Genomic DNA, 72089 nt, shown 5'->3' on the forward strand with positions numbered 1-72089 from the left:
ACACCCAGTCCTATTGAAAACCCTGGACAGCATAGGAATAAAGGGAGATTTCCATAAAATAAGAAGCAGTATCTACCTAAAACCATTAGCAAGCATTATATGCAATGGGGATAAGCTAGATGCATTTCCAATAAGATCAGGGGTAAAAAAGGATGTCCATTATCACCACTATTATTCAATGTGGTATTAGAAATGTTAGCATTAGCAATAAGGAAAGAAAAAGAAATGGAAGGAATTAGAATAGTAGAAGAAGAAATTAAGTTATTGCTCTTTGCAGATGATATGATAATATACTTAGAGAATTCCAGAGAAAAATAAAAACCTACTTGAAATAATAAACAATTTTGGCAAAGTTCCAGGTTATGAAATCAACCCAAATAAATCATCTGCATTTCTATATCTTACTAACAAAGCCACACAGCAAGAGATAGAAAGATAAATCCCATTTAAAGCTACAGTAGACACTATAAAACATCTGGGAGTCAAGATGCCAAAACAAATCCAGGGACTATATGAACACAATTACAAAACCCTTCTCACACAAGTAAAGTCACATCTAAGTAAGTGGAAAAACATCAGTTGCTCATGGGTAGGCCGAAGCAATATAATAGAAATGACAATTCTGCCTAAATTAATCTACTTATTCAGTGCCAAACCAATCAAACTACTAGATAATTATTTTCTAGATCCTGAAAAAACAATATCAAAATTCATCTGGAAGAATAAAAGATCCAGAATATCAAGTGAATTAACGATAAGAAATGCTAGGGAAGGTGACCTAGCCCTACCAGATCTCAAATTGCATTACAAAGCAGCCATCAACAAAACCACTTGGTATTGGCTAAGAAATAGAGGGGTAGACCACTGGAATAGGTTAGGTACTCAAGACACAGTAGTCAATGAATATAGCAATCTACAGTCTGATAAACTCAAGGACCCTAGCTTCTGGGATAAGAATTCATGGTTTGACAAAAATTGCTAGAAAACTGTAAAACAGAGTGACAGAAACTGAGCATAGATCAACACCTGACACTGTACACAACAAAAACGTCCAAAGGGATACATGTCTAGATATAAAGATTGATGCTATAAAAAAATTGGGGGAGCAAAGAATAGTGTATTTGTCAGATTTGTGGAGAATAAAGAAATTTTTGACCAAACAAGAAATAGAGAACATTAAGAAGTGCAAAATGGATAATTATGATTACATTAAATTGAAGAGTTTTTGCACAAACAAACCCAATATAACCAAGATTAAGATAGAAGCAGAAAACTGGGAAAGAAGTTTTGCTGCTAGTGTCTGTGATAAAGGCCTCATTTCTAAAATACATACAGAAATGAGTCAAATTTATAAGAATACAAGTCATTCCCCAGTTCATAAATGGTCAATGGATATGAACTGGTAGTTTTCAGAGGAAGAAATTAAAGCTTTCTATAGTCATATGAAAAAAAATGATCTAAATCCTTATTGATTAGAGACATGCAAATCAAAACAGCTATGAGGTACCATCTCACACCTTTCAGATTGGCAATCATGACAAAACAGGAAGATGATAAATGTTCGAGAAGATGTGGGAGAATTGAAACACTAATTCATTTTTGGTGGAGCTGTGAGCTGATCTAGCCATTCTGGAGAGCAATTTGGAACTATGCTCAAAGGGCTACAAAAATGTGCATATCCTTTTACCCAGGAATATTGCTTCTTAGACTGTATCCCAAAGAGATCATAAAAATGGGAAAGGGTCCCACATGGTCAAAAAGATTTATAGAAGCTCACTTTGTGGTGGTCAAGAACTGAAAATTGAGGGGATCCACATGAATTAGGGAATGGGTGAACAAATTGTAATATATGAATGTAATGGAATATTATTGTGTGTGTGTGAACAAGAAGACTCCAGAGAGACCTGGAAGGACTTATATGAACCGATGCTGAGTGACAGAAACAGAACCAGGAGAATATCGTATACAGTAACAACCACAGAGTGTGAGGAATTTTTCTGGTAGACTTAGCCCTTCACAGCAATGCAAGGACCTGAAACATTCCCAAAGGACTCTTGAGGCAACATGCCATCCACAGCCAGAGAAAGAACTAGGGAATTGGAATGCAGAATGAAGCAGAATATTTTCTCTTGTGTTATGTTTTGTTTTGGTTTGTTTTTTCTCATACATTTCCCCATTCATTTTAATTCCTCTACACAACATGACTAATGTGAAAATATGCTTAATAAGAATATATGAGTAGGACCCAAACAAGATTGTAATTCATCTCAGGGAGGGAGTGGGAATGGAGGGGGAGAAAATCTAAGACTTGTGGAAGTCATTGTAGAAAACCAAAAACAAATAAATTAATGAAAAAGAAACAAAAAGCAAGTGGCTAGGTTTATGTCATTCATTGTGTACAGGAGACTTTGGTCTTTGGTGCTACCTGAAAATGGGGCTAGACATTTAGTTAACCCCATGACCAAATAAAGGTTTAAACCAGAAAAAAGAATTGGTTTTAACTATAGAAGAGAGCTTTTTAAATATATTGTTGTTGACTTTGAGAGTCAACACCTTTACCAATGAAATCTAAAGGTGAACTTCATTTCATTTTGTTCTGATGGTGCAGGTCCCTCATACTGGGAAAGATGTCTAGAATAAGCACAGTGTTATTAGAAAATATTCCTAAAATCATTAATTGGCACATTTAAAATGACTGATTGCAATTATTATTTGACAACTTTATGTCTTAAGATAAAAGAACTTAATGATCTTTAAAACATTTCCTAATAAGAGTATGTATCACCAGTCTACTAAAAGTCCAAGTAAGTTAGAAGCTGTTGCTAAAGAACTTGAAATTGAAATGATCTGAATTGGTCCAATCCAGGGACAGAGAAGGGCAGCATATGTTCTTTGGAAGTTGTGACTACAGTATATCATACTTATCCTGGATTATAAATGCATTTTGCCCATTCTCCTAATTCTGGTTTGACAGTGATTAGCTAACATGAATTTCTTGAAAGATCTTTTTGTCACTTACAACTACATAGGAATCAAGATCAAATAATATTAATAAAGAACAAAAATTAATAAAATGTATCATAAGTGCTTTGGAAAAATTGTGGATTGGTATTGGAAAGGATGAATCTCACACTGATGATTTGGTTCAATCAGATACATTTAAAGATAGTCCATTTAATTAAAATAATCAATGTAATATTCTTCCTGAGCATATTACCAAATAATAGAATAGAACACAGGAACTTGCAGGTTTATTGGTTATAAACAATAGCGAAAGTATTTTTAATTATTCTGATTTATTAGAATCCTGTATCTGGCCTTATGAAGAACTAACTCAATTCCAGACAGGTGGTGGAAAAAATTGTTTCATTGGACGAGAGGATTCTGGGAAGACTGGGGAGTAGGTCATAAAATTCTAAGCTTTCCAGATTTCAAACAAGATAAAAGAGCACCACAGGGTGAAGATAAAATGGTGAAAATAAATAAGGGTGGAGGCAGAGCAATTGTCCTCCTGGGACTGTAGGAGAAGATCCACAGAAAAGCCCAGGACTGAAGGTTAGTCCCTATGAAGAGTTAACACTTGTAGCCCAGTTCTGCTGAAACAGCAAGCAGCAAACCCTGAGGCTAGCTGGGTTGGGAGGTAACCTTGGCCCAAGCCACAGGAACTTTCACCTTCCAGATAGTGTGGTGTGAGGAGTTGGGCGTCTGATCCAGGGAAGGTTGAGGGAACCTTTGCTGATAAGGAACATCAGACCCAGCCACGCTGTCTAGATATGGCCCTGGATGAGTGGGAATCCCAGCACTCCTGGTGAGTTCAGAAGCAGTGGGGCAGGACTCCTGGGCACTTACAGGAGAATGGAGTTCTTGGTTTCAGTTCCAGGCCAGAGGAGAGAACTGAAGGAGGATCTGAGGCCAGAGGCACCATCCCCGAGCCCCAGACTAAAGGTAATTAAAAAAAAAACAAGCTGCTACATATTTTAAAAACGAGCAGACATAGGAGAAAGAATCCAACTATTGAAAGTTACTGTGGACAAATGGAAAGGTATGTGTTTATGAAAAGGGGTTATTTGCAAGAAAGTGACCTAAAAATGACTTGTCTAGTTTGGGGAATTCTGGAATGATAGGAAGCCTCTCCAGTTAGCCATCATGCAGTTTTGTAGATTAAAAATAAAAAGTACAGTACAAAATTTAAAAATGTAGAAGCCTTCCCAAATTATTAAAATGCTTTACCAAATGTAAATCGTATGTTATAGATTTACTGTAGGTTTCCAGGCTTTTTTTTAGATTTATGCATATGGACATGTTACAACCACCACAAAATGCACCTTTTTTTTGTTTTTGATTTTGTTACACAAATCAGTACACATCACAAGCATTAAGTAGCCTTTCATGGCCCAGTTCCAGGGGGAAAAATTATTTGTGGGAGGAAAGGGGGGAATTATTTTTCATTTACAATTGATTATTTTTCTGCAATATATTTTTCTCAGACATTTTGTGCATGAATAATAAGGATATTTTGTGACATTAATCAGTAACTGTGGTAATAGAATCAGGTAGTTAATCTTTCTTTATAGTTACTTGAATCTTAGGTAACTTCATGGGGCTGAGTTTCACATCATCTATCTATCCCTGTGGAGCTCAAAACGTTTGATCATTGAATTTGGGAATCATTACATTCATGTCCCTGCAGTAATACAGAGTACAAATGTACAGGTACATATTCCTGGCTCTCTGTTTGAGGCTGCTTTGAAATTTGCTTTGATAAATTAATAAGGAAAATATTGTGGTCATATTAGATTCACAAAACTACTAAGAATAGAGAAGATAATGAAGAATTCTACATCATTTCCTTTAGGGAATGAAGTGAGGTTTTGTTAGTGGAAAGAAGATATAATTCTGCTTATCAGTGGTGTGTGTGTGTGTGTGTGTGTGTGTGTGTGTGTGTGTGTGTGTGTGTGTAAAATTCACATTCTGTCTCTTGCCCTTTTAATTTGAAGCTGTTAAGATTAAATGGGGAAAAGATTCCTGTGAATTGCTATCAATATAAATATAGTTCTTGAGACGTTTTAGTAAGTCAAATTCCACTGTGTTTCTCTTTCGTTGCAGAAGAAGATCATGGCATCAGAGAAATAATGACATGACTTGCATTTCACTTTGATTTGAGTGAGGGAGAGCTGTGCAGGTCACCAGCCTCACTTCTCCTCCAGAGTCATCTGAAACCAGTGACCAGATAGTCTTCAGGATGACTGGAGATGACCCAGGATACACTGGGAAACCTTGAGCCCTTTAGGCCAGGATCTTTGCAGGTACTACTTAGGGCGAGGTAATGCCCATTCATTGAATAAGACTGTTTAAGAAGTAACATGTGCCTTGCCCCGTTAATGAGGCCAAGAAAAGAAAGACATCAGGCTGAGGTAATCACTCTAAAGCTAGGAGGGTCCAGAAGAGCCCTTAGTCAAGGGCCCATTGGAGAAGGGGAAGGAAGGGAAGGGAAGGAAACTAGACAGAAAAAAACCAAGTCAACTGAGCATCTTTTAGCCATCTGAATTTACCTTCCTTTGGAGAGAAGGAAGGGAAGGGGTAGGCAGACAGTAGAGGAGGAGCTGAGTTATCTAGCTAACTGGGTCCCCATTCAGCCAGCTGCATCTACTCACAGGGTTGTGTTCATCCTTCATTGCCAAAGAAGAACATACCACCAGAGAGATGACATGACTTGCACTTGACTTTGTTTTGAATGAGGGAGAGCTGTGCAGGTCATCAGCCTCATATCTCCTCCAGAGTCAAATTCCACTATGTCCACCTGCAACCCCCTACCCTACCTTGATTTATGCTAAGTAATTTTAGTGCCATATTTGTTTTCAGGTTGGTAGGGATCCAAAACCTTACTACAATTTGGAAAAATACTCATTCTATATTCTTTGGGTCTCAAATTATAGAGCAGAACACTTTTAAACATAATTTTCCCCTGTGGTTAACCAAAGCAAATCCACAGCACTTACTGCTTCAAGGAAGATTGATGAAGGGATGTTTGCCCCTTCTCCCCACCTCTTTGAAGATGTTTCCATTTTAAAGACTAGACTATGATGGAACTTATTGTAATAGCATACAAGTCTTTCCAGTTACTGTTCATTGTCCTGTATGTGAAAGTGAAGGCATTAAAGATAAAAAGTACACTTTTCAAGTACTGTTCTCTACACAAAGTAATGGGAGACATTTCATCTCTGTTCATATACTTTTTTAAAAACACATTTTATCATTGAGATTGTTTACACTCCCAGCAATCTGGTCAGAAATCATGGTTAATTTTGTTAGAAAAGCTCAATAGCCTGATAGAATAGTATTGTGGGGACAAGTGGTCCAAGAGACTAAAATACTGAATCCTTAAAGATGCTGGGTTATGCACTAAATGTTATGTGTCTTGGTCAAAAGTGAACACAATTTCTGTACGAAAGGGAAAAAGAACTCAATGTTTATTCATGCTACTTTTCATCTACATTTTGTATGATCCCAGATTACTGAATTTGTTCTTTAAAGGAAATGTGATGGAATTAAGATCTACTGTAAACATTTGCCATTATGTCATTGCCAGAGATTTCAGCAATTAAAGTGAGAAATAGAAGCTAAGGTTACTTTCCTTATTGTTAAAAACTAATGTCCTTAAAATCAGAATATTATAGTTTTGTGCTTTTGTAAATTGGATGTCTTCAGCTGAGTACAGTTTAAGGGATCCTTTCTAATTCCAGAAAGGAACTGCTTTCTTAACACTGAGATCACATCTGTGGCAAAGCTCTCCTATACACTCTGTAAATGGTTACCAAGTCAATCACAAACACACTGAATGTATAAATCTTAGTTCTGGTGCTGAAATCTCTTTAGAACAGTCATCATGACTGAAAAGTTTGTTGTTTAAGAAAAATTTTCCCCACATCATGTCAATCAAAACCGAAGATGAAATACTTATGAATGTTGAATTTTCATGTGTTAAGTGTACTTTATTTTAGATTTTACTTTCAGTTTGTTCTCTGTTATTTTTGCCATACTATGTCATTTAAATTGCCTACATGTTAACTTTTCATTTGAGCAATTAAAATAAAATTGTGATAAAAAAGTTACTGGGGGAATATAGAAGACTTGGGGTTCATATTCAGAAAAGGATACTGAAGCAAAAAACCCTTCTGCCCCAAAGAGTAATGTCAAATAGTGACTTGCCCAAAAACAGTTCATAAAGAGCTTGAAAATACTTTAAAAATTAAATGAGAGAGGTTGAGAAAATTAAAAAAAAAATAAAAACAATCTGAGAAAAACAACCAATTAGAAAAGGAGATCCAGAATCTTAAGGAAGAAAACAACTCTGTGAAAGTTAGAATTGGGCAAGGGGAAGCCAGCAAAAACCAGGAAATAATAAAACAAAACAAAAAGAATGAAAAAATAGAAGAAAATGTGAAATATTTCATAAGGAAAACAACTGATCTAGAGAGCAAATGAAGAAGAGAAAATGTAAGAATAATTTGACTGCCTGACAGTTACGATCAGTAAAAGAATCTTGATACGGTAATACAAGAAATAATGAAAGAAAATTGTCCTGAAGCATTAGTGCAAGAGGGGAAAGTGGAAATAGAAAAGAATATACAAATCATCACTTGAAGGAGATCCTATGATGAAAATCTACAGGAATCTCATATCAAGTTCTAAAACCTGATGCTCTAGAATAAAATATTATGAGCAACAAGAAAAAAAAATTAAATGTGATGATACCATAACTAGAGTCACACAAGACCTAGCAGTGGCAACACTAAACGACTGCAGGTCTTGGAACACTATATACTGAAGAGCAAAAGAGCTGGGGTTGTGACCAAAAATATCATACTCAGCAAACTTAAGCATAATCCTGAATATTAAAAAAAAGTGGATATTCTATGAATAGCCAGAATTTCAGGATTTTGTTAAAAAAAGAAAAACAACCCTGAACTTAATAGAAGATTTGACATATAAAATCTAAGAGAAATGTAAGGTACATATCAAAGACTAATTACAAGGGACTCAATTAGAAGAGATATTTTTTATGTATAAATATAAAATCTATATCTAAGATTGTTATTAGTAGTTGGATAGTTCAAAAGAAAGATTGGGGCAGACCTGAGTATGATATGATTCTGAAAAGTAAAACCATTTAGGAAAATGTTAATAGAGCAATTATCTTATGCAAATGATGTGTGACAGGAAGCACTGACACAGAGCTAGATGGGGGAGGAGGACTGGTAGTTCTGCAATGCTACTCTCATCTTGAATGAGTTAAAGAGGGAACAGTACATACATACATACATACATACATACATACATACATACATACATACATATTTATATATGGGTATAAAAGTCTTCCACATTCAGAAAGAAATAAAAGGCTAAGGGTACAGGGAGGGGGAAAGGATAAGGAAGGAGTGTGAGGGAATAGGATAAGTAAGGGAGCATATAGAAGAATGTTTAGATTCATGAGAATCAGAGGATAAGGGAAGAATCCTTGGAGGGTGTTAGGTTAAGTTATAGGGGGGCAAGGTAGCAGGTAAAAGCAGGCAAAGTATTGGAGTCAGGAGAGATAGGAAATAAGAGATACACATAAACCGAAAATAAAGATCAGGAGTAGAATTTATTTGGGTAAAAAAGCAGGAGTAGTAATCATGATCACAAAGTTAAAGCTAAAATAGACTTAATCAGAAGAGAAAAATAAGGAAACTATACTACATGTAAGCTCTATAAATCAATATTGTTTGAGAGTATTAAAAATAACTAGACAGTTCAAGGTTGGAATATTTCTGTGGTGTAGGAAATGATAAGTTGGTGGACTATTAAATGATGAACATGATGCTTTCAGAAAGCTTTATGTGAACTGATGCAAAGTGAACATTGTATACAGTAACAATATTGTAACAATCATTAAATGTGAAAGACTTAGCTTCTCAGATCAATACGATGACCCATACCAATTCCAAAAGACTCATGATGAAAAATTCTTATCCACATCGAGAGAGAAAAACGATAGACTCTGAGAGCAGATTGAAGCTATTTTTTTCACTTTATTTTTCTTAATTTTTTTGGCAGCATCTCATGTGGAAATCTATTCTCCGTAACTTCACATGTATAAATGGTATCATAATGCTTACCTTCTCATTGCCTGGGGGAGAGACCCGCGGGAGGGAGAGAATTTGGAACTGAAAATAAAAAAAATCAATATTAAAAATCAATTAAAATTTTTTATTACTAGGTGCTCTAATTTGATTGTGTTGTGATCTTTTTTACCTAGGTCATTCATCCATTTGGAGTTTATCATTGGATTTAGTGTGAAGCATTGGTCCAGACATGATTTCTGACAAACTAATGTCCATCTTTCCCAAAAGGTTTTATCAAATACTGAGCTCTTTCCACTAGTAACTAAGAATGTAGGTTCGTCAATCACTTTGGTACTGTGATTGCTTTCTGCTGTATATTCTCTATCTGATGTGTTTCACTGACCAACCTCTCCATTGCTTAACCAGTAATAAGCCATTTTAATGATAACTATTTTGTAGTATAGTACTAATAGTCCCCTTCCTTTCCACATTCTTTTCATTATTAGTTTTGAGATTTTTGACCTTTTGTTACTTCATATGAAAATGGCTATTATTTTTCTCACTCTAAACAATATATTTTTTGTACTTTGGCATAGTACTAAATAAAGAAATTAATTTAAGTGGTATTGCATTTTGTTGGATCAACCTACCCATTAGCAATTAATGTTACTGACATTATTCAAAACTTTTTTTTTCTGCAAAGAGGGTTTTATACTTGGATTCGGAGAGTTCCTGGTAGTATCTTGGAAGCTACATTTTGAAATATTTTATACCATCTAGAATTATTTTGAATGTAAATTCTCTTTCTAGTTCTTCCTATTGTGGTTGTTGTTGACATATAAAAGTGCTGATAACTTAGGGGTAGGAAACCTGTGGTCTCAAGGTCACATGTGACCCTCTAGGTCCTAAAGTGCTGCCCTTTGTCTGAATCCAAACTTCATGGAACAGTTCCCCACCCCTAAGGTGGGGAATTTATTTTATATCTCACAACTCTGCTAAATTTTTTTAATTGTTTCAATTAATTTTTGTTTGACTCTTTAGGGTTTTCTAAGTAAATCATCATATTATCTACAGAAAGTGATTTTTTTCTTTTCTCTTTGCCTATACTTATTCTCTTTGGCTTTTCTTTTCTTATTGCCACAGCTAGCTTTCCTATCACTGTTAAATAGGAATGATGATAATGGATATCCTTAGTTTACACATTTTCCTACTATGTATAATATTTACTCTTAGGATTTGATGTTGTTGACTATATGAAAGAAAGGTCTGTTGATTACTATGCCTTCTAGAATAATACAATGAATGTTGAAGTTAATTGGAAGTGTTTTTTTGTCATCAATTAACTGAGTTATATAGCTTTAATTATTTATACAATTAACTTGATTTATTATACTCATAATCTTCCTGATAGGAACTAACCCTACATCCTTGGTAAATGCAAACTCGCCATAATAATCTTTTAAATATATAGTTGGAACGTCCAATATTTTGTTTAAAATTTTGTGCCCGTGTTTATCAGGGATATTGTTCCATTATTTTCTTTTTTCTAGATTGTCTCCTACTGGCTTAGAGATAAATATTTTATGATAAATATTTGTTTCATAGAAAGATTGAAAGATTTTTGGTTTTAATATCATGGCAAATAGCAGGTACCATATCAAAATTCTGTCCTTATCACTTCTGCATTTTTACTTTCCTGGTTTTCTTCAAGCCTCAGATCAAATCTCACCTTCTATAGATCCTTGCTCATTCCATCTAATTGAGCCTTCTCATTTCTTCTATTGCCTATATATCATATCTATAACTATTTAATTACAGACTGTCTCTGCTGTTAGGTTTTAAGCTCCTTGAAAGCAGTGACTGTTTTCATACTTTTGCTTTTGATGGAGATAAATAAAACAAGACAGAGAGATGCAAATACACACACATGGAGAGCATTAATCAAATGTATACAAATAAAGATAATTGAAAAATTACTGTTTGCAATACCTAATTTATCTTTCATTTGTGGACTTGAGAGGGAAGGCTCTCATCAAAGTATAATTATTCTTCCTATGTTCCCTATCCTTACAATATTGCCATGGATATGGGATGCCCAAATAGACACTAACTCAGATTTTTTTTCTTTCACATAATTAATTGTTTTATGGCGACCCACTTCTAATTGGGAATTTCACTGTTAAGTCTCCATTTGGGTCTCTGTCTTTTGTTTGTGGTCCCTGACACAATGATTATTTTTTAATGCATTATGCATTAAAATTGCATTATTATTTAATTGTATTTAAATGCATTAAAATGCATTTATAAAGGATATATTTATTATTTCTGCCTTTCTGCATTTCTTTCCAATATTTCAGCATCCAAATATATGGTCAGTTTTTCTAAATGGACTATGAGGAGCTGAGAAATATGTATAATCTTCATTGTCCCACTTAAAAAGTATCATTAGTCTTTTAGCTCTGAATTATCCCGCAATTTGTTCAGTTCTGTATTGTCCATTTTGTTTATTTTCTGTTAGACTTATCCATAACTGAGAAGGATATTAAAGTCTCCTGTCACTATTTTGTTACCATCTATGTGATCAGTTAACGTTTGCTTTGTGAATTTGTTCTCTAAGGTGGCTGAAATATATAATTTTATTACTGATATTAGTTTACCTATGACTAATTTCAGCATAATAGAGTATTCTTATTTATTCTTTAAAATGTTTTAATCTGTTTTAGCTTTATCAGACATCATGAATGCAGTGTCTGCTTTTTTGGATTCACCTGATGCATATTAACTTTTTTCGATCCCATCAGTTTCATTTTGTGTATGTCTTTGTTTTTTTAAATGTGTTCTCTTCTAAGTCACAGATTGTAGGGTCTTGTTTCTTTCTGCAGTCTGTCCTTTTTTGTTTTACTGGATTTTTTAATCCATTCACATTTAAATTTATGAGAGTTGGGTTTCTATTTTCTTTCCATTTATCTCTGATTTTTTCTCCCAAGTTGATTGTTTTCTCTCCTCTGCTGTAAAGTCTTATGTCTCTTTAGGTATTTTGGCTTAATTTTTTTAAGGTGACTCTGTTCCCAATGGCGATCTTTCTGTCACCCCATTTCCCATTTGTTACCCCTTTTCCTTTTTTAAAAAAATAATAAATTCAAGTTTCTTTCCTGCTTTTATCTAATTATTTAATTCTTATCCTCTTTTCCACCTCTTAGTCAATTACAGTTTCCTCTCTTCCCATTCAAGTATTCCTGCTCATTAGTATTTTCTAATTCATTATTTTGCACCTCTATCCAGAGAGAATTTCTCTCACTTTCTTACCCATTCTCTCTCTCTATTCTAATCCTCAATTCTCTGGTTCATGAACTCTCTAATTCTCAAAGATCTCTCTATTTTCTATATTCCTCCTGGAATGAAAATTTCTGATCTATTCAATCTGGGCTCTCGCCTCAAGGTAGTTTTTGCCACTGCCTTGTTGAACTTGCCTAGGAATCGTCCTTTCCTAATTTACCTTACTCACAGAACAATGCCAATTCCTGCAGGTGACAGAGAAGACAGTGCCCTATTAAAAGAAAAAAAATTGTTTGGGCTTTCAGCCTAATTAATGATTTTTTAGCATTTTTTTCTTATGCCTTAATGCCAAATTACAAATGTATGTTTGCATCAAGTTCTGATTTAATCACAACAATCTTGATAGAAGAAAACATTTCACTGTAAATGAGACAACATAATGATTTCATTTCAGGACCTAATTAAATCTGGATTTATATTCACTAAAGGCAATGCGTAAATGTCAATTTATCAAAGGGCTATTTACTGCTAGGACTTCAAATTATAGGGCCAGCTACTTTCAGTTGGTCAACTGCCAAAGATTTATAGCAACAGCCTTCCAGTTTCACCCTTCTTTTAGGATCCATGACAATTTTTTGAAACACAGAAATTGCAAATATAACCTCTGTTATGCACTAATGAAATTATCAATACATATTCTTCACATAAGGACTAAAATAGACCCTGCTAATGCTATACTATCCCCAAGTAATTCAATGCTGCAAATATATTTTCCATATTATGAAGAATTATCAAATAAACTTTTTTCATATTCCCCTTATCTGAATGATACCAAACCCTTACTTCTCTTTCCAAATTTTCATCCATCTTTTTTTCAAGTCCTCTATTCATACTATCAGTGCAAAAGAGACTATAATTTTTCTTAACTTCCTACCCATTTCCTTTTATCCCTAATTTGGTTAAACTTTATCTCTTCCTTTCTTTCAAACTGAGATTAAAGCCTCTCACAATTGCACCTGTCTTGTTTTTTACATATTCTGACCAGACATTTCCCTTGACAATCCAATCCCAGACTATTTGTAGAAATAATCTTCACTTTTCTGATTTTTTTTCTTTCTCTTTCTCTTGTATGCCCCTCCTACCTGGCTATAGTCAGAAAGTGAGAGATTGTCATTTTTATGTTCATATTTAAGAGCTTTGGAAGTCCTACTTTACCAAAAGATATTCCCAGTACCTAATCACCTCCCCCGATTGCTGTTTCAAAACCTCTCTCAATAGCACTGAAAATCCTTGGTTTGCCCAGCATAGAGATCTTCAAATCATCTAACTGAGTATAATACCTAAGGTCTCATCCTTCATCTGGCCAAAATAATTGTTTTTTCTTTTTTCTCATAATTCCCCCAGTCCCTACCTATCCTTATTGCTCAGTTGTGGGCATATCTTCTAGGATGCTTGCCAAGAAGCATATCATTTTACACGTTTTTCATTATTTCTTTGTCTTTTTTTAAGGATATGATAAATATAAAAATATGGTTTCCATGACTGCACATATATAACCTATGTCAAATTGTATTCTGCCTAAAGAAGGGTAGAGGAGAAAGTGCAAAAGAAACTTGAGAAGTCAAAATTTAAAAAAAAATGCATATTAACAATTATTTTTACTTGCAATTGAGAAAAAAGGAGATATTATTTTAAAAAGGAGAAATAATGAGCAGAATGATTCCGGAAAAACTTGGAAAGACTTATATGAACTGATACAAAATGAAGTGAGTAGAACCAAGGGAATATTATCCTCACTAACAGCAATACTCTATGATGACTGACAGTGAATGAGTTAGTTATTCTGTTCAGTACAATGATTTGAGAAAATTCCAAAAGGCCGATGAGAAAAAATGCTATCTACCTCCAGAGAAAGAACTGATAGACTCTAAATTCAGACTCAGCCATAATATTTTGGTATTCTTGCATTATTTTCACAACAAAACTAATATAGAAATATGTTTTGTATGATTTCATGTGTAATTGGTATCACGTTTCTTGTGATCACAGTGAATGGGGGAACAGTGGAAAAAAGAAAATTCAGAAATAAAACTTTTTAAAAAATGTCTAAATGAAATAAATAATAACTAAATAAAAGAAAGAAAAAAGAATAAAATGAACTACAGGAGAAAAAGTGATGGTTAACAGCAAAAAGTCCTAGAGACTTGGACATAGAAATAGGAAAGTCCAATCAGAAATCCCACTTAAGCCACTTATGAGATCTGTCATCCTGGCAAAGTCACATTTCATGTTTCAGCATCTCTTAATCTTCTGCCAACTGGAGTACGAAGAGCATCAAAATCAGAAGTCTACTGCTAGGTCAGAGGACATAGCATACATACACTGTACTCCAGAAATGGTATCTGTTGTACTTGTTTCTGATTTTGTAGTTGAAAATATTATTGTGGCTTTCATGTTGTTATTCTTGTGATTAATCCTGAAAAGAAAGGTATAGTCCTACCATGCCAGGAGCACAAGAATAGAATCTGTCCATTATATTAAGGCAAATCATTTAGGCAAAGCCAAACACCACCCTCAATGGTGATTATCAGCAATTTCTCCCCAAAGCAAAAAGGATTGAAAAGGAAGAGGGATGATTACATGAGGAAATTTGTAAACAGGAGGGTGACTCCTCAGATCTTCCAGGACATTACAATCTTGGGAATAAGAAGTGCAGAAGGATGTGATGCTATGGGGGTTAGAGGAAAAGATATGGCAAGACTGACTGGGACTAGGAGGAAAAGAGTTGGAAAGACTGACTGTGTGAGTGACCCTGCACCATCTCTCTGTTCTCTGGTATCCTAACTAGTTACAATCTATGCTCCTATACATTCCATTGGATGGAGTCAGGAGAACAGAAATTACAAGGAAGAAGAAAATGTGACCAATGTGGAATAATGGCTTTGTCTTGTGCCTCCCATCTGGGATCTCCGAAGCAGAGGGTCTAATGCACATATCACTCATAGTCATTGAATTAGGCTTTGGTAAAGTCAGAGAGTCTGACTCTCCTCACTTGTCTGTTAAGGGTTTGCAAGTAAAGGATCCCTAAAAAATTCTGTAGTTCTAGCTATGTGGACACTGAAATTTCAGATTGGTATAGGATGGCAAGAATGAATACATATGTAGTAGGATGGGGAATGAATGGCTGACAAACAGAGGCCTAAATCACAAAGAAGTCCCATCCTGACCTGCATGGTCAGGAAGCCTGGACTTCACATCGCAACTTATCCACTTACCAGACATTTCTAAAGGGCCACGTAACATGACCTCACTCCTCCTTAGCTTTCTGACCTGCAAAATCAGACTAAGAAAATAACCAGTCTCAGAGTTTGCTCTGAGACTCAAAAATAATACAAAATGTAGATCTTGCTGCATACATGAGAGTGGATCTTTTACTAATTACTGATGTTCATGAGCACTTCTGAGAAAGATATGTCAGGAGTGCAGAGGAACTATTTTAAAGGTCTATCAGGAGGGAAACTCCCTGACTTTCCCTGATTTCACTCCCCAGACCAAACCTATTCAAATTTGTGACATAAATGCAAATCTGGAAACTCACCTTTGAAAAGAAACAGTGACCTTGTCAAAATGAAATTTGTCCACAAGAAGATTGTTCAGTTTTTCCTGGCAATAATCCTAGAACCAATCAACATAGAAATGAGGTTAACCTTAAGGATAAAGAGGCCACAAGTAGGAGAAATTGGCTTTGTGGGGAGGCCCCAGAATGTGACCTGAGCTGCAAAAACATTTGCCCCAGGAAATGTCCACTAATTTTGCCACCCTTGAATACACATAGGATAAAGGAAAATGAAACAGCATCATGGAAATACAAAAAAGGAGCAAAAAAATATATGTGCCCTTGTCTATCATTTTAGTGTCAAGATATCAGAACTTGGGCTCCTGGGGAAGATGAACACCTAAGTAAGACAAAGATGATCACATGGTAAAAAAGAAATGAAGTACAAGTACAAAAAGGATGGCATACAGCCAAACCTCTTAGCACCAGGAAGGCCTGATTAGCAATCCCACCTCAGCCACATAGGAGGTGTGTCCTCCTGGCCTAAGTAACTTTCCTACGTCTTAATATCACTTAATCCTCTGTTTGTTCCACTACAAAGAACACTGGAATCAGAGGTCTGCTCCTGGGCCAAAGGAGATATATACACACTGTACTCCATCAGTGATATTTACTGTGTTCGTTCATGATTTGACAGTTGAAATTATTATTACTAATCCTAGAGAATCAAGTGATAAACTACTTGGAATAATAAACACCTTTGGCAAAGTGGCAGGATACAAAATAAACCCACATAAATCATTTGCATTTCTGTATATTACTAACAAAGCCCAACAGCAAGAGACAGAAAGAGAAATTCCATTTGAACTTCTTGTAGACACTATAAAATATTTGGGAGTCTATCTGCCAAAACAAACCCAGGGACTACATGAACACAATTGCAAAACATTTTTCATACAAATAAAGTCAGATCTAAATAATTGGAAAAACATCAGCTGCTTGTGAATAGGCTGAACTCATATAATAAATATGACAATCCTACCTAAATTAATTTATTTATTCAGTGCTGTACCAATAAAAGTACCAAAAATTATTTTCTTCAGCTACAAAAAATAATATCAAGATTCATCTGGAGGAACAAAAGTTCCAGAATATCAAGGGAATTAATGAAAAGAAATGCTAGGGAAGGTGGCCTAGCCCTACCACATCTCAAATTGTATTGTAAAGCAATAATCATCAAAACCACTTGGTACTGGCTAAGAAATAGAGGACAGATTAGTAGAATAAGTTGGGTACACGAAACACAGTACTCAATGATTATTGCAGTCTACTCTTTGATAAACTCAAGGACCCCAGCTTCTGGGAAAAGAAATCACTGTTTGACAAAACCTACTGGGAAAACTGGATTACAGTGTGATGGAAACTGGGCATAGAACAATGCCTGTCACCATACAAAAGAATAAAGTCCAAATGGATACATGATCTAGGTATAAAGATTGATATTATAAACAAATTAGGGGAGCAAGGAATAGTGTATTTGTCAGATTTACAGAGAATGGAAAAAATTTTTGACCAAACAAGAGATAAAGAACGTTATGAAGTACAAAATGGATAATTTTGATTACATTAAATTGAAAAGTTTGTGCAGGAACAAACCCAATGCTACCAAGATTAGGAGGGAAGCAGAAAATTGGGAAAGAAGCTTTGCAACTACTGTCAGAGATAAAGGCCTCATTTCTAAAATATATAGAGAACTGAGTCAAATTTACAAGAATACAAGTCATTCTCCAATTGATAAATGGTCAAAGGATATGAACAGACAGTTTTCAGAGGAAGAAATTAAAGCTATTTATAGTCATATGAAAAAATGCTCTAAATCACTATTGATCAGAGAGATGCAAATCAAAACAACTCTGAGGTACCACATCACACCTATCAGATTGGCTATCATGACAAAACAGAAAGATGATAAATGTTGGAGAAGATGTGGGAGAGTTGAAACACTAATTCATTGTTGGTGGAGTTGTGAGCTGATCCAACCATTGTGGAGTGCAATTTGGAACTATGCCCAAAGGGCTACAAAAATGTGCACACCCTTTGACTCAGCAATATTGCTTCTAGGATTGTATCCCAAAGAGATCATAAAAATAGGAAAAGGGTTATAGCAGCTCTGTTGGTGGTGGCCAAGAACTGGAAATCAAAGGGATGCCCATCAGTTGGGAGAATGACTGAAGAAGTTGTCGTATATGAATGTAATGGAATACTATTGTGCTATAAGAAATGATGAAGAGGAAGACTTCAGAGAGGCTTGGAAAGACTTATATGAACTGATGCTCAGTGAAATGAGCAAAAAAAGGAGAACATTATTCACAGTAATAATCACAGTGTGTGATGACTGTTTCTGGTAGACTTAGTCCTTCACAGCAATGCAAGGACCTAAAACATTTCCAAAGGACCCTTGAGGCAAAATGCCATCCACATCCAGAAAAAGAACTATGGAGGTAGAACACAAAATAAAGCAGACTATTTTCTATTTTGTTATGTTTTGTTTTGGTTTGGTTTTTCTCATGGCTTCTCCCATTTGGTTTAATTCTTCTATGCAACATGACTAATGTGAAAATGTGTTTAATAAGAATGTATGTGTAGAATCCATATAAGATTTCATGCAGTCTTGGGGAGGGAGGGGGAAAGAGGAGCAGAAAAATTTGAAACTTATGAAAGTGATAGTTGAAAACTGAAAACAAATAAATTGAATATAAAAATAGTAAAAAAAAGAAATTATTATTATAGCTGTTTCTTTTGCTGTTCTTATTAATTTCTGATTAATCCTGTATAGAAAGGAAAAGACCTGGCACACTTGGAATAGGAAAAATAAGAAAGAATAAAATGTGATTGAAGTAGAGGTACACATATGGAACTGTACAGTGGCTAGCATGTGGAGTCTGACAAGCAGGTAAGCTAACGCATACATCAGGCACACTCTTTTGATCAGACCTTGGAAAATCCAAGGGCCTCACTTTTTTCAGTTGTCTGATAAGGGTCTTCCAAATAGAGAGCTTTTGAAAAGGCCCATAGTTCTACCTATGTGGACCATGAATTTTTAGGGAAGTTAAGGATGGGAAGAATGAATATATATGTGGCAGAGGAGGAAAAGTGATGCTTGACAAGCAGTGTTCCAAATCTCTTGGTAGTCACAACCTGACCTGTAGGGTCAGGAAACCTGGACTTTACTTCTCAACTCATCCACTTACCAGCCCTGTCAAGGTAACCAAGTTACTTATCCTGTGTTATTTTCTGGTGTCTCCCCTGCAACATCAGGATAAGAAGATTTCTAAACTTACAATTTGCTCAGAGGCTCAAAAGTGACCCCAAAAAGCTTTCTTTATACAAGTGAGTCATTCTTTTTACTGGTACAGATACATAAGAACAATTGCAAAGAAGACTCAGGAGTGCAGTGGAATCATGTCATTGGCTCATCAGGAGGGACCAGCTGGGGGTTGCCCTGACTGATGCCCCCACCCCCCAAACTCTATAAATTTCTTCAGCAGATTCAATTCTGGAAATTCAGTTTCCTGAAATAATGGTGAGCTTTTCAGAATGAAATTTGTCCAGAAAGGGGAGATTGCTTAGCTCTTCACTGGAATAATCCTAAGACCTACAAATGGAGTAATCATGTTAACTTTAAAGGATTCACAGACAAAAAGATAGAGAAACTGATTCCTTGGTTGACCTATGACTCCAGCCTGGGTCTAGAACATCCTTTGCCACTTGCAATGTCTATTTTTCCTCCTTATATTCAAGATATGCAGGAATGAGGGATATTAAAAAGCACAAAGAATAAGAAAAACAAATGAGAAGAAAATTAAATATATTGGTCAGTGTCCTTTGAGGGAAAGTGGCAAGGGACCAGTCATCTTCATCTGCCCCAGCAGTTGTGATATATGAATGTAATGGAATACTATTGCATTCTTCCTTCACGGGAGTCCACCACTTCCTGCTACCCACTCTTCACCAGCTTCTTCAGTTGAGAAGAGGAGCCCAACATTCCTCTAACCCCATGCTTTCTGCCTTCCATCCTCTGCTGGGCATAGCTGGTTCTCTGTAGGAAGGTGGCAAGAGGCCAGGCCAGGAGTCTCCCATTTGCCCCAAACCAACCATTTCCACCTGTACAAATTCAAGGGAACTTCTACCTCCTACTGGCAGCCCAATCTCACAATTAAGGCGTGGAGAATGGGGCAAACAGGAGCAACTTACCTACATCAGGCCTTCCATTTCCTGCTATGCCTTTCTCTTGAGGGAAGAGGAAAGTTGGTGGGGAATGGGACTTCTGACTCGGCTTCTTGTTGCACAGGTGTGACATTCACCTCTTTCACTTTTCCTGCCTAATCTCCACCTTTCAGAGGGAAGAGGACAAGGGAAGCAGGGTTTCCTATCTGATCATCGGAATGTATGTCTCCCATCTCATACTATACTTCCTCCAGCCTCCACTGGGAAGAGGAGTGATGCCCTCCACTCAGTGAAGAATATTCCCATACCTGGTCATCCCCTTCTCATCTTCATAATTTTGAACCCCTGAGGGTCATCATCCAAACCACATTCTACACTACCTACCAGCCAAATACTTATTCCCATCTCTCTCAACCCTCTCACCCTAAGTGACTCTTACACCACCCAACTCTTCCACTGTGCCTTGTGGAATACCTGTTCCATAGGCAATACATTTGACTTCATCCTAAGCCATTACTTCTCCCATTCCTTCAGTATATAGGTGTTACCGAAACCTGGCTACCCCTAGATGACACTCTCCCTGGTCACCCTTTCCAGCACTGGATGCACCTTCTCTCATTCTCCTAAATTCACTGGTTAAGGTAAAGTTAAAATAATCTTTGCTCCCCATTGTCACATCCAGAATCTCCCCCTACCTCTCACTCAGCAATCTCTCTCCCTTGAGGTTCATTCTATTCGCATCTACCACCCAATCAAAATTCTGGTAGCTGCTGTCTACAGACTCCCTGGTCACTCCCCTTCCAACCTCAGTCAAGTTAGTACATGGCTCACAATTATTCTTTCCTCTTCAACTCTTGCCCCCATACTAAGGGACATACTAAGGGACACAAATATTGACTCCCTTTTTCACCCTAACCACTTAGTTCCTCAACCTACTCACTTCCTACTCTACCACACCTCAGGCACAAAAAACATGGTCATATCCTTGATCTTGCCATCAGTCACAAATGTAATACTTCCAAGTTTAACAATTCCAAAATCTCCTTGCTCAACCACAACCTGTTGGTTTTTCACCTCCTTCTGCCTTTGTTTACAGAATTCTACCCTTTGTCCACATCATTATCTCCAATCCTTTGACTCCTCATTTCTCTACTGGACCACCACCCCTAAGCTATCCACTCTACCCCACCCCCAACCACTTGTTGAACCAATTCAATTCTATACTGTCTTCCACTCTTTAATTCTTAGCCCTCTTCTGTTGTTGATTACGTCCTACCCAAGTCTCAGCCTTGGAATACTCACACAAAGGATTGCCTTACCTCCTCCACATATGCTGCTGAATGAAGGTGGAGAAAATCATACAACTGTTCTGAATCAGTCATGAAGTTATACAACATCAATGGGGCCTTCTCTACTGCTAGGCAATCCTATCATGGCTCCTATCAATTCACTATCCCACCCTTCATGGCAGGTCTTCCCAATCTTTTCATCTTTCCTCAAACCTGTCACAGTACTCCCTTTCACCACCCTCTGAATTGAGATCCCTCTTCCTCATTTGTGATCATTCAGATTCCTTCTGCCACTATCTCCTCCTTCACTTTTTTCACAGAATTACATGACTTTACCCCTTACCATAATTAACTATTTCTTTACTTGTTCTACCAATGCCATTCCATCCCGTGTCCTCCAACAGAGGACATCCCTACTCTATCACTTATTTGCAATCTCTCCCTGTTTACTGCCTACAACTAGACCCATGTCTCCCCCATCCTCAAAAAACTCTCACTAGACCCTTTCACCTCCACTAGCTATTGTCTATATCTTCTCTGGGTTTTGTAGCTAATCTCCTCGAAAAGGCCCTCCATAGTAAGTGTCCTTTCCTCTCTCTCTCTTCTTAACCCTTTACATTCTGGCTTCCAAATTCAGCATTTCACTGCTCTCTCCAAAACTACCAATGATCTCTTAATTCCAAAATTCAATGGCTTTTTCACAATTCTTATTCCTTTTCACTTCTATGCAGTCTTTGACATTGGTGATCTCCTTCTCTTCCTTGATACTCTCTTTCCCCTAGGTTTTTCAGACACCATTCTCTCCTGATTCCCCTGCTATTTGACCACTCCTTCTTAGTATCTTTACCTGAATCCTCCTCTAGATCACAGCCTCTAACTATTGGGGACCCTTGGGGGGTCTATCCTGTACCCTCTTCTCTTCCTCCTCTAAACTATGATTTCATCAGTTCCCATGGATTTAATTACCATCTCTATGTTGATGCTTCTAAAATCTACTTTTCCTGCCCCAGACTCTGTGGACCTCCAATCTTATATTTCCATCTGCTTTTAGACATATCGAACTGTTTGTCTTGTAGGTATATGGAATTTAGCATGTCCAAAACAAAACTCATTATCTTTCCTTTTAATCCCACCCCTCCCCCTAACTTCTCTATTTACTGTAGGAGACAACATCATCCTCCCAGTACTTCAGGTTTCCAACCTAGGACACCTCTTCAACCCCTGTCTTTCATCCCGTATCCAATCTGTTGCCAAGGCCTGTTAACTTCACCTGTGTAATATCTCTTGAATATTCCCCCTTCTGTTCTCTGACATTGCCCCTTCTCTGGTGCAGGACCTCATCACTCCATGCCTGGACTAGTGCAGTAGCTGGCTGGTGGGTCTGCTAGTTCAAGTCTCTTCCCACTCCAATCCATCCTCCATTCCTCCACTAAAGTGATTTTCCCAAAGATTTTTCTGGTTCTATCATGTCAACCCAAGCCCCAGCTCCCTCAATAACTCCCAGTGACTCTCTATCATCTCCAGGAGCAAATGCAAAATGTTCTGTTTGGCATCCAAAGCTCTTCATATCTTAGCCACCTTCTACCTTTCCAGATGTCTTACACTTTACTCCCTGCCATGTACTCTTTGATCCAATCACACGGGTCTTCTAAATGTTCCACGAATAGGACAAGCCATCTGTGGGTATTTTCTCTGTCAGTCCCTCATGCTAGGACTTCTACCTACTGATTTCCCTGACTTCTTTTTTATCTCAACTAAAATCCCATCTTTTACAGGAATACTTTCCCTGTCCCTCTTAATTCTAGCTCTGTCGACCTTAATAATTTACTATTTCTACCATACATAGTTTGTTTATATTTGTTTTGCACATTATCTCCCCCATTAGATTATAAGCTCCGTGATGGCAAGGATTGTCTTTTGCCTTTTATTGTATCCTCAATGCTTAGCACAGTGCTTGGCACATAATAGGTACATAATATTGATGTAGTGTTAGCAGAGTGCCTATATGTATATCCTCTGGATGATACAATTTTCCTCTTTTCAAACATTTATTTTCTTTCAAGAAAATAAATCTGTGTAAATATCTACGTAAATCAATCCTACTGGGTAGGATTCTCAGGCACTGAAGGAACAGTGAATGAACTCCAACCAATGTCTTAGGAAGTAAAAAGATGTGAAGAAACTGGAGACTAGGTATTGTAAATTAGAAAATGTGTAGCACATGCTCTGAAAAGATCCTGTCTGAATCTCCACTGGCTAAAATGGTGGAGAAATATTGGAAACTTTGTTCATTGATGGTAGGTCTGTGTCTCAAGCATTTAATATCTTTCTGTCATGTGTGGAATGTTTATATTTCTGAAAAACCAGATTTGCAGTGTCTAGGGGAAGGCTCATTTGTAGCAGGTAAGTTAGCATACCCAAGGGGATTTTGAGAAATTCTGTATTCAAAGAAAAAGGATAACTGGTATCTTTGAAGTGGTTATTATGTGTCCAACAAACTGAAAAATGATTTGGATAGTCAGAAAGAAGAAAACATGGAAGTAAATGGAAGAAGAGGTAAGACAGGTAAAAACTCTCTTACTCTCTCCAAACTCTCTGTTCATATAGGACCTTTAATTGGAATTCATGCTTTTTTGCTATCACTTAATTTACCTGTAGATCTGGTGGGAAGAGATCATCTGTGTATATTATGGCATATCTGTACCCCAGAGGGGGTGTTTTGGGAACTCCAGTAAAAAAAGGTTGATTTATTCACTATGTGGCTTCAGGTTCAGGAAGAGGATGAGGGAAAGGGGAAGTTTCACCCCAAGCTGGAAAAAAACACTCTGAAATGAACGAAACTTAGTCTATATTGTGGACCTGGTCTAGGAACGAGTCTGGCTTGATTAAAGGAATTGAACCCATTATAATCACTTATTCCAAGGATAAATCATGGTCATGCATCAAGCAATACCCTTTATCTAAAATTCAAATTGAAGGAATACAGTCAATAACTGAATATTTAGTGAAATGAAGAATTACCAAAAAGAGGCAGTGACCATATAGTACCTGATTTTACTGGTAAGGACTGAAGGGAAATTAGATAAAATTAACCTGTGTTATCAGGTTACTCCAAATTAAGCATTCCTGTGATCCACCTAAGTCTTTCCTAGATACTGGCAGGAAATTTAAAGTTGTTTATTGTACCAAAGGGTCCACCTTAATTCACTACGCCCTTCTAACCTTCAGCTTGTGCTTGGGTCTCCAATAATTTTGACTCTTGCATTCTCTACACCTGAGACTCAAGCATTCACCTTGCTCACATGAGGGAATTGCTGATTTGTACTTCATAGAAAGGTAAGAGGATAGATGAATTTGTTCACATACGAAATCATCAACATATCTCTCTCAGTTTGCAATGATTTTAATTGAAATACAAACAGGAAAAGAAGGAACGCAACACATTGCTTGTGAAAATGTGTCAGAAAGACATCTGGCATCTTCTACATGGATTTTCAAAAGAATATACGTATTTTCACAGTAGCACATGGAACTGTTACAAAAATTGACTACATTAATTTAGAGCACAGAAATATTACAAACAAATATAAAAACACAGAAATAGTTAATAAATTTCTTTGTAGACCACAATTATTTTTCTGACCATGACACAGTTTTGACTTTTTTAGATACATCTGTGATAGCCATTGAATGTCTCCCATAACAAAAGCGTAGAACCAGATCTAGATGATTCAATTATTTAGAGAAGAACCAACTAGATATCATTTGAGCTACAACAGTTAGCCTTCTGCACTGGGGCAGTAGGGTGTGGCATTATCATCAATATGCTATCTGTAACTAGGAGAGGAACCTCTCTGTATCACAGGTTCTCTTTCATTCTCTGAACAATGCCACAGGGTCCAGTATTTCAGCTCCTAATGAATATTTCTGCTTAGTTTCTACAGCAAATACAAAATTCATTCACAGATGTATGGGCATTTCATCTGTTACCCTACAAGTACACTTTTGAGGGGACATCTAGAACAATGGCAAATTGAACACACAATTTTGTGGAGGATAAAAGTCAGAAAATATTTGGGTTTCAATATGGTTTCACTAAAACTAGACAGAGCACTTGCCACAAAGTGTACCCCAAAACATGAGCTAAGAATGCAGGGAACCAGGGCAGCACACAAGCCAAAGCCAGGTGCCTGTTAAAGTTGAAACTCTGATTCCCAGGTCAATGAGCCTGCTCAAAGTCAGACAGTTAGCCAACAAGCATTTATCAAGTGCCTACTATATTCTAGGCAGGCACTTTGCTAAGTGCTGGGGATACAAAGGAAGACAAAAGACAGTCTCTTCTCTCAAGTAGCTCATAGTCCAATGGGGAAGACAATATGCAAAAACCTTTGTACAAACAAGATACATACAAGATAAATTGGAGATAATCCACAGAGGAAAAGCACTAGTAATAACAGGGTTTGGGATAGGTTTCTTAGAAGGTGGAATTTTAGGGAGGATTTGAAAGTCAGTGAAGCCAGTCAGTGGAAATGTGAAGGAAAAGAATTCCAGGTATGGTGGATATCCAGTGAAAAGCACAATTCAGAGAGATGGAGTTCAATGTGCAAGGAACACCAAGGAAGCCAGTATCACTGAATCATGGAGTACATCTTTGGGGGATAAAGGGAGGGGCAAGGATGTGAAGGGCTTTGAATGCCAAACAGAGATTTTTCTATTTGTTCCTGAAAGTGATTTGAAGAAATTAGACTTGAGTGGAGATGGAAACATCTTTCCCCAATCCTAAGTTTACATTAAATTTGCCAGAGTCCCAAGGATAGATGGTTGCTTTTTTTTTTTTTGAAGGGAAGGACTCGTGTAAGTATTTTCAGATGAATTTTCTTCAAGATGTCTTCCAATCGTTTTAATATTCCTGGCTACCATTCCAGTCAGATGAAACAAGCTCTGGTGCATTCTGAGACCACCAACAGTTTATGACAAATAATGTGAATGGGCTTGAGGGTCCATCATCACCTTGTAAGGGTGGTACAATGAAAGATTCCATAAGTCCAGTATGTCTGGTGACAGCAAAATGGAGACAGGCAGGAAAGCACTGACAGATACACTTTGGGTTGTCACTAGGGAAACTTTTACATTCCTACCAGTTTGAATAATACAAAGTAAAACACTCCAAGAAATGAGACAGGTTGTCAGATCACAGTTCATTCCCTTCACCCCTAAACACACTAAGTTCTCAAATTCTGTTATTTTTCTCTAAATGGTGCCTACACATATACGCATTTTAATGACTGCTTTGATTCCTTTCCACACCTACAGCTTTTGCAAGTCCAGCTCTCAAGTAATCCTTCAAGTCAGCACTCTTACTCAATTCCTTTTGCCTTCAGTTCCTGCTTGACACGCTGCAGATAGCCGGGATCAGGGTAACCATGGTTTTCTGGTCCACCGAATTGCAGAGTTTTGTGGTGAATATCATTCCAAGTGATCACATCCTCGACTCCTGATGTCTGAGACTGTCCTACTGTGAAAATCAGCCTTTGGTCAAAAGCTCTTCTAAGGAGATGTAAAACCTGCCGTCCTTCTTCATTATTTGGCAAGTATGCCACCCGTCTTGTTCCTTCGTAACGTTTTCCTGGGTTGGGATGATCTTCGGTCTGTATGCCACCAGACATGTCATAATGAATCACAATAGTGCCATAGGAATTATAACCTGGAAGTGAAGATGTTCTGTAAGAAGTTGTCATTGTTCCATCTGGCTGATTCCCTTTCACGATACCATAGGAAGTCTGACACACAGGGCACACTGGCTTGCGTTTCATGGCCTCTCTGATACAAGGGGCACAGAACCCATGCTTGCACTTTGGGAGGACTTCTTTCTGGCGAATGATTTCCATACAGATGACACATTCCTCCTCCTCTTCTTTCTCTTCCTCCTCCTCCTCTTTTCCTAAATCCCACCAGGTTGGCAATCCCTTGAAGGAAGCTAAAGCCATATTGAAATCATCACCATTTTCATCCAAGGGGGATTTTGGATCTCTATCCTGATTCCCTCCAAGGGAGAGAGCTGCCCCTTCTCCCTGCTGGGCAGGAATTTCAATACTAAAATATCGCTTAATATATTCTATTGCTTCTGGAAGGTAGTTGGCCAAACCAGTCAGTGTCAGTTCTGGTTCATTCCACTCCAAGTTTACATGAGGGTGCTTTCTTTCAAAATCTTCAAAGAATGCCCTTTCAGGCCCACACTTTCTTTCTTCATCTAATGGTTTCAGGAGAACTACCTCCTTGACAATCTGAGGTAAGAGCATCTTAAAGACATAAATGAAATCTTCATAAGCATGCTCAGAGAGATCCGAACCTTTGTCTTTTGGTTTAAATACAATGAGGGTTTTCCGAGTTTGGGGATTGTTCACCAATTCTACTGCTGTGTTGTATGTTTTCTCTATTTCTGCGATTTCTTCGCGCAGAAAACGCAAGTAAGTGGTATCAATCTCAATACCATTCTTCATCATATTTTGGGAAACCATCATCTTCACATAATTTTTCTCATGGAAGTAGTTTTCTTCAATGAAATGTTTAGCTTCTGAAATATCCTTTTGGTTTCCCCAGAGGATTAAGACTTTTCCTTCAGCTTTGATATGGAGGTTTTGAAACATGTCATTCAGTGTTTTTTGGACTTCAAGTGCCAGCTTATTATCTGTGAAGTGAACATCTTGACGGGTCACATTCTGGATTTCCCTCTGAAATGCTCTGATAAAATCTTCTTGAGCTGCTTTTCTGTCTTGTGGCTTACTTGTCTCGAAGTCTAAACATACATTGCCTGTAGGATATGCCAAGTTACTTGTGATACGTACTCGATGCTCACTTTCTATTCTGTCCAGAGTTTCAGCAAAGAAATATTTAAAATATTCATACAAATATGAAGGAACTGAGATGAGGTCTGACTCTTCATCTGTCATGTGTTTGGGGTTCGAGTGAAGACTAGGATCATCATGATCATTTGGCATAATTTGCTCAATCTCTTCTGCTGAGGCTGAATGGGAAAAATTCTCTTTCTGCTCATTTTCCAGGATGTTGTCACTTAAGAATCGATAAACTTTTTCAATATCTTCGTAGTCACCAATCACTTTCTCAGGTCCATCTTGGCCTCCCTCTATTTTGAGATTTGGGCAGAAGTTAAGAATTTTCTCCCTTTGCTCTTCGGAGAGCTTGAAGTTCAGCTGGGCCTCCACATGGAGAAATATCTTTTGAGTGAAGGAATTAGAGGAGCCAGTAGTACCTCCTTCATCTGGGTTATTCTCATCTGGAGATTCCTCTGAGAGTGACTGAGTCAGAGAAGAAAGTTGGTTTATCTCCAAAATATAGTTCTCTCCTAGGTCTTCATTTGCTTCTACGAAGATATCAGCATTTGTTGTATCACTGACTGCCACAGAATGATCTCTCTTTGCTATCACACTATCCTTGGCTTGTCTTTTATAGAACTCTACCCAGAAAGTGTCTTCACGGGGTCCAACTTTGACCTTGCACTTGCCTCCGCCAGACTTCCATGGGTTCTGGAAATACTTTTGCAGCTTCTTCTCCATTCTGGGGCAGTTTTCAGACACCCTCACCAGGACCCCATACAGTGGGTTGTGGGCAAGGTTGCCAGTGGCCATCAGGGTAGGGTAGAGACTCGCGAGGTGGAAGATCCAGGAATGCAACGTTTGTTCACGAAGCTCTGGAGGGAAAAACTGGGGAGCAGAGAGGGAAGACTAAAAGGTGATGTCAGCTCCCTTCTCCCACCTCTCTGCCCAGACCATAACTTAAAAAAAAATTGTAATTGGCTCAGACAGCACATACACAACATAGAGAACCAAATGGCAACTTAGCAATGAAATCTCAAATAAAGATAATTTCAAAGAATATTTTCTTTAAAACACAAGTAATTATTTTAAAGAATGATGATGAGGAGGAAGAAACAATATATAACAATTTCCAGAATGTAGATGAATCAGTCTCAGAGAGGAAAAACAATATCCTTAAGAACAGAGAAAGTAGGAGGACTATTCATTGAAAAAAATTAGAAAGCCAACAAATAAACATGCTTAACATAAGCACAAAGATATTAAAAAATAGATGAGAAAGATAAATTGAAAAAAAAATCCTCTAAAGAAATATCTGAAACTAAATACTGGTTCTTTGGAAAGACTAATTAAATTGATAAACATTTAGATAATCTGATTAAAATGAAGAGGAGAGAAAATCAAATCAATAAAATGAGGAAAGTAAAATGTCAATAGAACCAGAAGAAAAAATAACAACCCACATATTGTGTAAGTGCTAACCAAAAACAACAACACAAGTCCATGAGGCATGTGTTACAACTGGCTTTACTACAAGAGAAAGGCACATGCATGGGGGAACTTCCTATACCAAAGAGCCCAAGAGTGCAGGGAAAGTTTTGTTATTTAAGTTACTGGGAAAAGGGGAAGTCATAGAGAAGGGGGAAAGGACCAATTCCCACTCAAAGGGCAGAAGAAGGCATGAATAAGTAAAATGATAAAAGCACAGAATTTTTTTTCTCCTTGCAAACTGCTAGACCATGAAGATATGATGGTCTGCTCATTTTCAAGGGTTCCAGCTGTAGGAACATTTTCTCAGTCTGGTGCATACTGACTGGTGCCTGTTTTTGACTCCCAAGGACGCACAAGGATTCTGGCTTGGGATGCAAACAACAAATCATGTCAGCTCAGTGGGGCTTTATCTTTGACACTTTGTGTATGCCCCTTGCGTACTCCAGGTGCAATGTTTCTGGAAAATATGACAACTCAATTATAGAAAATATGGCAATGCAAAAAGACAGTTTTAGGGGACCCTTAACATTCTTCTCCCTTGCAACCATTGGTCAAAGATGCTGATGACCACAGACTGTACACTTTCTAAAACATTCCCATAGATACTACCTGGGAAGGGACTGAGAAGGCAAGAGAAAGAAACACTTCGCAAGGCTAAAGGTCAACAGAGAGAATGCTAAAAAGAGACCTTGGTCACTTTTATATCTCAAGGCTACTTGAGGGTAGTTCCAGGTAAAAAGTGAGATTGGAAGCAGAACCAGAAACAAAGCACACAATAAGAATGCTCAAAATCAGGGATTACTCTAGAGGGGAAAATCATGAAACATCAAGAAAATTGAGAGAACTTAGTATATATACAGATACAGAAAATAAAAGCCAAAGGAGTACAATAATGGACATCAATATTAACAAATGTTAAATTTTGCTGCAATTTAGTAACTGTTCCCTATATCCATTCAATTAATACATTTAATCTTGGATCTCAGACATCCTATGTAGTTGTAAAATCCCTTGCACATCTCTTCTTGAAGTAGTCTGGAAAATATGTCCTTCAGTGGACTTCCTCTCTGGTTCCAAGTTACTTGTAAAGACTCCTTAGATATTTCTGCTAATATCTTCCACAAAACATATCTCAATACAAGATTTCCATACTAGTCACAAAATTTAGTTCTCTGACAACTACTGCATGTAGTGGAAATCAGTTGAACCTTCATGATTCTGACGTAATCAATAACAGAGCTATAAGGGGAACATCAAATTCGAAGTCCATATTCACCAAACTTCAGAGTATTTGTTATATGTATCCCAAGCTGACTTTATCTTTATCCAAACTATGCGACATAAACATTATTAACATTTATTTGAATAAATATTTATCAATTACATTTATCAAGTTCTTGGGGTTTTTAAATATTGCCATTTGTAAAGTAATATTTTATCTTAATCAATCATCATGATGCCCATCAAAATGTATGAAAAATTTGTTGTTAAAAAAAGAAAAACATTGTGAACTATAAGCTAAAGGATTATTATTACATTGATATATGTAAGACATCCAAATCCAAATGAAATATTCTAAATACCACAGAAGGCAGAACTCTTTAAACCTTCCACATTGCATGCACACACACACATACACACACACACATACACACACACATATATACATACACATGTATACATACACATACATATATTAATTTGATCTTGTTTTGCTAACACTTTACTAATTTCTTTTACTTTACAATTTTATTTTAACTGTTAATTATTTTAGAACCTCAAATTTAAATACTACTTAATTTAATTCCAATCTAATTCAATCCAATTATTCAATCCTCCCCTTAGGAGGAGCAGAGACAGATAAAGATCTAATCCTCATATAAAAATATTTTTACAGAACACTTTTTATAAGAAGATGACCTATGAATTTACATAAAATTTACCAAGTTAACTTCAATTGTAGCAAAATGCTTGGGATCAGTTATATAGATACTGTCTAAGTAATGAATTTCAAATAGTACATGTATAATGAGTTATTTATTTAAAAAAAATATTTGTACCACAGGAAACAACAAATGTTATTTCCATATTAACTAAGAATCTTAAATAAAATGGATGTTTCCATTTATGTAAAACAAATTATTCCAGAAGTTACTCTCCTCTTAGAGAAGTGATTGTACTAAAATTCATATTTTCAAACCAAACCAAAGATGTTTCTAATTCCATTTTAATTATTGATAGAATAACAGCTTGGTCCCATAAACTGTTATCTTAACATCCCATTATTCTTATATCATTTTGAAACACTTAAGGACCTTATTTTATGCAGAAATATATATCTAGTAGCAGGCAGATGACTAGGCCAAATACTCGTTTCCTAAGTTGTTTAGCATATAGAAAGGACTATAATTCCAGACTGAATAGCTCAGATCTTACACACATGCATTTTACTGCAGTAGCTCAGATGTTTTCCAGACTTTGTCTATGAGACAACGATTTAAAATTGGGGTTGTATCTTTGTTTCACAAGGATCTTTTACCTTTGTCTAATTATCCCCAAAGCATTCAGAAAGAATGAACTATTCCAGAGATTTAATCTTAAACATGAGAATGCAAGTATTAGGTAGATGACAAGCCCAAGCACTGAGTTATTTTGTTATTTGGTATATGAAATGACTACACGTTCATGCTGAAAACAGTAAGATCTTACATACTTGCATGATGTTCATACCTTCTACTGACCACTTGCTCTGCAAACAGAAATTTGCTATAAAAGTAAAAAGCAGGCACATGATTCTAAAAGCATCAAAACTGATCCTTAATGACTCAATACATATGGCAGGATAAAACATCTTTGGTTCTGTTTGACTTCAGATAAGAGTCACAATTGATAGCCAATCATGTGGTAACAATTCCACCTCATAGCCAGACTCAGGAATGGCCAGGTGGAAAACATCTCAGTTTAAAAGTAACACATTGGGCCAACTGACCCACAAGAATCCTACCTTAGGCTATGCCAAGCTTATACTCTTCACTTTTTACCAGATACAAGCATCCATCTGTAATAGTTCAGGATCACATTCCCCTGGAATAGTTTGTGGCATTTCTCTCACATGGTGGATTACTGACTTAATAATCCATCAGATAATTATTCCTGAATTCAAAACTCAGAACAACGTCAGGTACAGTCTCAAGAACTTTTATATAAAGTGACAAGTATCACTAATCATAGACTTAGGTTAGATACAGTTATTTTTACTCTCATGAAGTTGCCATAAGCAATAAAAGTTTACCAGGACTCACATATTCATGACAGATTTCACTTAACACTCTTCACTTTTTTTTTTCTTTTTCTCCTTGAATTTAGACTCATCCTGCTATAAGGATCAATCATTAGAAATCACTTCCATATTATACACATATTTGGAAATTCCCAGTAAGCCAATATCATTCTTTAGAACCTCCATAACCCATAATAACTTCTTTTCCCAGAGTTGATGACCTTACCCACACAGATGGTTTTCAGCAACTTGGCAAGTTTACAAAATAAGGAGAGTCTATATGGTCTTTTCTTTGTACCATTTATCACACAGTAATCAATGACCAATTATTTCTCTTCAAATACCTATGTAAATACTTACTAGGTTTTTTAACGCTATGACAATAATCTCAAATAATTTAATTAACAATCTCACAACTTTCACAAGTGATAGCCAAATACTTTCACCTGTAACTGCCTCTTAATTATAGGCAAAGATGGAAATTTCCACTTTCTTAACTTGCAGTTACAAAGCATCTTAAAACAGGGTTAGCAGGGCTGATAAAATAACATAACAGCTTTCAAACAGTTTTTTCCACCTTCTTTTAGTTGTTCAATTCATACTCTAATAACATCTAAGTTATGAAATGTTGTTCTTCTAATGACATACAGCACATTACCAATTTCACAACATAAGATGTAGAAACATAACAATGCCATAAACAATAGTATGCGTTTGAGATCTGAAACAATCCCATTAACAGGTGACCTCAAATTCAGTTGAATGGATTTCCAAATTACCTTACAAAGAAAATAATTTTATCACTATTGACATTAGATACTGATCACACCTAAAATCTGTATAAAGTCATCATGTGTGATACAATTGTATCCAATTAAAGAAATAGTAATATCAGTTAGCATTCATATAGTGTTTGCCCTATGTCAGTCATTGTATTAAGTACTTAACAATCATATGATCCTTACAACAACCCTGGAAGGTGAATACTATCATTATCCCCTTACAGATTAGGAAAATGAGGTAAACAGACATGAAGTAACTTAAGGTCACCCAATTAACAAAATTTCAGATTCATGCATTTTCCCCTAATTATCTTAATTATTATCTTAATTCCAAATAGTATAATAAATTTTGATGTATCATGAACATCATATTAGAAGAGACATATTTCACCGAAAATAAGATCAGAATAAATTCAGTTACACCAGGATCTATTTTCCAATTGACAATGAATCTCAAATTATAATTTTAATTATGTAGCATTATACTTTATACAAGGACTAGTTAATTGAAAGTATTTCATATTCTGGAGTCTACTATTTCTAGCCAATTCCCTGCCAAATACTATAAAAGTAGCAATATGATATTAGGTTTTAATTTACCCCAGTTACCACACTAAAGAACACATTTTAATTTAGTTCAAATTTGAGTTTTACAATCTCAGCAAGAATCCATTGCTTATCAGTTTACTCCTAGCTCTCTAGAACTATTTCTCTATATGCTTCCAAATCAAATAGCAACTGTTTATTACTATACTTTCCAATAAGATAAGCACCTGAAATTTTACACAAACTTCCAACTTAAACAACGCCAAAATTTTTCAACCCTTTTCTGTCAACATACTCAAAACTTGCCAACATGCTTAAACCTTCTGAAGTTGGCACAAGGGCACCCAGAGCAACTGTCCAAAGACACGATGCGTCCCCAAACCCTCTTATCTACCTTCCATATTTTCCCTCCAGCCTTTATCTCTCTTTGCAAATCTCCCAAAGCAATTACTCAGACTACATAATTTTCCTTTATTCAAATCCTACATTTCAATCTACTGGTTCCACTGAATATTTCCTTTTATAATTTAGCACATATTGTTGTTAAACCCAATGACTTATGAAAACCTTACTTTCCCAGCTGTATAGCTTTATAAGGGGATGAAAAATACTTGACCACAGTTCCAAAATGTGAAGGAAGAGAACAGAATCTTTTTAAAAACCTAGATTAGCTAATAAGGCACAGAGCAATAGCTTTGCAGCAAAGTTTTTCCTTATAAGCTATATGAGCACAATTATGAACACAGAAACAGCAAACACAAAGAGACCTGTAGAAAATGTTAGTTCTTGCCTGCCCTTTCATGTATCTCCAGAGGGATAATGCTATCACAGGTAAATATATACAGCCTAAAAATTTATTACCCTTTTAAAATTGTACCTGTCTTACTTCTTGCATGTTCTGACTGGCATTTCCTTGTATCAATCATAACCCAAATAATCTTCTCTTCACTGAGTTTTTTTTCCTCCTCCTTTCTACTATCCACCTGATACATCCAGTCAGAAAAGGGGAGTAGGGTAGGGAGAGATAAAGAGAAACTGTTCTTTATCCTATGATACAGAGAACAATTGCCATTCCCACACTTTCATAACAGCACTGAAAAATCTCATCTTTGTCTAGGCTACAAATCAAGTTTAAAATGTACATCTGACCAAGATTCCATATATTTTAATCTTCCTATCAGTTACCTGCAGGTTCTTAGGGCTGTATAGCTATAACATTTAGCCCTTGCCAGTCCCCTTGAGGACATCAAGAGGATAAAACCATCTTTGGACACTTTATAATCCATGGGGAACATAAAGAGAGACAAAAAACAACAACATTCCCCTAATTTTATATTCTCAATTCATACCCATTTATTCTATTTATTATTCTGAACTCAGTTAATCATCTCAGCCCAATTTTCCTTCAAGTTGGTCAGATATAAGGCATACCTGGAGCCCCCCTCAGGCCAGCAACACCTGGAAACGGAGCTAGAGCTCCCTTTGGCTATGTCTTCCAGCTAGCAACAACCAAAATCTGGAGTGCAGTAACCCAATCCTGTTCTAGTTAGGCTAACCATGATCATCATCTGGCCAAATTATCCAGTCTTATTTCAAATCAGCTTTGGCTGGAATACCCATCAAAAAGCAAAAGGTTTTACCTTTCACCCCTGAAACACAAACAACTTGATTTCTCTTGTAATAGGGAACTCAATCTAAAGAGAATTCAACATATGAGTGGAGAACTAAAACTCCTAAAACCAGAGGTCTGATACAGGTAGGGCACAAAGGGACCCCATGCTGGTACCTAGCCCTGCATCTGAAGCCTCTTGCCAGCGTAAATAATTTTTTCTCCTATCCCACAGCTGCACTATTTATTGTTAACCAAAAACAATATCACAGGTCCATGAGCCATGTGCTGCAACTGGATTTATTACAAGATAAAAGCTACATGCATGTGGGAACTCTCTACCCAAGGGTGGGGAACCTGCAGCCTTGAGGCCCCATGTGGCCTCCTAGGTCCTTGGCTGCAGCCTTTTGAGTGAATCCAAGTTTTACAGAACAAATTCTTTATTAAGGGAGTTTGTTCTGTTAAGTTTGGGTTCAGTCAAAAGGCCACACTTGAAGACCTACAGAGCCATATGTGGCCTTGAGACTATAGATTCCCCACCTCTATCTTATGCTAAGGAGCCTAGCAGTGCAGGAAAAGCTTTGGTATTAAAGTTACAGGGAAAAGAGGAAGTCATAGGGGAGGGGAGAAGGACAAATCCCCTCCTAAAGGGTTTGAGAAATCATGAACAAATAAAATGGCAAAAGCAGAATTCTTTTCCCTTGGGAACTGCTAGACTATGAAAATATATGATGGTCTGTATATCTACAAATGTCCCAGCTGTAGAAACAATTTCTCAGTCTTGTGCAGACAGATTGGTGCCTGTCTTGACTCCCAAGGACATACAGGAAGTCCAGCTTGAGGTGCAAACAACAAATCATGTTACCTGGGGTGAGAGCCCTTCATCCTTGACATATTTAGGGCCTCTTGCATACTCCAGGTCCAATGTTTCTGGAAAATATGGCAACTCAAAAAAAAAACCAAAACAACAAAACTGAGAACTCTTGGTCCTAATGGATTCACAGGAGAATTCTATCAAATTTTCAAAGAATAATTGGTACCTATACTTCACAAATCATTCTCAAAAATTGAAGGAAAATTGCTCTATACCAGAATCCTCTTATGAGATAAATATAGTCCTAATACCTAGACTAGGGAAAGTCAAGATACACACTCAATTATCATAGGAATGCCAGGAGAAAATCTCCTTAGGTATTTCAGATATAAGCCATAGAGAACTTTTGGAAGGGCCAATCAAGCAACAGAATTCCACATTATTCAAAAGTTATCATAGTCATGCCTAGAACCAACTAGGTGAAAAACATTTCTGTTTAAAAAGGAGATAACACTGGGGAAACAAATTTAAGAGACTCCTGCCATTACCTTCCTAAAGCTGTCTTTTCAAACCACCCAGTCTTCTACATTCACTGCTTACAGTTTAGAGCAGGATATAATCGCTGTTTTTTTCTGTTGCAATAACAATTGATTTACAGTAAATTAGAATAAAATATTTATCCTCTTGACTTATTAAGTATATGCAAAGTCTACCCCAGAGGTGGGGGAATCTGTGGCCTCACAGGCCTTCTACGTGCTCAGGTATGGCCTTTTGACTGAGTCCAAGTTTTATAGAACAAATGCTTTTACTAAAGGAATTTGTTTGGTGAAGTTTGGATTCAGTCAAAGGGCTGGACTTGAGGACTTAGAGGGTCAAAAAGCCCTTTGTAATTGGAGTCTGTTGATACTAAGTAGGCTTTGAGTGTTCTTGTGGCAGGAGGGGCTTTGTCCCTCTGTGAGATAATGTCCCAAATCACTTCTAGTCTCAGGGGAGATTTTACAAAGCACTCAATGTCATACTAATTTCTGTGGTTCCTTCTTTCATAGAGTTGATAAAGATTTATGATCCTTATAAGGATGGAAAGTACAAACAATGAAATTTCTCAAGCAAACTAGATAATTTTGATGAAACAGAACACACTCATTTAAACATTAAAAACAAATCTTCAAATAAAAGTTTCTAATAAGGAACAATTCAAAGTCATAAAATTTGTAGCATTCAAATCAAAAGATGAGCTAGCCTCAAACAAATGTATTCCATTCTAGTTATCATATTTCAAATTGACAGCATATCTAATACAATGGTTTCCCCAAATCACAATACAAGAAATTATAAGCATACTAAAATAAAACAATACCTGGATTTAAAACATAGACTCAATCAAATTTATTGCCAGTCAAATGATATCAATCCAGGAGAATGCTGTTTTGAATTACCTTGCAAAAAATAATTTCATATTTCTATCAGTTCAGACATTATATTCTAGTTGCCTTCAGAGACCAGTACAGTGTAAAAATAATCCAACAACAGTTAAGAGCTATTCAGCTGTTCAGTTGTTTTTCAGCTGTGTACAAATCTTTGTGACCCCATTTGGAGTTGTCTTGACAAAGATAATAAATTGGTTTGCAATTTCCTTCTCCAGCTCACCTTACAGATAAGGAAACTGAGGCAAACAGGGTTAAATTGCCTAGGGTCACACAGCTGATAATTGTCTGATGCCAGATTTGAACTCAGGTTTTCCTGATTCCAGGCCTGGCACTCTATCTACTGCATCATCTCACTGACCCCTTTAGAGCTATAAGGGAGGACAAAAGCCTTACCATTCAAGGCACAGATCAACCATACTATGAATAAGAATTTTCCCAATTTATGCATCAAAACCCAGTAGAAATTTTAAAAAATGTTTCTTTTAACTTTAAGGTATTCAATATGTCAGCCATCCCCAGAGGCATTAGTATGACTTAACTTTGATAGAAAGTTTGAATTTTTGGTTTTTATTTTTGCAGTCTATAAACATTTTTTCCATAATGCCAAATTTTAAATGTGTTTTGCCTCAAGGTATATTTTATTTATAACAGTCAAATATCACAATTGCTCAAAGTAAACCAAAAAAAACCACATCTCACTTTAAATAAGATTGTATTATAATTGTTTAGGACAAATACAATAAAAGCTAACCTAGATTTATTGTTATAAATGAAATCACACAAAATTCTCAATTTTTACAAAGGTATTCATTGCCAGAACTTCAAATTATTGACGCCACTACCTTTGCTGTCTATTGTCAAAGATTGACTTGTCAGTCCTGCTTTTTCAACTGTCTTTTGGGTAGATTCTAAGTTCTTCTGAAACATATAACCTCTGTTACATAATAAAGAAACCATTAATGTATATTCCCCACATAAAGATTAGAACATATGCTTCTATTGGTCCTTAAAGGACAGAATTTTACTGTGTTATTCTCAAATGATTCCATGATGCTGACAGGAAATGAAAAGGTGGAAATACTGGGCCCTCTATGAAGGAAGGAAACAGGAGTTTGTTTGGTTTTTTTGACCTACCATTCATGCCTCCAATCAAAGGACAGAGGTAACAGAGTTGGAAGATTGGATTAGAGGAAAACTAAGTATGAAAGCTGAATCAAAATTCAAGGTGGTGAGATTTCTGATGGTTAATATAACCCAGAGGAAGAATGATGGAGATTCCTGGAGAAGAAACAAAGTGATAGAAGTTATGGGAAATAAGAAAGTAGGAATTCTCCCTAGAGAGACATTTTGGGAGGGGCTATTATTTTGGTCCTGCAGTCCTTTTACTTTGATTAGCATCCAGAAAGAAAGAGGCAACCTAGGGCACATAGGAATTGTGGAAGGCCAGATTTCCTTGATAATGAGACTTCTGGTGATAAGGACATCTTGAAAGAAGAATGATGTTCCTAGTGTGGAACCTAAGTAGAGAAATTGGTGGTACAACAATGGAGGAAAATTAAAAAATAATAAAAGAAAACTCTAGAAAACAAGGAAAATTATAGACCAACTTCCCTAATGAATACTGATGTAAAAACTGTAACTTAAACACTAGCAAGAAGAGTAGAACAGTATATCATACAAAGATCATTCAGCATGACCTGGTGCTTTTTAACCCAGGAATTTATATGAGGGATTGATACCAGATGGGAGTCATGTCAAGGTGGGTTCAATATTAGGAAAATTATCATCAGAATTGAACATATCAACAACAATCATGATTATTTTAATAGATGCAGAAAAAGCTTTGGATGATGCTTATTCTTATTTAAAAAAAAGTAGAAGGCATAGGAAGAAATGGAGCTTCTCTTAAATTGGTATGCAGGATCTCATTTCTGTCTATGTAAAAAGTGACAGCAAGCATTATCTGTAATGGGGATGAACTAGAAGCCTTTCTGGTAAGATCAAGGCTGAAGCAAGGATGTCCTTTATCACCATTATTGCTCAGTAGTGTACTAGAAATACTAGCTACAGCAATAAGGTGAGACAAAGAAACTGAAGGAATTAAGCATCAGGCATCAAGGAAACAAAACAATACTTTTTGAAGGGTCTATGACTATTGGCCTCTAGAGACTCAATTACTAAATTAGTGGAAATAATTAACATCTTTATTATGGTGCAGTTAATAAAATTTTTAAATAGTTTTTTTAAAATTTCTATTATATTTCCGTGACCTATCCAGGAGCAAGTAATATTCCCCAGACTGCTGGATCTGTTTCTATGAATAGGGTTTTGTAATTGTATTCATCTAGTTCTTGTGTATCTCTTGCCAGATAGATGCCCATGTCTTTTATTCGGTCTGCAGTTACTCTGGATGGTCTTTTCCTCTCTCTTCCTGCTCTCTTTTGTTGGTAATGTGGAGAAATGCTGCTGACTTCTGTGGGTTTATTTTATATCATGTAACTTTGCTGAAGTTGTTCATTATTTTGACTTCCTTCTTCCTAATTCTCCATTCTTCTCTTTGTATCTCTCTGCTTATACTTTTCCCTCTCTCTCCTCCCCACCTCTTGCATTTTCTTCTCTCTCTTTCTTTCTTTCTCACTCTTTCTCTTTCTCTCTCTCTCTCTCTCTCTCTCTCTCTCTCTCTCTCTCTCTCTCTCTCTCTCTCTCTCTCTCGACTAAACAAGAGAGAATCTTGGAGACTATTGGAACTTAACCCAATATTCTGCTGGGAAACTGGAAAGAAGTCTTGTAGAAAGTAGGTTAAATGGTACCATATTCCAGAATTCATTTGAAATGAACACATGATCTTATTATTAAAGATCATACAATAAAAATATCAGAAGAGAAACAGATCATGTACCTCTCACCATTATGGGTAGGAGATATATTTTCAACCAAAGGATAAGGGCAATTACAAAAGATAACATATTAGATTACATAAAAGGGAAGGTTTCTGTATAGACAAAATGAATGCACCTTGGATAAGCAAGGAAGTGGTGAAATGGGGAAAAAAAATTTTGTATCAGCTTGCTCTTACAAGGTGTTATTATCCAAGATAAATAAACAATTAACAGATGCATAAGAGAACAAAAGAGATTCACCCTTAGATAAGTAATAAAAGAATATGTACAAACAATTCTCAAAAAAAGAATCCAAAGTATTTTCAACCACATAAAAAAGGCTCCAAATCACTCCAAAAAGAGGCATAAATCAAATCTGAAATTTTGCCTCACATTTTGAAAACTGGCAAAATGAAAAAAGTTGGCAATAATCACTGTTAGAGGGGTTATGAGAAATTAGACAGACCTGCTAATAGAGTTGTGAATTGGTACAACCATTTTATAAAGGAATTTGGAATTATGCAAAGAAAGTGACTAAAATATTCATATTTTTTGGCCCAGAAACTCCATTACTGGGTTTATTACTCAAGGAGGCCACTGACAAGAAAAATCCATATAGGAAAACAATGTTTATAGCACCACTTGCAGAGTTAGCAAAAAATTAGAAACGACATAAATTCCAACCAACTGGAGATTTGCTAAGCAAATTGTGATACATGAATGTAATGGAATATTATTGTACTACACAGATGAACATAAATACAGAGAACTAAGAAAAGTTCTATATGAACTGCTATAGTCAAGGAAGGAGAGACAAGCAAGCAATATACACAAAGCTTTTAACAATACAAATGGAAAGAGAAACCAGAAATGCAAAAATTAAATAGATAGATGCAAAATTATAAAGAAATCTGTTGAAACGTGTTGAAAGAAGAATAATATGCTCCAGATCTAACCCTTAGCAGAGGTGGAAGGTCCACAGGGGTTGCATACTGCACATATTTACAAATTTTTTCAATGTATCAATCAGTTGTGTTCATTATTTTCTTTTTTTCTTCACTGCATAAATCTCACCATTGTTAAAGAAAGAGATAAGAGGTAAGCAGCCAAATAGCTTAAAGGGTAAAGATTTGCAGATTAAAATATGCTTTGTTCAAACAAATACTTTGCAAAGTATGGGGAAGGGAGAGAGGAAAGATGACAACAATCAGACAATACACCAAAATTTGTGAGATGCATCCAAAGCAGTTTTTAAAGGAAATTTTATATCTCTAAACACTTACATCAATAAACAAGAGAAATAACAGATCAATGAAGTGGGAATGCAATTTAAAAAAAGAATGATCTCCAATTAAACACTAAAATAAAAATCCTAAAAATCACAGAATAAATTAATAGAATTGAAAGTAAAGAAAAAACAACACTATTGAACTAATAAATAAAAGTAGAATCCGGTTTTATGAAAATAAATCTATAAATTAAATAAATAATTGGTTAATTTGATTAAAAATAAAAGAAGAAAACCAAATTACCCGTATCAAAAATGAAATAGATGAATCCACCACTAAGGAAGATGAAATTAAAGCAATTATTAGGGGCTATTTTTCCCAATTATATGCTAATAAAACTGACAATGTGTGTGAAATGGATGAAAATTTACAAAAATATAAATTGCCCAGGTGAACAGAAGAGGAAATACAACTCTTGAACAATCGGATCTCAGAAAAAGAAATTGAACAAGCAACAAATTAGGTCCCTAAGAAAAATCTCCAAGACTATATGGATTTATGAGTGAATTCTACTAAACATTTATCTGACAAAATGAATAAAGAAGGAGTCCTACCAAATTCCTTCTGTTACGCAAATGTGGTTTTGATGCCTAAACCAGGGAGAGCAAAAGCAGAGAAAGAAGACTATGAACAATAATGAACAGTGATGCAAAGTTAAAAAAAATATTAGCAAGGAGATTATAGCAATACATCACAAAGATCATACAATAAAACAAAGTGTTATTTATACCAGGAATATAAGGCTGATTCAGTACTGAGAAAATTATAAGCATAACTGACCACATCACCAACAAAAACAACAAAAATTATATTGATTATATCAAGAGGTACAGAAAAGACTTTTGATAAACTATAACAATCATTCTTATTAAAAATGCTAGAAAGTATAGAAATAAGTGCAACCTTTTGTAAAATGAATTATTTATCTAAAACTTATAACAAGCATTATCTCTGATAGGGAAAAAAGTAGAACCCTTCCCAATAAGATCAGGGTGAAGAAAGGATATCCATTATCACCACTATCATTCAATATTGTACTAGAAATACTAGCTATAGCAATAAGGCAAGAAAAGTAACTTTCTTAGGAGTAGGCAATGGAAAAACAAAACTATAATTCTCTGCAGAAGATTTTGGTGGTATACTTAGAAAACCCTGGAGAATCAACCCAAAAGCTAGTTGAAATAATGAACAACTTTAGCAAGATTTCACAATATAAAATAAATCCACATAAATCAGCTTTATTTCTGTATTTTGCCCTCCCCAAATCAGCAAGGAGTGCAAGAAAGAGAACTTCCATTTAAAATAACAATTCAAAATAAAATACTTGTTAGTCTGTCGGCAAGACAAACTCAAGAACTATATGAACACAATTACAAAACACTTTTCACATAAAAAAGACAGATCTAAACAATTAGAAAACTATTAATCACTCATGGATAGGCCAAACCAATATAATAAAAATGACAATTTTATCTAAATTAATTTAGTTATCCCATGCTGTACCAATCATACCACCAAAGAATTATTTCATAGAGGTAGAAAAAGTAGTAACAGAATTCATCTGGAATAATAAGTCAAGAATATCAAGGAAAATAATGAAAAAAATGTGAAGGAAGGCTGTAAAGCAGAGCTAGATTTCAAACTGTGTTACAAAGTGGTAAGGGCTGGATCAGCTGAATAGATTAGGTATGCAAAACACAGTAAAAAAAAAAATGACCATAGTTACCTAACATTTGAGCAATCCAAAGATCTAAGCTTTGGGGGCAAAAAATCAGTATTTAATAAAAATTGCTGGGAAACCTTGAATGTATATTGGTAGAAACTAGGCAGAGACCAACCTCTCTTACTACATACCAAGATAAAATTAAAATGGGTAAATAATTTAGACAAATTAGGGGAACACAGAAAAATTTACTTGTCAGACCTATGGATAAGGAAACTGAGTCAAATTGATAAGAATACAAACCATTCCTCAACTGATGTGAACAAGTAGTATTCAGAAGAAGAAATCAAAGCTATCAATAGGCACAAGAAAAAAATGGTCTAAATTACTCGATCACTTTCAGAGAGAGAATAGATCAACTCTGAGTGCAGAATGAAGCATATATTTTTTTTTCATTTTCTTTATTTTTCTTGTTTCTTTTTAATTTTGCAACATGGGTAATATGGAAATATATATCATGGATATCATATCACTTGCCTTTTCAATCATTAGGGGAGGAGGTGAAGGCAAAGAGAATATTTGGAACTCACAATTAATTTAATTTTTTTTTAATTCAGCAAAAAAACCCTGAATCTTTTCAAACATTTAAACAACAATTAATTCCAAGACTCAATAAACTGTTTGGAAAAAAAAGGGAGTAAAGATGGGATTCTATGAGATCCCTTATATGACAAAAAACTTGGTAACTAGATACAGGGAGTCAAAAGGAAAAAGACAACAATAGACCATTTTTAATAATTATTGATAAGAAAACTTTCAACAAAATATTAGCAAGGACGCTACAGTAATATATGCTATGACCAGGCTGCATTTATGCCAGGAATGTAGGTCTAATTCAATACAGGGAAAACTATAAACATAATTGACCAGATTAATAAAAAAAAACTCACAAAATCACATGATTACTTCAATAGAAGCTGAAAAAGGTTTGGATAAAATACCAATTCCTGTTTTAAAAAAGGCATAGGAATAATTGGAAATTAAAACTAAGAGCAAGCAATACCTTTAATTGGGATTAGTTAGAAGTCTTTCTAATGTGATCAGGTGTGAAACAAGGATGCCTACTATCACCATTGCTATTTGATATTTTACTACAAAATCAAGGTATAGAAAAAAATACAAAAACATTTTGAAGAAATAAGCATTGACAAAGAAAAAAATAAACTATTACTTTGTGTGGATGATGTCATGATTTAGTTAAGAAACCAACTAAAAAGTAACCAAAACAATGAATAATTTAGTGATTTAGTGATTTATCTAAGTCTAGTGATTTAGATATTTAGTATAATATAAAATAAACCCAGACAAATAGTCAGCATTTCTGTATATTATCAATAATCCCTCAGGCATGCTGGCTCTTTCAGGGAGGTACAATTATCATTTACCATCCTTATCAACTGTTCTTTCCAAGAGGCTGGCAGTATTTGGGGGGGATTACATCAGTCTTAAAAAGAGACACAGGGTAAAATAGAGGCATTCACTTCATTTAATTTCTACCAGAGTGCTAGATCCACCCTGTCCATTAGGCACAAATCTAATGCTATAATGAATATAGCATCATGGGATGAATTTATGGTGTGGGACCCCCTAGGGATTCTGAGGTCAAGGTGAGTGTCCTCCTCTGTCATGACAGAAATCTTGAGATTTTTAATCCTGGCACTGAATGTTCCTTATCTTTTTTGGGCTATCGACAACTATATGCATTTTTTCCTGATAAAATACAGCCTTGTCCATGTGACAACATTGTTCACATCGCGTAGCTTTTTAAAAAGAGAGTCTGAGGTGTCCTCCACTATGATCAAGAGCACACATTATAGGTTATGGAGAAATTACAGGAGCAAGGGAAAATTATTTTTCACATCTACAGATAAGTGAAGAGATCTTGAGCAAACAAGTTATACAGTTAATCACAGAAAATAAAATGAACAGTTTCAACTATATCAAATTTGAAAAGTTAATACACAAACAAATCTAATGCCATTAAAATTAGAAGGAAAAAAGGTTAATGTGGGAAAATTTGCCGCAAATTTCTCTATTAAAGGCTTTATATGTGTACCTATCTACATACATATATGTATACATACCTACATATATGTATATATAAATTTATAACTATATGTACATACATGGAGTTGATTAAAATTTATCAGACTAAGAGCCTTGCACCAGTAGATAAATGGTTAAGGCTATGATGAGGTAGGCTTGAAAGGAAGAAATCCCAGCACTCAACAACCATATGATAAAATGCTCCAAATTACTAATAATTAGAGAAATGCAAATTAAAGCAACTTTGAGGTTTCACTTCCCCACAATCAGACTGCGTGGCAAGGAAAAAAAATGAATCATCACATCCACACCCACCCACACACCCATCCATACATCTTACCCCCCACAGACTTCCCAGCTTCCTTTTCTGTGTTATCTTCCTCCATTAGATTATAAATTCCTTAACACAGGGACTGTCTTTCTTTTTGATATTGGTACCCCCAGTGCTTAGTACAGCAGATGGCATACAGTAGGTGCTTAATAAATGTTTATCAACAAGCACAATTACAAATGTTGCAGAAGCTGTAAGAAAACAGGGAATGAAAGCATTATTACAAGAGATACAAATTGGTCCATTACAAGAGATACAAATTGGTCCAGACATACTAGAGAACAGTTTTTAATTTTGACCCCAAAGTTACTAAATTGTGGCCCATCTGTACCACCACTGGGCATACACCATAGCAAACAAAAAGGAAAAGGACCCACACATATAAAAATATTTATGGCAGGGCTCTTTAAAGTAGCCAAAAGCTGGAAACTGAGGGGGTGTCCACCTATGGTGAAATAATTAAATGAACTGTGGTCTATGATTATAGTGGTAGCTAATATTTTCTTGTGCCATAAGAAATGAACAGTGTCAGAAGAAATTGGGAAGAATTCTTATGGATTGAAGTGAGCAGGACTAGAACAACTTACACAATGACACTATGGGAAAAAAAAAAAAAACTTTAAAAGTTTTTAGAGCCCTAAGTAATGCAGTCCAGAGGACTGTAGGTGAATCTTGCTAGCCACCTCCTGTCAGAGAGGTGATGGACTGCAAATCCAGAATGACACCTGCCTATTTGGACAAGATCAAGATAGCAATTAGTTTTGCTAGAAAATACATATTTATTGTGAGGGTTTTGTTATTGTCGTTGTTGTTGTGGGGAAGGGGGTGCCACTGGGAGAAAGTAATAATAAATATTTTTCCAAATAACATTTTTAAAATTTTAAAATAAAAGAATTGCTCTTCAACATCCAATTAAATTTGTTAGATATATACAGGAACCATCCTTTTGTGCATTTGTAAATATTTAAGATGGGATGTTGTCCATACCTGGCTGGCCTCACAAAGCTATATTAGCTCTGCATCCAGTTAAGTGAGAGTAAAAACAGTGGGTTTTGCCCTTGTGAAAGGCTTCAGCACTCTGATTAATTCAATGACCAATTAAGATCCTAGAAGACATGATGAAACACTGGACCCACATCTTGACAGGTGAGGGAATAGAGACGCAGAATACGACACGTTTTCACACATAGCCAAAGACGAGATTTGCTTTGTTTGACTATGTCTATTTGTTACAAAGGCTATTTTTTTCTTTCTTTTTTAATGAAGTGGAGATGTGGGAGGTAGAGAAGATAGAGATGGGAGGAAAGGATAAACAAAAACCACAAAAAAGACATTCACTGAGGCATCTTTAAAAAAAACTGAACAAAGAATAGAAAGTCACAAAGAAGCACTGGCAGCTTTGAAAAACGCAGACTGAATTTGTTACATATATTTCAAATTAACCTATAGATGGCAGAGATCAACAGGTGCATAGAAATGTTTTTTCTGTTGTATTACGTACATGGGAATATTTGGTCTTGAATAAGAATGGATGAATGAATGAATGAATGAATGAATGAATGAATGAATGAACAAATGAAAAGGTAAAAAAATAAGAGGTATTTAGTAGACTGGCCCTTCTTTTCCCACCACCACCACCACCCACTAGCCTTGCCTTCTGGGTCGCGCTCCATAGAGGGCCTGGGGAAGTGGGGGAGGGGGGGGAGGGGGGCGGGCTTGGCGTAGTGGTGGGGCGTTGGGGCCTGGGGGTGGGGTGGGGAATCATCGAATGCGTTCCCGGGGGGCCTCCATCCCCCACAACAGACAGACACAGGCCTGGGCACATCCAAGGTGAAATCTAAAAGACCCTGGGCGGAGATCGGGGGTGGTGGGATGTGGGGGGTGGGGTGGGGGGAAGGCCTGCACATTCCCTGGAGGTTCTGGGGAGGGAAGGGAGGGAGTACAGAGGATGCTTCTCGGGACCTTACTTACCTCCCACACACAGCGGACTCCCACCGGGTATCGATGAGGCCTGGGGTCCAGGGGCTGTGGAGCAGAAAGAGCTTCAGCTGCCGGCAGCCCCTTTTCACCGAATGCGCAACACCCCAGCCCAGGTGAAAACCGCAGAAAGGAGGAGACTTGTGACATCACCTTTGGAGGCGAGGCTTGATTCAGCCAATGGAATGCAGGTCGTGACTTGGGAGTTGGGAGGGGAGGGTGCCGTCTCCTTAGAAACAATCAGTCAAGCAGTCAATCAATATTGGGTGAGCTCCTACTATGCGTCAGACACTGCGCCAGAGCTGGAAATCAGAAAGGACAAAAGACAAATCCGAAAAACAAGAGATCATCTCATCAAATAAACTGACAAAAAGACACAACATACTGAATTTTCAGGATTCAGGCAAAGCAATCTTTAGGTACAATTTATCTTTCCAAATAAATTCATGAATAAAAGAGAAAACGGAAAGATCAAAAAGAAAAAAAAACCTGGGAAAGAAACAAAGGGGAAAAAACTGCGCATAAAGAAAAATTCTGAAAATAAAAGAAGGAATGAATAAAATTTGGGCAAAAATCGATTCAAATAGACCAACAGTTAATTGTTTTTTTTAAAGGACAACCAAATTACCACGATTTTTTTTTAAATGGAAAAAAATGATGACAGTCAGTCAATTAACATTTAACAAGTGCCTACTATGTGCCAGGTACTATGTTAAGCACTGGGGCTAGAAAAAGAGGCAAAAGACAGTCCTTGTTCTCAAATAGCTCACAGCCTAAGGTGGGGAGACAGTAAGCAAAAAAATATGTACAAAGGAGCTACCTACAGAATAAATGGGTAATAATTAACAGAGATAGAATGTCTTGTTGGTAGAACAGTCAGGAGGCCAGTGTCACTGGATGGAATAGCGTAGGGAAGGAAGTAAAGTGTAAGAAGACTGGGAAAGTAGGAGGGGGTGAGCTTAGGAAGGGCATTGAATGCCAAAGAGAGAATTCTGTTTGATCCTGGAGGCAATAGGGAGTCACTGAAGTGTGTGTGTGTGTGTGTGTGTGTGTGTGTGTGTGTGTGTGTGTGTGTGTGTGTGTGTGGGTGTGTGTGTGTGTGGAGGAGGGAGGCAGGGTTGGTCTAGTCAGACCTGTGCTTTAGGATAATCACTTTGGTAGCTGAATGTAGGATGGATTGGAGTGGGGAGACACCTGAGGCAGATGAAAGAAAAGAAAGTATTAGAAACTCTTTCACCAGATTTTATGCTAACAAAACTGATTTATGAATGAATATTTATAAAAACATAAAGTAACCAGATTAACAGAACAAAAAGAAATTGAACGAACCATAAAAGAACTTGCAACAGTTGGGGGAGGTACAGAAGGAACCCAAGGAGCAAATGGATTTTCAAGTGAATTCTAGCAAATCTTCAAAGAACAATTAAACTTCATTTGTACGTAAGTTGTCTCTTAAACTAGGGAATCTTTTGAGAGAAAAATATCATTTCAAATAACAAAGTTCAAGGCAAGAAAAGTCAAAGAAAGGATATGATAGACCATTTTCTTTGATGAATGGCAATAAAAATACTAAATGATATATTGGCAAAGAAGCTACATATTACAAAAATTTTACTGTGCCCAGGTTGTTTTTATACTAGCAGGCTGGTCTGCTTCAATATTAAGAAAAATTATAAATAAAATATAACATTAATAAAAAAAAGAAGGAAAATACATAATTATATCAATAGATACTGTATCTATCTTGGTTTTAGACAAATACTGTTGACCCTTTTAATGAAAGGGATTCAGTCTTTATTTCTGCACTGTTTTTTAACAAAAAAGATGGTATATTTTCTCAAAAGCTTTATCTTTCATGGGGAAGCACAAGAGGCTTTTCCAATAAGACTAAGGGCAAAGCAAGAATATTTACTAGTAACGCTGTTACTTAATAGAGTAATAGAAATGCTGAGTGTAGCAATTAGACAAGAGAAAAAAAGAGGAAATGACCACAGGTAAACAAAAAAGAAAATGATCACTTTTTACAGTTGATACAGTTGATGTGACATTTTAGGGACCTTAGAGTCAACTAAAATAGTAAAAGAAATAAGTAAAACCTTCATTAAGGTAGCAAGATATAAAAACAAACCCACACAAGTAGTCATCCTTTCTGTGTATTACTAACAAAACCCAGGAGAGATGGAAAAAGCAGTTTCATTCAAAACAACCACAGAATTTATAAAAGATCTGAGAGTCTGCCTATGAAGCCATACTCAGGAATTATATGAATACAACCACAAAATGTGCTTTACAAAAATAAAGGATGGCTCAAATAATTTTAGACAAATTGGTTGTTCAAGATTATGACATGCTTACGGATAGGCTAGAACCTGGACTTGTGATTTCAATGCTATAGGAAAATCCCCAAAGAGGAAGCTCTGTCTGCTCATGTAGCTCTGGCACCTTCTCTGCCACTTAGACTCTTAGTGAGTTGCCTAAAACACTGAGAATTACAGTGACTTGCTTAGGGTTACACAGCCAAAGCGTATAAGAAGAAGGACTTGAATCTGGTCAGGTCTTCAGAGCTTTAAAGCTAGCTCTTTATTCATTCAGCCATATGACTTCTCATGAGCCAAGCTCATCTAAAAAAGATGATATCAGTACATTAAAAAAGTTGCAGATTTAACACCATGCCAATTAAACTATCTAAGATCTACTAAAATTCATCTGAAGCTACACATGATCAAAAAGCCCTAGGGAAAACATGAAAAAAAATTGAAAAAGAAGTAGAGTAGCCATTATACTTCAAAGCAATAATTATCCAAAGAATTTGGAACTCGTTTAAAAAAATAGAAAAGCTGATCAGTGTAACAGATTAAGTATACAAGATATAAAAGTTCCTGAATGCATTGGATTTGAGAATGCAAGAACACCAAGTACTGAGATAAGGGCAAGATATGTAACAATCTATCATGGTACTTGAAAAACTGGAATACAGCATCGGAAAAATAAAGCTTGGACTAATAGCTCACTCTAGATATAACAATAAATTTCAAATAGTTCTGTCCCAGGTTGAAAGGTCAGATCATTAATAAATTAGAGGAGCAAAGAAGATATCTTTACTGCCATGGATAGGAGAAGATATACACACTGTACCAAACAGGAGATGGATTTACAAGGGAGAGCTTTGATTACATAAAATTAAAAAAAACACTTTTGTACAAATGAGATCAAAGAGGTTAGAATTAAAAGTAAAAGTTAAAATGTAGTAAAGTGGGGAGTGGGAGGGAATCTCTACAGTAAATTTCTCTGATAAAGTTCTAGTACCTGATATATATAGGCAAACATGACACAAATGTGTAGGAAAAAAAGCCCTTCCCTAGTAGACGAATGGCCAAAGGAAATAAACATGCAATTCACAAAAGAAAAAAAATGCAAATCAGTAACCACATAAAAACATGCTCCAAATCACTAATAATGAAAGAAATGCAAATTAAAACTTCTCTGAATTTGACCTCATAACCAGAAGATTGGCAAAGAGGGTTAACAAAAAGGAAAAATAACAATTGTTTATGTGGCTATGGGAAAGTTAGAGCCCCTTGCTGGAAATGAGAATTGATCCAACCTTTCTGGAAAGCAATTTTAAACTATATCCCAAAAGTCGGTGACTTGTGCATACTCTCTAGTCCAGCAATACAGCTACTAGGTGAATACTCCAAAGAGAGCAAGGATAAAGAAAAAAGATCCAGCTATACATTTTGTTATAGGAAAGTCCTGGAAGCAAAGTGGATATGCATCATTTGGGGAATGCCTAAACATATTATGCAATAAGAATGGAATGGAATGTTACAGTGCCGTAAGAAATGAATGTCTGATTCAAAGACTGAAATAAAATGATTCAGAGAAAAGTGAGCAGAACCAGGAGAACAAATTGTACAGTACAACATTTGAAAGAAAAAAATAACTTGGACCTAAAAAGAAACACAATATAATGATGGACCATAATTCCAGTGAACACTGTGCCTGTGAGTAGCCAGGCCACATAATGATCAGACCAATACCATCTATCCTTCATAGATACCACACTCCAAGGTGACTGGTTCTCAGGACTCTGTGGAGAAAGATAAAGGACAACAAGACCCTGCAATTCTGAACTTGTGAGTGACCTTCATCACATGTGCTCCCCACATACATGCCTGTCTGATTTTTAAATTGGTTTTAAAAATATACTTTAAATTTGGGCTCATGTTTCTTCTTCTCAAATTCTGTATTTGCAGAAGATTATCCCCATAGGGTTAGGGGAAATGCTTTGAAACTGCTTTTCTTGCTGCGTCATTCAAAGAAATATCTTTGCTGAAGAATTATGTCTACTGGGAGAAGCACAGTGATTGGAGCCTGTGAGATAGTGTTAGGAGGATAGCTGCTCCTGAACATCATAGCCACCCTGGGGACCCAAACTGTGAGTTGGTCAAATGAGATCCAACAAGTGTCCTGATGTTACAAGGTCTGCACTGTAGTTGGGAGACAAGTGAGCCATGAGGTAGAGATGATTGCAGGCTCACAATGTGCAGTTGTCTTCTTCCTTACTTCCCTGACTACAACCTGAGGTACAAAGCCTCAGACATTCCATAACACCCTCATTTTTTACCTCCTATGAATACATGAGGATAACAAATCATTCTTAGATCCATCATCTGAAGGATGACAGAAAAACCTACAGGTGGTAAAGACACCTGGGAACATGGGCTAAACAGTGAAACGTCCAGAAAGAATAAAGCTTGTTTGAGACTGTGTAAGTAGACCTCCTTTAACCTTCTATGACATAGGAAATGGTCTTCATAGGGAACTGTGGCCAAATAAATACTAAAGAGATAATATGGCACAGTGGATAGAAATCTGGCCTTAGAACTAGGAAGACCTGGTATCAAGTCCCACTTCTGAAACTTACTGGCTGTGACCCTGGGCAAGTCACTTAAGCTCTCAGCACCCTTGGCAAAATGGATTTGCATGAGTTAAGGAGTTTCTCACCTGTAGACGTTCCTCAGCACAGTCCTGATGACCATTAACGTAAAGGAATTGAAGAAGGCCAATGGCGGTGTTGTCATTATAGTGTTCCTGTTTGCTGATGATTGTTAAAATTCTAGCAAGAAAGAAAATAAACGAGAAGTAATTGCACCTCCGGTAGACAAATGCCTGTTGTCTAATCATACCTATGTCCTCACTTTTTCATGGGAAACACTTTTTTTCCTTCCTTCCTTCACTCTTCATCACATTTCCATAAGTTTATATTCTAACTCTTGGCCATCTTCATTTCTCTTCTCTTCCTAAACTTTTTTCATTTGACTTCATAACACAGATATCATTGAGACTTGGAAGGATGGGATTACTGTGCCAGGAGGATGAGAAAGCTTTCTGGGTATGCATTCAATCCACAGAATTTCAGGTTAAATATTTTCCCCAGACCCTATTAACTCCCCAAATCTCCAACAAAGAGGAATTATGCACCAGATACAGAGCAATTATACTCAAATCCACAAAACAAAGAGAGAATCAAAACATGGCAAAATTTGGCTGAATTAACACTGAAAGAACCCAGGAATTCTTAAAGCATTCACTCAGCAGCCCTCTACCAATCTCTCCTTTTCCAGCAGGGAGTCACCTACTGATGGTTCCATCTGTGCCCACTATTTCCTTGGAATTCCTCTTTTGCTTCAGAGAATTTTCCAACACATTCTTTGCCAATGCCATACCCCCACTCCAGGCTCCTACTACTTTGTAAGACACCACAGACACTGATTTCTGCTCTATAGTATCAGAAAGGGGAGGGGAGAACGGGCAACATGATTGTATCCCTAGGGCTGACCCTAGGTTACGGACCCTCAAGTTTGTAAAGACTGCTTGGGAAATCCTCCTCCCATCCATTAGTAGACACTGATTCAGCTAAGACACAGAAGGAAAGGAGAAACCAAGGAAGGAAAGGGATGGGGAATGCTAGGTGACTTCAAATTTCAAATGAAATTACTTTCTACTGCATCTCAGTGAATGAGTAGAATTTACAGACCAGTTAGGACCTGGGAGAGGGCATTTTCTGTTTCTGAAAGGACACTTCATAGGCAGATGCCTTTTCTGTGAACAATTAAGGTCAGCATTATAAACAAGTTTCACTGTTTCCTATGTCAGGATGCTTCCAATGGCAAAGCATTTCATTTTTATAGAAATGTGGAGTTCATGATTCAACCATTCTGCAGAGCAATTTGGAACTATCCCCAAAGGGCTATTAAACTGTGCATGCCCTCTGATCCAGCAATATCATTACTAGGTCTGTATCCCAAAGAGATCATAAAACAGGGAAAAGGATCTTCATACTATTTTCACATTTTTGTTGTTTTCCTCTTTTGTTTTGTTTTGTTTCTTCTTTCACAACATGACTAATGTGGAAATGTGTTAAACAAGTTTGCACATGTATAATCTATATCAGATTGCCTGCCATCTTTGGGAGCAAGGAAGGAAGATAGGGAGGGAGAAAAAACTGCAACTCAAAAATCTTATAAAAATTAATGTTAATTTGTGTGGATTTATTTTTACATTCTACAACTTTGCCAAAGTTGTTAGTTGTTTCAAGTAGTTTTTAGTTGATTGTCTGGGGTTCTCTAAATATACCATCATACTATCTGTAAAGAGAGATAATTTTGTTTCCTTGTTGCCTATTCTAATTCCTTCAATTTCTTTTTCTTCTCTTATCACTAACATTTCTAGTATAATATTGAATAATAGTGGTGATAATGGGCAACCTTGTCTCATCTCAGATCTTGTTGGGAAGGCTTCTAGCTTAGCCCCAGTACATATAATATATGCTGATGCTTAAACTCCATTTATTCCCGTGTTTCATGACTCTTGTGAGTGGGGGTTATTTCATTCTTTGTATTTGTATCCCCATTGCCTAGAACATACTAGGCACTTAGTAAATTCTTATTAATTGGAATGGACAGGGAAACATTCTCTGTTGGTTAGCACCCTTTATCCTAAGAATGATCAGCCTTTTAGCCACCAGATGACAATGCAGCCTCCCTCAACAGGAGGCAGCCCAAGGTCTCTGGTGACAGAGTGTAAATTGGGGGCTGTCTTTACATCAGTGAGCTAGCCAATTCAGAGAATGATCATGCTAAAACAAAGGCCTAAGGAGAGTGATAAAACTAATAAGAGCTTTCATCTCTCTAGACTTTCAGATTTACAAAGCTCTTCTCTCCCTAAAACCCTGTGGAGTAGATTGTACAAAAGTTTGTAATGGGTTGCATAGATTGGACAACACTAGGCCCCTGCCCATGATCCACCTAAAGGTTGTTTTCTGAACCCCCTCCTGGCTGAAGAGTGATTATCAATAGCAACTATTGTTGTTTCCCTCCCAGACTGATGTAGTTATTTTTCTTTGCCTCATTAAAGGGGCCATCCCCTGATCCCTCTGGGGCTCAGGATCTCCTGATTCACTGAGGAGGGGCAGTCTGGGAGAGCTCTGTTCCTGCACTGGTCCCTTTCAGCCACAGCAAGAGAGATCCCCCTTTGAGAGTTTCCTAGTCTCACAGAGAGACTGTTTACCCCTTCAGATAATCCCACTATTCCAGGATTTTTCCTGGGGAAATATTCTCTTGGTTTTTCAAGGTCAACAAAGGAAGGGGGAGAGCATTTACAGATCACTGCTCCGTCTTGGTTCTGGAAAGTAGGTGACTTACAAATATTTAATCTGTGTGCTAATAGTCTCAGAAGCGGCTGCTGCTCTTATCTGGGGTTCTGTGCTTCTCTCTCACTCAGTTCCACTGGACTCCCATCCTGGGCTGATATGTTTGAGAATCTGCACTGCCACTTCTCCTTCATTCATCCCTGGTGCTCCACTATGGTGCAGTCTGTGCTGGTGCAGCCTGTATGCTTTGCACTCCTCCAGCTCCATGTAACAGATCCTTCCTGTCCACCTTCCAGGCTGTCTTATGCTAGAAATCTGCCCCACTCTGTCTCTTAGTGGATTCTGCCATTCTAAAATTTGTTCAGATTCTGTTTTTAGAAGTATCTGAAGGATTTTGTCATAGAGCTTAGGTGAGTACTTGCTCTCACTCAGCCATCTTGGTTCTGCCCCCCCTCCACCAAGTTCCTAGCTACAACTATTTAAAGAGTGTCCAGGATGGTGTTTGCTAATTGAATGTGCAGTGATCATTGAGGGCTATATGTGAAACTCTCAGTTTATTTTTCATTTATTACTAAAAATCTCTGGGAGAGCCTCATTTTAGGATTAGATAGACTGTATTTGCAGTAAACACACTCAAGATGCTGTGGGGAAGAGGGTGGCATTAATGAGCTCTAAAGAATCATAAATCATTGGGAATGTACACCTTTATCCTTGGTCTGAGTTCTACTCCCTGGAGGCTCATGCACTCCACAAAGAGGAGCTGCTATCCCCATCACAAGCTCTGCAAGCTTGGTCAAGTTTCTTCCCAGCTCTGCCACTGAGTGTACTGAGGACCCTTAGAGCTCTGCCCCTTCACATGCTATGGACCCTTAGAGTGCTGCTAGTTTATGGTTGAAGGTCCCTCCCAAGCCTGACCTTCTTTGTCCTAAGGATCCTCCCAGCTTTGCTATTCTATAACCTATGACCCTCTCAACCCTGACATCCAGTATTGTAAGGTCCTTTCCACCTCTGATAGGCACTTGGTTAGGTCCCTTGGCTCAACCAGTTTTTTCTTGTTGTTTGTGTGTTTGTTTTTGAGAGGGGAGGCTGTGTGGTATGGGGATGGGGAATATTCATAAAATGCAAGTTAACACTAGAGTAGCAGCTTCTTGCCCCTCTTGCTGTTAGCCCTGGATGGAATTAACTCCCTGAACCACTTCCTCTCCACTTGCTCTCTCCAACCACCTTGCATTTGCTCACATAGGCCCCCATATTTGGCATCCTTTATCCCCCATCTGCATTGAATATAGTCCCTTGTCTCCCTCAAACCTCAGAACAGCTGAGGCTTCCTCCAGGAAGGCTTCCCTGAAGCCTTTTAAATGTCTTCTCCCTCCTCAAATTTCTCTTGACACTCTGGATCTCCCATTTTCTAATCTCACAGGCTAATAACAACTGCTTTTTCTGTAAGACTTTGAAGCTTAGAACAATTTTATTTGCATAATCATTTGAGATCTACCTTGGACCATTTTATTTATTCTTGAAGAGGACAAAAGCAACAACACTATGTTGGGGTTTAGGAAGTTTGTCCAGCTGTGGCTGATCAGAACAATACAAGCTTGGAAGGCTCTAACACAGATGACACACAAATAGTCCACAATGAAAATCTGGCCTGGAAATGTCTCAATTTGTGTATCTCATGTTTCTTTTGAGCTAGTATAATTCCTTGCTCATAGAGCATAGCATCTTCTTTGATGCAGACACCACATGCTAGAGGGTACTGTATCAGAGACTCCCATGTCTCAAAATCTATTCCAAAGTTCTTCAGAGAGACCTTCAGAGTGTTCTAGTATTACTTCTGAGCTTTACATTAGTGCCTGCTTTGTGTGAGTTCTCTGTAAAATAGACTTTCAGGCAAACATACAATCAGCACTCAAATAACATAGCTGCCCCATCAGAGGTGTTCTCTCTTCAGTTGTTTGAATGCTTGGGAGATCAGCTCAAAAAAGGACCTTAGTATCATTTTCTTGCCAGAGGATCTTCAAAATTTTCTTAAAACAATTCAAATGGAAATGATTCAGTTTATTGTTATGGAGTTGGTAGATTGTCCAGGGTTTCACAGGCATACAACAATGAAGTCAGTGCAACGGCTTTGTTTGGTAGGCAGTCTAATACCTCTTCTCTCCCGTACTTTCCTTCAGAGCCTTCCAAACACTGAGATAGCTCTGGCAATCTGATCATCTATATGTATATCCCTGGAAAATATACTGCCAAGGCGAGTGAACGAATTCACAGCATTCAAAATTTCTCCAGTTGCTATAACCAATGGTTGCATATATGGATGGTAATTCTCCTGGTGGAGAATTTGTATTTTCTTGGTGCTGATTATTAGGCCAAAATTAGCACAAGCAGCATAGCATTGATCCATACTCTGTTATATCTCAGCCTCAGAGGTTCGAGGGCACAATCATCTCTGATGCTTACTACCACTGTAATTCAGTTTTTGTCTGTGAACAAAAAATTGTGCATCAAGTTCCCCTCCACTCCTGTACTATGTATCTGAGGGAAAGCTCACTAATCTCAGAGACACAGAAAACTCAAAGCAGACCTTCCTCAAATTGCCTTAATGTTTTATACTCTGGTATGGATCTCTGCTTTTCTTTTTCTAATCTTTATAATGAAAGAACTCATAACTATCCCTGCCCATACCCCAATGCCTCAAGCAGCTCTATAAGATTACAGATTTCAGAGCAGGAGTCAAAATGTCTTAGTAGAAATCATAGGTCTGGTTCAACCACATCCATAACTATTACAATTCCTTTTGTCACAGCCCTTTCAGATTTGTAAAGCTCTGACCTCAAAATAATTCTGTATGTCATAAGTGCGAATACCATTTTCCTATCTTCAAAAATTCGCAAACTGGGCCCCTGAGAAGGGAAGTGATTTGCTCAAGTATATGTTCAAGGTGAGGGAGACAGAGCAGTGGCTTCATGAAGCAACAAGTATTAAAACAAAGTGAAAAGTCTTAAAATAAAAACAAAAAAATGTAAGATACTTATTATCATAAACAACATACCTGGGACTGGAAAAAGAGAGAAAGTGAATGGTGACTAGAGTATGAGGTGGTCTTGGTTCCAAGAAAGATACACTGTCAGGTCACCTATTAGAGGAAGACTGTGAGGTTTCAGCCCTGGCTGGTTTGAAGGATTATGCTGTCCCTGACAATAAGAGAGTTCAGAAAAAGAATGTGTTTGAGGGGAAAGATAATGACTTCTCTTGTGAACATGTAGAGTTTGAGATGCCTATAGGACATCCATCTAAAAATGCAGGCATGTATTGGTAAGGAAGTGGAGGGATAGAATTCCATACATAGCTCACCTTAGTGAGCAAAGATTGGAGTGCCCCCCTTACTTGTGCTATGGGAAAAAGGTGCATTTCCAGAGAGTAGGAGCACCTCAAGGGAGGCTGGTCTTGTCTAGGCTTAGTTTGCATTTGCCTGAAGGGTTTATTTCAATTATATTTAAGGGAATTTGAAGAAGAGGAAGAAGAAGAAGAAGAAGAAGAAGAAGAAGAAGAAGAAGAAGAAGAAGAAGCATCTATATAGCATTTCAGTGTTTGCAAAATAAAAACTCATTGGGCCACCATGGCAGCTGCTGAAGAAGACTTGAATCACCCTTCATCACTGAGAACAGGAGATTACCAAAGAAGATACTGTCAACTCTAGTGCTGGGCATCTGGTCCTGAGGCAGAAGAACATAAACCCTGATGAGAGCAGACCCACAACTTCCTAGTCAGCTTACCTCTATTTCTGATAGCTGCAGTTGGTAGAAACAAGTCCCATCACTTTGACCTCAGAAATTCTGCTGACTGTCAGAGCCACCACGGAAACCTAGTGTCATTATGTTAAAGGAATGGGGAGGCAGTGCTCCCAAAACTCCCAACCCCATCTCCACCTCACTTCCGCAGTCTGAGGTGACTTTGTTCCACATACTCTCCCTTCTGACCTCCAGAAACAATGTTGTTGGGGACTTAATCTTTGCAGTTTTGGAATCCTTCCTTCCACCGCTCACCTCTAGCTGCCCTCTTTGGTGAAGAAGCACAGATTCACTTACATCACTCTATCTCACCAGCCCCATACCAAGTCATGCCTTTCCTCTCTACTTGCAAATTCAACTCATTCATTGTGACACAGAGGAAAGTTTGGACTTCAATTAATCAATCACTAAACATTTATTAAATACCTGCTAACACCAGTCATTGTCCTAAGCAATAGGATGACAAGGCAACATATCTGGCCTTGTATTCAGGTCATTCCTTAGCACTGTTTTCCTTCTATGTCTTGGTTGAATTAACATCTACCATAGTTTATGATCATTGAAGGCTCAGAATGGGAAAGGACTAGAGCAGGGGTGGGGAAACCAGCTGCATCAAGGTCACATGTGGCCCTCTAGGTCCTCAAGTGTGGCCCTTTGACTGACTCCTAACTTCACAGAACAAATCACTTAATAAAAGGATTTGTTGTGTAAAACTTGGACTCAACTAAAAGGCCACATCCAAGGACCTAGAAGGCTACATGTGGCTTTGAGGTTGCAGGTTCCCCACCCATGAAGAATATAACCTGAGCAGAGTTTCTATAATCCTGGGACTCTCTAACCTAGGACTGGCCCCAGGCAGAAAATAACATGTTTTCAATACCCACCTCCCACCCTCTTCCATCTGAAGTGACTGTGCAGAAGGTCTGTCTGCTGCTAATTGAAGGGAAATGTGACAAAGTCTCTACAGCAGGGGGAAAGTCAACATAGGCCTCAGTCAGGAAGTCACAGGTCAGATGGTACATCCCTCCTTCTGGGAAGGTAGAGGCTCGTCGGGGAGGAGTGCAAAGGGATTGCTTTAAGGATTAACCTGCTCCTCCTGTGTCAATTCATCCCAATTTCACCATATCCTAATTTTTTTCTTTGTCCTGTGGGAATGGGGGGTGGAGGAATGTTGGCAAAGTCTTTGGAGCAGGATAGGATCCCAATATGGGCTCTAGGTTGCAGCCCCATCCTTCAGGAGTGAGACCCTGCTGAGGAAAAATTGTGTTGTTGAAGCTGTATCAGTGGGGCCCTTATCTCTGGTTGTCATGGTGACTTATCTGTTGCCAAGGAAATCTTATATCCTGAGTCACTGACTCTGATAATAGCTCCTTATTAGGCTGGTATTACAATGATCAACAGAAGGAGGGGGCTTTTTCCCCTCTTTGCTCTGAGCAGCTTTAGGACACAGACCTAAATCCCTAGGTACCACCGTCTAATGGGAGATCACAAACGTATCCCAAATCTCATACATCCATACATATATATGTATTTATCTCTCTCTCTCTCTCTCTCTCTCTCTCTCTCTCTCTCTCTCTCTGTCTTTCTCTTTTTCTCTCTCTCTCTGTCTTTCTCTTTTTCTCTCTCTCTCTTTCTCTTTTTCTCTCTCTCTCTCTCCAAACATACATTTTTGAGACTGTTGTCCAGCTTTCCCAGGTTTTGTCAAATACTGAGTCCTTTTCCCAGTAACTAGGGGTTTTAGGTTTATTAGTCACTTTGCTACTCTGATTGCTTTCTGCTGTATAATAGATAGCTAATCTGTTTCACTGACCAACCTCTCAATTGCTTAACCAGTACCAAGCGATTTTAATGATTGCTGCTTTGTACAACAGTACAAATAAGACCTGCTTTCCTTGCCACATTATTTTCATTATTAGCCTTTTTGACCTTCATATAAAATTGATTATAATTTTCTCACTCTATACATTATATTTTTTACACTTTGTTATAGCACTGAATAAGTCAATTTAGGTAGCATTGTCCCTTTTATTATATTGACTAGGTAAAGAGGCCATTCTCTGCCTCATTTTTCCTTAATCACTGAATGGGTGTTGCCTCAGTCAAACTGAGACCTGTTAAAGACCTTAGATTGAAAAGGTCAAGGTCCCCCACTGCATTCTGGATCATCTCCATTTGTCCTAATCTGTATGTGGCCACTGGAGCTAGATGGCTGTGGAGGAAAAAGTGAGGTTGGTGACTTTGTACAGCTCCCTAGTGTTCCCTCCCAAAATATATTTCACTCGCATATCATGGCATCACCTACCTGATGTCATAGTCCTCTTCTAGACTGAGGGACAAACAGCAACAACTGGAACTACCTACCTATTAGCAAATAATGTTTCTCCCATTATTCAAGGCTCTTTCTGTAAAGAGGGTTTTATACTCGGATTCATAGAGCTCTGGTTGCATCTTTGAAGTTACATACCCAAATATTCTATATCTCCTGGAATTTCTCTTTCTAACTCTTCCTACTGGGTTTTGTCAGTGACATATAAAGATGCTGATGACTGAGGTGGATTTACTTTATATCACAACTCTGCTAAATTTGTTAATCATTTCAATTAATTTTTTGACTGTTTAGGATTTCCTAAGTAAATCATTATGTCATCTACAAAAAGTTATTTCCTCTTTGTCTATACTTATTCTCTTTATTGTTTTATTGCAGCAGCTCAGTCTTTCTGGCACTAGATTAAATAATAATGATGATAATCAGAATCCTTATTTTATACATTTTAGTGGGGAAAGGTCTTTAAGACTTTTCCACTATGTATAATTTTTGGTCTTGGATTTAGATAGATATTGTTGCCCATATGAAAAAAAAAAGGTCAACTGATTTCTGTGCTTTACAGAGTAATAAAAATAAATATTGAATTTTGTCAAAAGCTTTTTTGTCAACTATTTACATAATTACATGGCTTTATTTGCATTATTAATATGATTTATTATTCTCATAGTCTTCCTGATATTGAACTAACCCTACATTCCTAGCTTAAACACAATGCTATCGTGATAATCATTTAAATATGTTGCTGTAACTTGCTAATATTTTGTTTAAAAGTTTCTGGTCCATGTTTATTACGAATATTGTTCTATATTTACTTTCTTTTCTTTGTATTTAAATTTATTTATTTAGGTTTCCAACATTCATTTCCACAAAATTTTGAGTTCCAAATTTTCTCCCCTCCCCCTACCCCAAAATGCTGAGCATTCTAATTACCCCTATCACCTATCTGCCCTCCCTTCTAACATCCCTCCCTTCCCTTATCCCCATCTTCTCTTTTGTCCTGTAGGGCAAGATAAATTTCTATACCCCATTACCTGTATTTCTTATTTCCTAGTTGTATGCAAGAACAATACTCAACAGTTGTTCCTAAAACTTTGAGTTCCAGCTTCTCTTCCTCCCTCCCTCCCCACCCCTTCCCTTTGGAAGGCAAGCAATTCAATATAGGCCATATCTTGTAGTTTTGCAAATGACTTCCCTAAGAGTCGTGTTGTGTAAGACTATACTTCCCTCCATCCTATCCTGCCCCCCGTTTCTTCTACTCTCTCTTTTGATCCTATCTCTCCCCAAGAGTGCTCCCTCCTCCCACTGCCTGCCCTTCCAACATCCCCCGCACCCTGCTTATCCCCTTCTCTCCCACTTTCCTGTATTGTAAGATAGGTTTTCATACCAAAATGAGTGTGCATTTTATTCCTTCCTTTAGTTGAATGTGATGAGAGTAAGTTGCATGTTGTTTCTCTCACCTCCCCCGTTCTTCCCTCCATTGAAAAGTCTTTTACTTGCCTCTTTTATGAGAGATAATTTGCTCCATTCCATTTCTCCCTTTCTCCTCCCAATGTATTTCTCTCTCACCCCTTAATTTCATTTTTTAAAGATATGATCTCATCCTATTCAATTCACCTTGTGCTCTCTGTCTCTCTGTGTGTGTGTGAGCGTGTGTGTGTGTGTGTGTGTGTGTGTGTGTGTGTGTGTGTGTGTGTGTAATCCCACCAACTATCCAGATACTTTAAAAAGTTTCAAGAGTTACAGATATTGACTTTCCATGTAGGAATGTAAACAGTTCAACTTTAGTAAGTCCCTTATGATTTCTCTTTGCTGTTTACTTTTTCATGCTTCTCTTCATTCTTGTGTTTGAAAGTCAAACTTTCTTTTCAGCTTTGCTCTTTTCATCAAGAATGCTTCAAAGTCCTCTATTTCATTGAAAGATCATTTTTTCCCCTGAAGTATTATACTCAGCTTTGCTGGGTAGGTGATTCTTGGTTTTAGTCCTAGTTCCTTTGATTTCTGGAATATTCTATTCCACACCTTTCAATCGCTTAATGTAGAAGCTGCTAGATCTTGTGTTATCCTGATTACATTTCCATAATACTTGAATTGTTTCTTTCTAGCTGCTTGCAATATTTTCTCCTTGACCTGGGAACACTGGAATTTGGTCACAATGTTCCTAGGAGTTTCTTTTTTTGGATCTCTTTCAGGAGGTGATCGGTGGATTCTTTCAATATTTATTTTGCCCTCTGGTTCTAGAAAAGATGATGTCTAGGCTCTTTTTTTGATCATGGCTTTCAGGTAGTCCCATAATATTCAAATTGTCTCTCCTGGATCTATTTTCCAGGTCAGTTGTTTTTTCCAATGAGATATTTCACATTATCTTCCATTTTTTCATTCTTTTGGTTTTGTTTTGTGATTTCTTGGTTTCTCATAAAGTCATTAGCCTCCATCTCTTCCATTCTAATTTTGAAAGAACTATTTTGTTCAGTGAGCTTTTGAACCTCCTTTTCCATTTGGCTAATTCTGCTTTTGAAAGCATTCTTCTCCTCATTGGCTCTTTGAACCTCTTTTGCCAATTGAGTTAGCCTATTTTTAAAGGTGTTATTTTTTTCAGCATTTTTTGGGGTCTCCTTTATCAAGGTGTGGACCTGCTTTTCATGCTTTTCTTTCATCTCTCTCATTTCTCTTCCCAATTTTTCCTCCACCTCTCTTACTTGATTTTCAAAATCCTTTTTGAGGTCTTCCATGGCCTGAGCCCATTGAATATTTATTTTGGATGTTTGGGATACAGAAGCCTTGACTTTTATGTCTTTCCCTCATGGTAAGCATTGTTCTTTCTCATCTGAAAGGATGGGAGAAGATATCTGTTCACCAAGAAAGTAACCTTCCATAGTCTCATTTTTTTCCCTTTTTTCTGCATTTTTCCAACCAGTTACTTGACTTTTGGGTCCTTTGTCAAGAGTAGGGTATACTCTGGGGAATCTGTAAGATCTCCTCCAAGGTGGCACAATCAAGTGTGTACACTGGTTTGGGAGCAGGAAGAGATTTTTGTGTCTAGAGTCTTAGCAGAGTTTCCTCTCCACAGCCACCTGGCCTCCAGTTCTACCAAGCCAGCCCTGGGGGCTGAGATTCAGATAAGCTACATGGGCAGGGCAGCCTTTCAGTGTGAGATAAAGATCAGCTCCCTCAGGACCTCTACACAGGGCTGAGGTAAGAATAGGCTGCTCAGTGTGCCCAGGGGTTTTACGATCCAACAGTGGATGCGGGCTGCTGTGGGAACTGCTGTCACCTGCCCAATGTGGCCTCTGTGGCTGCTGCCTAAGGCCAGAGCTATGGGAAGGCCCTTCTCCCTTCTCAGCCAGCTGAAAAAACCCTGTCACTGACCTGTGGAACCTGTGAGTTGAGGGATCTAAAAACCACTGCTTCTGCAACTGGAGATTCTGCCCCCGAAGGCAACATGGCCAAGGCTGGGCTGTGCTCCACTCTGCATCCAGCGCAACACACGTTTCCCATGGGCCTTTCAGATCACTCTGAGCTGAAAATCTCATCCACTCTGTTATTCTCCACTTCTGCTGCTCCAAAATTTGTTGAGAGTCTCTCTCTACAGGTATTTTATAGGTTGTGTGGGGAGAGCCCACATATGTGTGTCTTTCTACTCTGCCATCTTGGCTCCACCCCCTATATTTACTTTCTCTAGAAAATCTACTTTCTCCCTCTAGCATAGTAATAAAAATTTTTTATGATACATATATGTGCATATATATGTGCATGTATACATGTATGTATATATAATAGGAAGATCTGAAGGATGCTTGTTATTAATATTGTGGAAAATAGCACATAGAATATCAAAATGCCTGCAATGTCCTTATAACTTCTGCATCATTTCTTCCCTGGCTTTCTTCAGGCCTTGAATCAAATCTCACCTTCCATAGTCTTTGCTCATTCCATCTAACTGAACCTTCTTCTTTCTTCTGTTCCCTATGTATCATGTATATACTTATTTAATTACATTTTGTCTCCACTATTAGATTTTAAGCTTCTTGAAAGCAATAACTATTTTTGTACTTTTGCTTTGCTTTGACAGAGATAAAGAAAAAGACACACACACACACACACACACACACACACAAAGAATTATTCAAAGAGGTGTCAGTAAAGATAATCGAAACAATTACTCTTTACAATACATTTATTGTTCAGTTATTTACTTGAGAAGGGAGACCATCCTTACGGTATAACTCTTCTGCCTAGGTTGCCTCTTCTTACAGTATTGCTAGGGAGATGAGAACGTCAGGCAGATACTATCTTGAAATGTTTTCTTTCATGTAGTTTATTGTTTCTATGATTTGGTCTCTGGCCCATTCATTATTTAGAATTTCACCACCAACATTTCATTTGGCTCTCTGTCTTGTTTGTGGTCCCTGACATAATTGTTTTATTGCTTTATGCAAATTCTGTAAAGGATATATTTACTATATCTGCCTTTTTACATTTCTTTGCAATATTTCTTTGTCCCAATACATGGTCAGTTTTTCTAAAACGACTATGACATGCTGAGATATATGTTTAATCTTTGTTGTCCTTTTCGGAAAATATCATGTCTTTGTTCAGCAATTTGTTCAATTCCGTATTTTTCCCACTTTGTTTACTTTCTATTAGACTTATCCATAAATGAGAAGGATATTGAAGTCTCCTGTAGCCATTGTGCTACCATCTATGTGATCTTGTAGCTCAGTTAATGTTTGCTTTGTGAATGTGTATGCTAAGGTATCTGAAGCATATAACTTTATTCCTGATAATAGTTTGTCAATGGTTCCTTTAAGCACAATATAGTATTCTTATCATTCACTCTGGCTCTCATTGATTGGCCAACAATACGGCCAAGGCCAAGCCCTACATGGTCATTGTTTGGGCCTGGATTGACTTAAAGTGAATGTAAATAGTAATTGATTTTCTTTTCACCAGAAACCCTGAGGGTGTTCCCCTCCAAGATTTTTTTTAATTAGGTAAAGAGGTCATTCTCTGCCCCATTTTTTATTAAGTCTTAATCACTGAATGGGCTTTGCCTCAATTAAACTGAGACCTGTTAAAGACCTTAGGTTGTAAAGGTCAAGGTTCCCCACTCATCCTGGGCCACCTCCAGTTGTCTTGATCTACATCTGGACACTGGACCCAAATGTCTCTGGGGGAGACAATGAGGTTGGAGACTTTGCATAGCCTTCCCTCATTTAAATTCAATTTATTTGCATGTTATGGCATCACCTCCCTGATGTCATGGTCCTCTTTGAATAGGACAAACAACAGTGTTATTTTCTTTTTTAATTTTTGAATCCCTTTTAGCTTTATCAGATAATATGATTGCAACTTTTGCTTTTTTGAGTTCACTTGATGTACAGTAATTTTTCCCATCAATTTCATTTTGTGTATGTCTGTTTTTTAAACATGTTTATTTTAAGCCACGAATTGTAGGGTCTTGTTTTCTTATCCACTTGGTCCTTTCTTTGTTTTATTGTATTGTTTAATCCATTCACATTTAAAGCTATGAAAGTTAGATGCTTTTTTTCCCCATTTGCTTCTGATACTTTTTTAAGTTGAGATTTTTAATCCCTCTTCTGCTGTAAAAACAGTCCTATGTATCTTCAGATACTTTAGCTTAATCTTTTTTAAAAGTGGTCCTGTTCCTCCTGGTAATATTCCTCTCTCCCATTTGGTACCCTTTTCCTTTTTTTTTTTTTTTATCATGTGTTCATTTTTATTTCCTGCTTTTATATAATTATTTAATTCTTTCCCCTTTGCCCCTCCTTAGTTAAGCCAATTTCCCTGTCCTCTTTTCTCCTTCAACTAGTTCTGTTCATTAGTTTTTTTCTTCATTTTTGCATTGTTTTTTAGGGAGAATTTCTCTCACTCTCATCCATTCTCTCTCTCCATTCTAATCCTCTGTTCTCTGCTTTGTGAACCCCATAGTTATATAGTCTCTTTCTATTTTCTCTATTCCTCATGGAATGAAAAACTCTGAGGTACCTAATCTGGGCTCTTTATCCTAGGCAGTTTTTGCCCTTGCCATGGAGATTCTCCTTTCCCAATTTGCCTCACGCTCAGAACAATACAGGAATTTGCAGGTGACAGAGAAGACAGTGTCCTATTCAAAGGAAAATTCTTGGTTTGGGCTGATTAATAAGGCAAAACTCAGGAAACAGAGAATTAAAAAGAGTTTATTAAAACTGATCTAAGTCATAACATGTTGACTAGCTGATCACTATGACATCAGTCAGGGATTCAAGATAACTTTCATAACATGATAAAGACATTTCAGATAAGTTCATACCAGTAAAAGGGGATGAGACATCACATCTCAGCTCAATTGCTAGCACACGTAACCTAACAGGTAGCAGGTGACCTGACATGTGAGAGATAACAGATAATAATAAAAAAAAGATGCAACTGTTGGGGTGATGCCTCTTCCAACGGTGACTGACAACTGGAACTGGGAACAATGGGAAACTGAGTCAGCATAACTTTCTATAATTCCCCAATTTGTTGCTAACCATATATATTGTGTAGCAGCACTAGTTTCATGGCACCCCTTTATCCTTAACTGCATTGTCCTGCTCTCTGCTGTTCATGCCACATCAATCCGAGCTAGCATCCATTTCTATAAGCTAGGGGACTTAAACTTCAACAGCAAATAAGTCTATTGTGATCATGAGCATCACAAGTCACAATCTCATGTCTCCATCAATATCATAAAGTCAAATAAACTTAGGTACAGAGTCATAATGTCATGTATCGCCCAAGGAGAGAAACCTTGTTAAATAAGCTCTGTATGTAAACTAAAGCAGATTTAACCTCAGGTCACTTAGAGAGCTCACCATATACTAATTTTAGAGGGGAGATTTACATATCAGCAAGGTCACCAAGAAAACTCAGTAAACATAAATACCATGGGACAGAAGACCAAAGAAATACAATAATGATCATCAATATTAGTTAATACCAATTATCCTTATAACCCACTCCCAATGTTCAGTTAATCACCACATTTCATCTTGAGTCCTAGATGTCCTATGTAGTTGTCTGGTCCCTGGCAATGTCTTCCCCTGGACATTGAGAGTAGGCCTCATTTCCAGGGCAGCTCTGAAGTGACCTCTTTCCAGTGGATTTGCTTCTCTGGTTTCAAGTCATTTGCAGAGATTCCTAGGTAATTCTATTAAAATCTCTAGTACAGGGGGGGCGGAGCCAAGATGGTGGAGTAGAAAGACACACATACGCTAGCTCCAAACCCACAGCCCATAAAATATCTGTAAATAAGAACTCCCAAAAAATTCTGGAGCAGCAGAAGCCACAGAACAACAGAGCAGACAAAATTACTGTTCCAGAGAGCCCTGCAAACCTCTCGCAAAAGGTCCGTCATGCCCAGTCCTGGACCCAAGCATAGCCCTGCCTTGGCCGCATGGTACCGAGAGGAGCAGATCCAAGCAGGCTTCAGGGATGGAATCTCCAGCGGCCGTGAAGGTCCCTCCACCCACAGGCCCCAAAGGTTGGTGAGAGGGTCTTCTCAGCTTGCCGAGAGGGGAGTGGGGTCCCCCCATAACTCAGGCCCCCTCGGGAGGCAGCAGCTGAGGCGGCAGCAGACAGGGGCTCCCCAAGCAGGCAGGAGCCCGGATCCATTGTTGAAGGTCTCTGCATAAACTCCCTGAGGGAACTGAGACCAAGAGGCAGCCCTGCCATGACCTGAGCACCTAAACTTAATCTCACACTGAATAGCAGCCCTGCCCCCGCCAAAAGCCCTGAGGATGGGAAGCAGCATTTGAATCTCAGACCCCAAATGCTGGCTGGGAGGATCTGGAGGCAAACTGGGTGTGAAGAGAATACTCAGAAGTCAAGTAATTGGCTGGGAAAATGCCCAGAAAAGGGAAAAAAAATAAGACTATAGAAGGTTACTTTCTTGGGAACAGATAATTCCTCCCTTCCTTTCTGATGAGGAATACCAATGCTTACCATCAGGAAAAGACACAGCAGTCAAGGCTTCTGTATCCCAGCCCACCCAATGGGCTCAGGCCATGGAAGAGCTCAAAAAGGATTCTGAAAATCAAGTTAGAGAGGTGGAGGAAAAACTGGGAAGAGAAATGAGAGAGATGAAAGAAAAGCATGAAAAGCTGGTCCACACCCTGCTAAAGGAGACCCAAAAAAATGCTGAAGAAAATAACACCTTGAAAAATAGGCTAACTCAACTGGCAAAAGAAGTTCAAAAAACCAATGAGGAGAAGAATGCTTTCAAAAGCAGAATTAGCCAAATGGAAAAGGAGGTTCAAAAGCTCACTGAACAAAATAGTTCTTTCAAAATTAGAATGGAACAGATGGAGGCCAATGATTTTATGAGAAACCAAGAAATCACAAAACAAAACCAAAAGAATGAAAAAATGGAAGATAATGTGAAATATCTCATTGGAAAAACAACTGACCTGGAAAATAGATCCAGGAGACACGATTTAAAAATTATGGGCCTACCTGAAAGCCATGATCAAAAAAAGAGCCTAGACATCATCTTTCATGAAATTATCAAGGAAAACTGCCCTAATATTCTAGAACCAGAGGGCAAAATAAATATTGAAAGAATCCACCGATCACCACCTGAGAAAGATCCAAAAAGAGAAACTCCTAGGAACATTGCGGCCAAACTCCAGAGTTCCCAGGTCAAGGAGAAAATATTGCAAGCAGCTAGAAAGAAACAATTCAAGTATTGTGGAAATACAATCAGGATAACACAAGATCTAGCAGCTTCTACATTAAGGGATCGAAGGGCTTGGAATAGGATATTCCAGAAGTCAAAGGAACTAGGACTAAAACCAAGAATCATGTACCCAGCAAAACTGAGTATAATACTTAGGGGGAAAATTGGTCTTTCACTGAAATAGAGGACTTTCAAGCATTCTTGACAAAAAAACCAGAGCTGAAAAGAAAATTTAACTTTCAAGCACAAGAATGAAGAGAAGCATGAAAAGGTAAAGAGCAAAGAGAAGTCATAAGGGACTTACTAAAGTTGAACTGTTTACATTCCTACATGGAAAGACAATATTTGTAACTCTTGAAACTTTTCAGTATCTGGGTACTGGGTGGGATTACACACACACACACACACACGCACACGCACACGCACACACATAGAGACAGAGTGAATTGAAGAGGATGGGATCATATCTTAAAAAAATGAAATCAAGCAGTGAGAGAGAAATATATTGGGAGGAGAAAGGGAGAAATGGAATGGGGCAAATTATCTCTCACAAAAGAGGCAAGCAAAAGACTCATTAGTGGAGGGATAAAGAGGGGAGGTGAGAGAAAAACATGAAGTTTACTCTCATCACATTCCACTAAAGGAAGGAATAAAATGCACACTCATTTTGGTATGAAAACCTATCTTACAATACAGGAAAGTGGGGGATAAGGGGATAAGCAGGGGGGGGGGATGATGGAAGGGAGGGCATGGGGAAGAGGGAGCAATTTGAGGTCAACACTCATGGGGAGGGACAGGGTCAAAAGAGAGAATAGAAGTAATGGGGAACAAGATAGGATGGAGGGAAATATAGTTAGTCTTATACAACACGACTATCATGGAAGTCATTTGCAAAACTACACAGATTTGGCCTATATTGAATTGCTTGCCTTCCAAAGGGAATGGGTGGGGAGGGAGGGAGGAAGAAAAGCTGGAACTCAAAGTTTTAGGAACAACTGTTGAGTACTGTTTTTGCTACTAGGAAACAAGAAATACAGGTAAAGGGGTATGGAAAGTTATTTGGCCCTACAGGACAAAAGAGAAGATGGAGACAAGGGCAGAGAGGGATGATAGAAGAGAG

At 37.4% G+C, this 72089-nt stretch overlaps 1 protein-coding gene across 1 annotated transcript; it reads right to left on the minus strand.

Moving 5' to 3' along the window:
* Positions 1 to 24842: 24842 nt before the first annotated feature.
* LOC140515626 (E3 ubiquitin-protein ligase DTX3L-like) lies at positions 24843 to 48647 on the minus strand. The gene is made up of 2 exons (XM_072626430.1): positions 48477 to 48647; positions 24843 to 29176 (listed from the first exon to the last, which is right to left on the minus strand). The coding sequence occupies exons 1-2, from the start codon at positions 48630 to 48632 to the stop codon at positions 26813 to 26815; spliced, it is 2520 nt and encodes an 839-aa protein (XP_072482531.1). The 5' UTR covers positions 48633 to 48647; the 3' UTR covers positions 24843 to 26812.
* Between the last annotated feature and the right edge of the window lie 23442 nt (positions 48648 to 72089).

The sequence above is a fragment of the Notamacropus eugenii genome, chromosome X, assembly GCF_028372415.1.
Source record: "Notamacropus eugenii isolate mMacEug1 chromosome X, mMacEug1.pri_v2, whole genome shotgun sequence".
Classification (NCBI taxonomy): domain Eukaryota; kingdom Metazoa; phylum Chordata; class Mammalia; order Diprotodontia; family Macropodidae; genus Notamacropus; species Notamacropus eugenii.

What these genes read in the sequence shown, in the direction of transcription:
- LOC140515626 (XM_072626430.1), bottom strand. Translation starts at nt 48,632, where the DNA reads ATGTCACAAGTCTCCTCCTTTCTGCGGTTTTCACCTGGGCTGGGGTGT. An exon ending in GAGTCCGCTGTGTGTGGGAG is followed by an intron (nt 29,177 to 48,476) that starts GTAAGTAAGGTC and finishes TCTGCTCCCCAG; the next exon opens with TTTTTCCCTCCAGAGCTTCG.